The 72089-nt window shown below is 39.3% G+C and overlaps 3 protein-coding genes and 1 long non-coding RNA gene across 4 annotated transcripts in view; all 4 read right to left on the bottom strand.

Moving 5' to 3' along the window:
* Positions 1-9608: 9608 nt before the first annotated feature.
* On the bottom strand, positions 9609-12408 carry LOC118241591 (apoptosis-associated speck-like protein containing a CARD). The gene is made up of 6 exons (XM_035527526.1): positions 12399-12408; positions 11986-12029; positions 11451-11561; positions 11188-11344; positions 10471-10497; positions 9609-10090 (listed from the first exon to the last, which is right to left on the bottom strand). Exons 2-6 carry the CDS (start codon positions 12016-12018, stop codon positions 9819-9821), a joined length of 600 nt encoding a protein of 199 aa, XP_035383419.1. The 5' UTR covers positions 12019-12029; positions 12399-12408; the 3' UTR covers positions 9609-9818.
* A 26408-nt stretch (positions 12409-38816) lies between these two features.
* On the bottom strand, positions 38817-41618 carry LOC118241588 (apoptosis-associated speck-like protein containing a CARD). The gene is made up of 6 exons (XM_035527515.1): positions 41609-41618; positions 41194-41237; positions 40659-40769; positions 40396-40552; positions 39679-39705; positions 38817-39298 (listed from the first exon to the last, which is right to left on the bottom strand). The coding sequence occupies exons 2-6, from the start codon at positions 41224-41226 to the stop codon at positions 39027-39029; spliced, it is 600 nt and encodes a 199-aa protein (XP_035383408.1). The 5' UTR covers positions 41227-41237; positions 41609-41618; the 3' UTR covers positions 38817-39026.
* Positions 41619-41622: 4 nt separating this feature from the next.
* On the bottom strand, positions 41623-43079 carry LOC118241589. The gene is made up of 3 exons (XR_004776219.1): positions 43049-43079; positions 41920-41996; positions 41623-41826 (listed from the first exon to the last, which is right to left on the bottom strand). It is a non-coding gene; the product is annotated as an uncharacterized LOC118241589 (long non-coding RNA).
* Positions 43080-63056: 19977 nt separating this feature from the next.
* The window catches only part of LOC113589130 (rho GTPase-activating protein 35-like), an 11997-nt gene continuing 2964 nt past the window's right edge, over positions 63057-72089 (bottom strand). The window contains exons 2-7 of the mRNA XM_027028615.2: positions 67364-71359; positions 67067-67208; positions 66012-66089; positions 65198-65329; positions 63713-63818; positions 63057-63512 (exon numbers count right to left, since the gene is read on the bottom strand). Of these exons, the coding sequence (XP_026884416.2) occupies positions 63146-63512; positions 63713-63818; positions 65198-65329; positions 66012-66089; positions 67067-67208; positions 67364-71092 (4554 nt within the window). The 5' untranslated portion in view covers positions 71093-71359 and the 3' untranslated portion in view covers positions 63057-63145. The remainder of the gene's footprint in view (positions 63513-63712; positions 63819-65197; positions 65330-66011; positions 66090-67066; positions 67209-67363; positions 71360-72089) is intronic.

Raw genomic sequence — 72089 nt, 5'->3', positions numbered from 1 at the left:
GACTGGATGATGTGTTCAGTGTATTTGAAGCATGAGATACCTCATAATATTTCAAAAGTTCTACCAGGGTGATCAAACTTGTTAGACTGTGAAATTACTATATCATGTGCCTGCACTGCTATGTACAATCAAAGAATAAGTAACCATAAAGTACCTCAAAGTGGGGGAGGTGTAGATGAATAGCCGCACCTTGAAAGCAGTCTATATTGAACAGGTGTTGCGACCCCGCATAGGCTGTGAGGCCATAACATGGAAAAAGAAATGCAAACGGATAATATAATGGAAGTTGTGAGAAAGTGAGAAGCAACAAAACAAACAGAAGCACAAATGGAAGGTGTTTTTCAGTGTATTTTACAGAGTTTATGGTTCATAAACAAACAAACAAACAATCATACTGGTGCAAATGTCTTCAGAAGTGACCCAAGCCAAAATAACAAACAAAACCCACTCTAATTAAATAAAACTACACACTCACTAATCCTAACACAAGAAACCTACAACAAACTTTTCTAACTCCCTAATACAAAAACAGAAACAAAACCCACAACCAACAAAAATGGCAGTCACTCCCTACCACCAGTGTCCAACACCAAAACACCAAACAAACAATATTTAAACAATCGATATATATGTATCAGCTACCAAAGCAGGAGGGGCAAAGCCAAAGAAGAAGCCCAAAAATGGGGAAAAACAAGGTCATACACAAATTGTCATACAAATTTTAAATCACAGCAAACCAGCTCCAAACTAACAGTCTCTTTTCTCTCTCTCTCCCTCTTGCTCTTCTGGGAGTGGCCTTTAAATGGTCGACACAGTTGGCTGGGAAACCCGGCAAGGAATAAGGCGGAACACACACACACACACACACACACACACACACACACACACACACACACACACACACACACACACACACACACACACACATATATATATATATATATATATATATATATATATATATATATATATATATATATATATACATATACATACACACATCTTTCCGTAACACAGGGGTCCTGGCCTAAGCCATCCATGAGACAGGTATCCCAGGAGACGATTCTGTACATCATCTCCCTTTTCCCCTACAAACACAAGGTTGATAATTTTACACTGATTTTAAACTGGAAATGACCAGCATGAGGACACTGGAAAGAGTTCTTGACGTGGATCTTGGCGTGGATGACGCTGCCTGTCCTGATCCAGCTCCTGTCCCTGGCGTGAGAGATGCCACCCATCTTAATCCAGCTCCTGTCTCCAGCACAAGAGATGCTGTGCTTCCGAACTTCTTCAGCCATACCTCGCAGCCAGCCAGTGACTCTTACGGCCTCTCAGTCTACTTCTCAGGCCCATGTAGCTACTAGGTCTACACCTTGTACAATTCCTGTAACTCCTCTGCCCCCTGAGACTGCTACCCAGCCCCCATTAATGCGCCCATGCCTGCTTCTGTTTCCTCAGTTCCTGTTTTGCCTGCTCCTGTTCCTTGTTTTGTCCATGTTCCTGTCCATGCCTGTTTTGTTACCATAGAGAAACCTGTTACTCTACCATGTGGCATCAGTGTTCCCTTGCCAGTTCCAGTACTTGTAACCATGCCTATTGTCTATTTTGTTCCTGTGACTGTCTCTGTTGTGATGAAAATACTTACCTCTGTCTTTGCTTCTGTTCCTGTCCCCGTTCCCACAGCTGTGCCCAATCCTTATGTTTCTCCTCTCTTCTCCTGTTTCTGTGCCGTCCTCCTGTTCCAGCCATGTCTGCAGTCCCACTCCTTTTTCCCATCTGGCTTCTGTCCCTCAAACTGTCCCAACTCCGCTACCTGTTCATGGTTTAGCCCACTTGTGTCCCTCGAGTTCCTGTGTCCAGATCAGCTTCCTCAATGTCTTCTGGTTCTGTCTCCTGTCCTATCTCATCGTCCCTAGCTCCTCCTTTTGTTCCTGTCTCTGCTTCTTGTGGTACTCCTGTTCCTACTCCCTGTCCTGCCTGATCGTTCTTCTCTGTTCCTACGTCTGTTCCTGGTCCTATCCTGTTCCCCGGGCTTATGTATCCGTTGCCTTGTCTGTTCCTGTTGTGTTTCCTGTTTCCGTCTGTTCTTGTGTCTTGTCTGGGTCCTATTCCTGCTCCACGTCTTGCCCGTTCTGCTTGTCGGTGTCTCGTCCTAGTCCTGTGTTCTGTTTTGCACGCCCCATTGTTGCGCGCTTTAGTGGGGGGTTCTGTCACGAATGGCCGCCCTCCTGCAGTCCCTGTTTCCATGGTTTCCCTGTCGTGTCTGTTTTCCTTTACTTCCTTGTTCTGTTCCTTGGTTTCATTTTCTCCACCCATCTTCTGTTCCTTAATTTCAGTCCTTGTTTTGGTTTTCCCTGTGCTTATGTTCACCTGTGTCTGTGTCTGAATGTCTTGTTTATTTAAGCTCTGTGTTTGGTTTCCCATGTTGTCAGTTATTTGTTAAGTCTGCTCATGTGTGGAGTTGTTGTCAGTTTCACCATTGTTGTCCTTGTTTTATCTGTTTGCCTAGTTCGTGTTTTATTTTGCCTTAGTGTTTTCCTCGTGTCTCTGTTTTATTTGCCTCCCTTGTTCTGTTTCCTGTGTAAAAAACCTCCTGCATCTGCATTCTGCCTCTAGCCTTGTCCCTGCACATATGTTAGAATATATATATATATACACACACCACCTAAATGAAAACTATGACTAAACTACTCAGATCAGAAGGTGTTTTAGATTAAACCATGTGGGGGGAAAACACAGTGACTGTTAACAAACAAAGTTCTTTCTGATTGTCACTTAAGCAATAAATTGTGTCCCCCTGCAGAGTACTGTGATTGAGTTGCATATGGTGTTAAATATCAAGTGTCATGGGTAGCTTCTGGTGTAAAATGGAATTTAAAAGGGGAAGTTAAATGTATCCTCTGACTCCATCAACTAGACAGAGATAGAAAGTGCAACCCCCCCCCCCCCCCCCCCATAAATCAGTTTGGTTGCTTGTGTGTATGCTTAATGTTCCAGTATGTGCCCTCTGTCTTAATACCAAAATACCCAAAAAAGAAATTTGGACATGAAAATTAGCCATTTGGCTAAATATCTCACCCTTACATCATAGTATAATAATGATGATTAATGTATTCTGGCCCTGTTATATAGATACATAAAAGTAACAGTAAATGTAAACAGTGTACTCAATAAAAACTTACTGGATAAGGGATAAAAATAAGACTGGCAGTGCAAAATGTAGTTTATAACAACACACACAAATTCACTGCCCCCTTTTGACTTGGTAGACCATCTGAAAGGAACTCATTCTCTTTTTAATCTCATTCTCTGTTTGTTTCTGTTTGATTCCATCCACATCCTCTTTGATCTCATCTAGTTTGTTGAAAATCTGTCATAAGAACTTGGGCAGCTTAATTGTTCTCTTGGGTTTGGGTATTTCAGCAGAGTCAGCAGTGGAATGAAGAACCGAATCCAGAGTTGTGAGATAGAACTGTGGAATATGAAGCATAAACACATATTCTGCCAGATTTTGTGGCATCTGACTGCTCTGGGTCATTCACTGGGAATGATGATAAAAAGTGGATTTCAGCTTAAGTCCAGTGCAGTCAAGAACTTTCTTTGACTCTTTACTCTTTATACTTGATCGTGAAATTGTCACGGTATGCTCCCCTTTCCACTGGTCAAGCAGTGGGCCGAACCGCGTGACCAAGGGGAGTTCATTGTTAGTCTTGTTAGTAACCACGCCCCTGTTGTCAGCGCACACCTGTACATGGTTTAGTGTTGTGATGTCTGTGTGTATTTAAACATCTTGGTTGGTGTGTGCTGTTGGTGTGTCCATCATTACTTTTGTCATTTCCTATGTTTGTGTTTATGTTCCATGTTATTCGTATTCGTGTTCACAGTTTGTGTGTGTGCCATTGACTTTCACGTGTGTTAATAAATGTCTATCACTGTCAAGGGAGTCTGTACATCCTGCTCCTTGCCCTGCAGCAGTTGAGCCAAAACAGAAATGAAACATTTGGCCACATTTTCAGAATTTTAACTTAGTTTCCTCAGTTTAGCATAATATTGGTTCTTATGTTTGAATAAAAATAGTTTGTAAGAATATACAGTTCGTACTCTCTGGAGGACAAGGAGTGGTTTATGGATTAAGGAAAGCATTGGAAAGGTTCTCATTGTTTTCACAGAAAAGCACTGACAACCGAATTAACATGGAAGATCAGATGGGGACACTGCCCACTCCTACAACACCTGTAAATCACAACACCTAACGAATTTGGGTAATTGAGAATTGGAGGCATATTGGTGTCTTATCAACAATTTCTGAGTTGAACCTTCGGTTTCAACTTTTCGTCAACAACACTCTGAACGAACTCTTATCATGAAAAAACACTGAATGAATTATCATAAAGAGACATCATAATTCTTCAAGATATTTATGAGCTTGAATAACTGAATCCATGCAACAGTCTGCAACAGGTGCACAAGAATCTACTCCTGCAATTCTCAAAATATCAACCAGGAGCCAGAAGCTTTTGGCATGTCAGTTGAAAAATATGTAATGTAAATATATGTAAATATAAGCTTTTTCCTTGATTTTACTCTCCAGTGTTGGCATGGTTTTATTGTTTATACTGTAAAATTATACAAATGAGAGATCCGTGATTGTGTATTAATGTTGTATGTGTACGCTGATGATGATTTCTTTGTACATTACATTATTCATACTATTATTATTCTTGTCTTCCTCTTCCAATTGGTTCCTTATTAAATGTTTGTTAATGTTTTACCTATGTTTGTGTACAGTTTTGGTATAGATTCATGTCACTTAATTTCATTTAAATCACATTTGATACTGTCCATAAATGACGGCTGATTCTGGAACACCATCCAACAGTTTCTAATAGTAAAGTTTCAATTTCTGATCAATTGTCTTATATTTATACATATTCATTTATGATCTTTGTTAATATCATCTTGATCTGGGGCCCAGAGTTTGGTGATACACCCCTGGCTACATCCAGAAATAAACTCACAATAAACTGCAACACAGGAATGAAATGCTGAAAATTTACAAAAAAAAACGGTGCATTCAGAGTGGGATTTCTGGAGAATGTTTGCAAATAAATGGCTGAAAATTGGTAAGCAGGTACTTATATTAGTGATTTATTTGATTATGCCAGATTGGGCCCCTCTGGGCATGCTAGAGGGCCCAGGTGCAGTAGGAGTTAAATTCTTTATAAATCAGGACAGAAAAAAACTAAACTTTGCAATGCAAACCAGGTGTATTATTTGCAAACACCTTTCAGTACAGTCATCATAGTTGGCATGCAGACCAGTAGTAATCTTTTCAAGTTTCAGGTCAAAGAAGGCCACAGGAAGCCAAAACCAGCCTCTAAAAGGTTAATTTCATGTGTTCATTTGTGAAAAATGAAAAATCATTTGTTCATTTTCTTTCTCATACACACTCACAGGTGCAACTGGTGTGTAATATGTAGCAATGATTTGAATCATTTACATTGCAAAATTCCATGTATAAATAGGTACAGTTGAAAGACAAATGTTTGAAGCCTTTGAAATTAGGTGCCATATACCAACATGGGACATTTTACTGTAACATTTTCCCTGAGAAAATAGTTTAATCAATTAAAGTTATTGATGGAAATAGCCTATTAACCTTAATATTTAATACGTTTGCTAACTTCACTGAAATTTCCTCCAACCAAAGCGTATTTTCTTTAGCTACCTTTTCTCTAGCTGCTGATCACTACTACAGAGTAGTAGTACTGCTATGAGTACTGCTATGCAGTACTGCTGCAGTTATATTACAGTTTTAGATGTCTTATGGCCTTCAAATAACACCTGTCACGCAGCCCTCCGAGCCTGTAGCCCTAGCCAACAAGCAAAACATTCCAGGTCTACACTCCACTTCCCAAAATCCCCAGGGAAGTCAGGTGGACCTCCACCCCAATCACCCAATCAGACAGTGTTCCTAAGATCAACTTCCCAGACTACTGATTGGGTTCACCTGCTCCTCATTTTATCTATAAGAGCATGTCTGATCTTCCCTCGTTACAACACTGCATTTAATGGGATTAAGGTCTGCACTCTGACATGAATTAATATCTATAGTTTTACAGTGAATTGTTGAGTTAAATACATATTAAACAAACAAACAACATGAATAACTGATTACATATTTTAGTGAATAAGTACTGAATTGCATTAATACTCAAATTTAGTGCAAATAAAACTTGAAAGTTAAAATAATACTCAATTTACTGCTTAATTTACTGCTTAGATACATTTGTAAATGTTTTGTAAAGTTTTGTATATGTACACATCAGTCAATCACACACTCTCACATCTACATTAGGCATACACCAGGTAGATTATGTTTTGTTTCATTATTTTGGCATCAACCCTCCCTGATGATTGTGCTCAGGTTGTATTGTGTGTTTTTAATTAAATAATATGTCCTGAGCCCTCTGATACTCACCTGTGTTGTGTTCTTCTGCTGGCTTATGCTATGGCCTGTGGTAAACCCTGCATTCCCGTTTTTACCATGTAACAGGGCTCTCAGTTCAAAATGTTCCCAAAGTTGTGTTTGGGTTCCAGCTACAGACTGTCCTACAGAAGGACACTGGAGACATGGAAGCAAAATACTGTCCCTTGCAAAATTAATAAATAAGTCATCAAAATTAACATAAAAAGATTAATCTACATTACAAATGATACTTTAACATTTTGTGCTGTCATATTTTATTTTTAAAGTTTATCCCAATGATTTCAAAGTAAGTAATATTGTATTTATTTAAGAAAATAATTTGTTACAAAAAAATTGGTAATCTGAAGAAAAGATGTGAAGATCAAAGAGACAATTAAGGAAATTAGAGACAAAGTTACAGATATGCTCAAGATAGGAAAAGGTTACATAATAATATCCAAGTGTTTTGTGTGGGAAAGGAAGCTGCATCACACCACCTAGACAGTGCCTAGACAAGGCTGTCTCAGAGAGGTCTTACTTGGAATTATGCTGCAATATTGAACCTTTCTTGGGGTTTACATCACAGACAGATGCCCTGACATTCTGCTGTAGAATTTCTTCATATAGCTTGGAAATCATTGGACTTGTTAGTGCCCAGCGAAGTCCAAGCCATTCAATTTCTGAGGTAGCAAAGCAACTCCATATTACATCCCCTCCATCATGCTTCATGCTTTCTACAGTACCTAGACATTACAACCTCGCCATTCTGCTCTCTACAGTACCTACATTATAACCATCATGCTTCACCGTTGGGATGCGCTATTGATATTTGGTAGCATGCAGTATTTTAGATGTACTGTCTCTGTCACGTTCACGGTCCGGAGCGTCTCCCGTTTCCCTGGCTTCCTGATCACTTCCGTGTTTTCTAGCGTCCGCCTGTTTCCATTGTTTCCCTGGCTCGTGTGTTATTTTGGTTCTTAGTCCTTAGCTTGGTTTTCCACACCCGTCATTGCTTTCACTTGTTCCTCGTTTCTAGTCTTGTTAAATTCAAGTATTTAAACCTTGTATCTGTGTCTCATGTGTGTTGGTCGTTGTCTATTTCTATGTCTACGCCATTTTCTGACTCTGGCTCGCTCACTTCTAGTTGCGCTATACTTATCTTCATCCAAAGTTGTTACTCACTCTGTTTACACTCACCTTTCTCTCTGTTCTACAGTTTCCGTTACCATCCCAGTTCCCGTTTGTCAAGTTTATTCTGTTCTCTTGTCCGCTGTATGTTATATTGGTGTTTTCGTCTACGCTGCTCTCCCCGTTAGTATTAGCTTGTGTGATTATGCTCTCTTTCCTCGTCAATGTTCTTCCGTCGCTTCGATTCTGCTTAGGTTTTTCCTCTCCTTTTCATACTCTAGTGTTGTCAGCGTTTCCTTTGCGTTCCAATTACCTTTTGTCCTTTGTCTTGGTTATTGTTTGTTTTTCTTATGCTGCCCAATTCTGTGTATTCCTCGCTAGTCCGAGTTTCATTCCTCATCATTGTTCTCCATTAGTGTTTATGCCCGTTTTGCCTAATTCTCTCCCTCAACCCGTTGACCTGTTTGTTCGTAGTTCTATTCTGTAGTACTAGTCTGTTTCTGTTATTAAACTTATTTATTCCATTCGATCCGTCCCGTTCCTTATGTCTTCCTGAGTTAGTTCTGTTCTTTCTCACGTCCAAGACGCCGACACTTAAGCGTGTTCGCCCTTCACCTCCCCAACGTCAGACAGGATAATAACCGCATTTTTTTCTAGATCCCAGGCATCAACAGCACAACCAAGGAATGCCAAGGCGAATGCCAACTTTCAGTTATATTTCTGTAATATAGATCAACAAAAATTAAAATGTAAAGGACAACTCAGAGAAACCTAGGAAAAAAATAAGAAAATAGTCTCTCAAAAATAGAAATGGAGAATCCTCTAAACACAACAAAACAATCATAAATCTAATAAAAACGAGATGGTGAAAAGATAAGTAAATGCAACATTTTTAATACACAGCAAACTATTTTGCAACACTGCAATGTTAATGTTCATTGGTATGTTTGATTCTAACCTGCTGTACTGTACTAGGATCTATTCTGAGTAAATGATAAAGCACTTTTGTAAGTCGCTCTGGATAAGACCGTTTGCGAATTGCCGTAAATGTTAATGCAACTCCACACAAAATATGTATTAAGTATATGATGCACAATGGCACACCAGACTGTCATCGATTTACATTCTATCCTATGACTTCTCTAGACATAATACTGTGAAGGACAAAAGTAAACATGTGAATATTGCTCCCCTAGTACTTTGGTGGTCTTTTGCAAGCATGAGATGGGAAGCGATGCTTTTCTATTGGAAGCCAGTGGTTTCCTACAGGAACATCATCCTCTGAACATCATTCTTGTCCCGTGTTTTTATGTCAGATTCATGAACACAAATGTTATCAAGAACAATGCTTTCATACAGCTGCCTAGCTACCCTTTAGATTGTGTTCACCGGTTTGAATCCTCAAACATGTGTACTTGTCTTTGTGGGCATCCACTAGAATAACAACTTGGTGAATTTCTTCCATTTGAAAATTGTGAACCAATAAAAATAACCAATAAATGTCCATTATGTCTTCCAGCACTGTTAGCAACTTCAGTAACTTCTTTTCTAAGATTAAACAAAATCAGGCCAAAATATTTTATTCATAACTGTTGATTCATCCTCAGGAAATATCTGGAATTTCCAATCCTTTCTCAAAGGCATCATTTTCTAAGAGGTTTATATACTTGTTCATCAATAACCATTAATGTTTAAGCCATCGCTTCACTAAAGATATAGCATTTTGTATTAATTAGTGTGACTTAGAAGTAGATTAGATAACATTTTAGAAGCCAATCATGCAAAATCTAAGGTAATTCTGTAGCCATTTCATTGTGTTCACATGGTTTGCACTATTGTGGGACTCTAAATGAACAGCAACAGAGTTTTAATATACTGTATGTTATGGGATGCAATAGTAGCTAATTGTGATGACCAGTATCTTCAAACATGAAATAAAACCACTTACTAAAAGTAAAATCCATTTAATTATTAGACTGTTACAGCATTAGTTTTTGCAGTATCACTTTCTTTTAACACATTTCATTATAAACTCATGACTACTTCAAAATAATTATTCAAAAATGCCATTTCCTGCTTTCACACTATACATTTTTTAAATTTATTATAACCAATTATAAAGTATTAATAATGGCATGTAGGTTATCTAACTCTGTATTTGGTTACAAAGAAGAGGCAGCAGGTCCCAAATGGTTAAAGCTTCTAATTAAATATTTGATTACACCTTGCTGGGTCCAGTCTCCAGATCTTTTATTAAGAACGGCTGCTTCTCTTTAAGTATTCTATAGAATTCATCTTTCATGTTTTGGCCTCCTGACCTAAGTGCTTGGATTAAGATCCTCATTTGCTCCTGTGGGGTTTTTTCAGTGTGTATTTTGTCGTACGTTTCATCAGTAATCATCTTTTTGCTTAGTAGACAGTCTGCTATCTCCATTACTGAGGTGACTCGACCGATGAGCTTGTCCATGTGTTTATCCACAAAGTGAACTTCTGAAACACAAAGACCCAAGTCATATTCATGTGTACGGATTAAACTTTATTCTAAAGACATCATAAGTCAAAACCCATTTACTAACATTATACTGGCCTGAAAACTAAATGTTCCTAACTTACATGGACTCAGCTTATTGCTCTGATTGTTGCCTGCAAATAATGATAAATATAGGCTGCAGACTAGAAAGTCTAGAGAAGACTAGTTTGCACATAGAAAATACTAGACAGTAATTTGTAACTTGGTAACAATTTTTAACTATCAGTTTGAGACTCAATAATGCTGAGACAGTAACCTGACAGTTACCGTCTCAGACAGTCCTAATTTATACCAAGTAGTTTGTTTATTTATTCCTGTAGTTTATTAAGAAGCATCATACCTGCTGGCGTTTTCTCTGCACTCTGACCTAGAGTGACACAGAGGACATCTTGGTGAATGTCTGAAACACTATGGGCTAGTTTCCCCAGACACAGATTAAGTCTACACATTTACCAAAAGAAGATCACTGCAACTTATCCCAAGTTTAAAATATCTGGGAAAACCAGCCCTATGTTTGTAGGCCAAGATAAAAAGAAAAAAAACAAAACCCTCAAGTATTGAATATGCGTGCTCCTTACAGCATGTCAACAGTTTTAATGTAACTGTAGTACCAAAACAAACAAAACACATACAAAGTTTAAAACTCTATAGATTTTAAAATTTACACTATTTACAGCTGGTGAAATTATTTTTCACCCAACAGCTGCCATTCCTATTAAGGATGACATGCAGGGACTTAAAAAAGGTTATTCAAAATCCAAATTAAATTTTAAAAAAAGCAGTAAACGCATACAGCATCCGCTAAACGTTACAGCAGTGGGCTTGAATATACAGTATACATACTGACCATATTTAAATAAATCTACCTTTTCTTGTATACTATAAAATATCTTGTACCAGTGCTAATTTTTCCATCTTTCACCAAAGCCTTGGGTTGGGATGCATCTGAGAAGTGTGACTTAACCTCCCCCAGTTATCCAATGACGCCTTTAACGCATTGTCTCACTAAGTACTACAAACTGGAGAATGTAAACCTTGTAAAAGAAATCCAACTTACATTTCTCCATTTTTTCACTTATCATAAAGACCTGATGTGGCTCCCACACCTCCATTCCATCTTCATCTAAAACACTCACTGTAATATCTTCAGCCTCAGAGAAGACCACAAAAGTGGGGTGATGGTTGGGGCCATAGTGACAGTCAAACTCTGCAAGCTTCAAAAGGAAATTAGCATTTGAAGAGAAGTTAACTGAAAACATGACACCACTGTAAACCTTTCAAGAAATCCATTTTGATCAGAGTGCTCAAGCTGTAGTTTACCTTTGGCTGGGGTTCATATGGATCACATGATGCTTTGTATTTTCTACCAGGAATCAGCTGGCATCTGGAGCTGGTTTCAAAATATGTACTGCCTTCATGCTTTTTCTGCACCTATATAACAAGTGTCAGGATGTTTGCCACTGGGGTACATAAAATTTCCTATTTACATAACGCACTAAAACTGATCGCCACAGTTACTTCCATGGTGGTCAATTCACTGATATTCACTAGGTGCAACTGCTTTTCATTACTAAGGAGGCTACCACCAGCAAGGGGGAGTCACTGTCACATATTGTTCATGACTACATTAACAAATACTGATTACCTCTTCAGCTGGTACATTTCCTGGCAACAAGTGTATGTCCAGTTTATTCCTGATTTTCTCAATAGTCATTTCTTTATAGAAGAGCAACACTTGAGCACTGATGGGGCTGGAGTAATGGATCATGTTTTTGAGGAGGCCAAAGAGGGTGTGATCCTGAATTCTAATAATCACATGTGTGTTTGTCACTTTCAGTGGCTTTAAGGTCTCTACCTTATTAATAAAATTTGCCACAGTGAGTTCCATCTGATTTTCTTCTGTAAACAAGAGGAAAACATTACAGCCTATTCAGAGACAGTATCTAAACATGAATTGTCTTCAAGTAGTGGTTAAACTATCAGGCAGGAAAATTCCACCGAAGGGATGATTTTTCAACAAGCTGACAATTCAGAAATCATTTAACAATTTAAAAATCATTATCATTTTCCAACTTCAACGCACATGAACACTAAACCTACATAAAGGGTAAAAAACAGTTTTGTTCAGATCAGGCAAATGTGAAGAACACTGATAGCATTCAGCTGAATATACAACTCCAGCAATATTATTAATCTAAATACAGGTTGAGTATAGGAGAATAAAAATCTTAATAATAAATGCACCAAAAATAAAGATTTTTTTTGTACCATAGACTGTCTCACAGTGTGGCAGGTGTAGATGACTGACTGAACCTTCACAGCAGTTTATTTCGTACAGGGGTCCTGCAGGCTGCATGTGACCCAAGCCATCCAAGAGATGGGTATCCCAGGAGACGATTCTGTACTGCACCTCCCCTTTCTCCTCCATCTCAAACACAATGTTGGTGATTTTACACTGGAACTGACCAGCATGAGGGCACAGAAAGCTGTAGGTCAGAAAATCCAGAATACAAAAACATGTTGAATATCACAGCTAAACAGTTTGTGTTATGGTAAAAACTGTAATAAACAAATAGTACCTGTATGTAGACGTAGGCATGCCCTCTAAATGGATTTCTTTCATTTTAGGAATGAAAACTTTACTTTCTGTTGAGGCCTATTAAAGTGAATAACAGTAGATTAAAAAAGTACACTGGACTGGATTTTTCCATTTGCTGAACTCACAAACTGAACTGTGAATGTATGTATATTTGTAACGCGGGATGGGAGGGTGTTGAGCGAACACACTTGCGAAGTGCTCCGTTTATACGAAACTAAAGTACTCTGGGAAGCCATAATACAAGGGACGGTGGGATAGAATCATGTAATGTTTTTATTAACAAACAGACTAACAATACCGACTAGAACCAAGGATAAACAAACAAGAGGAACAGGCTAATAGAGTGAGGGCAACAAAGTACACACGTACACACACAGAGAGAGAGAAAGACTTACTGAGAGCAACAATGATGAACAACATTCGCGACGAAGATATAGGTAGCGGAACTAGACAACTAAAGCAACATAGATCACGAAGATATCTAAACAGAGCGCGTGGAGAAAACATATGTGAATGCAGGGCGAGGAAGGGGAAGCAGGATTAAACGGGAGATAACTAAACACATATGCACGAGGATAAACGAGATCTAACTAAACACAGAGGCGCGAGAATCTAGGACAAACGGATTCTGACCAAAAACACAATAAGCGAGAGACCGAAACAAACAGAACCACATAGAGCGAGCCCAAACGAGCACTAACTACAAACACCTATGACCAAAACAATGACCGACAAACAAGAGACGTAGGAACGTGGTATAAATAAGACAATTAGGGACAAACTCGGAACAGGTGAGGACTAAGGGGAGGAGACAGGGAACCATAGAGACGGACGAAAACCCGGAAGTAACTAGGTTGCCCGGGAAACGGGGAACGTTCCGGTCTGTAGACGTGACAATGTTCTAGGTTTTATATTTTGGTCTAGTCTTTGGTTTTCCTGTACTGACTCACTTACACACACATGGAGATTCACTACACCGGAAAGAAGGGCAATCAATGAATCTTAAACAAAATGATTTAAAGATTTCCTTCCGCAAGTATACAGATGACACCCAGCTCTATATGTCTTTAGCTACTCACCCTCAAAGTTCTGTTTGGTATGCTAGTTCTCTGATTGTCTAGAGGACAAATCCTGGATTGGTTACAGTTTTCTTTCTCTAAATGAAGACAAATCTAATGTATTTGTTATTGGGAATGATAAACTGAGAAATGTGCTGGCTCAACTGTGAAGGATAGAAATGCAAAAAACCTGGGTGTTACTTTTGACAGTGACATTAACTTTAACTTAAAGAACCATACACAAGCAAAATTTCATGATGTTGCCAAGATGTAATATATTCATTTGTATTAATGCAGTGGAATAGCTTCAAAATATGCTCAACACCCTTGTAATATTATCCAGTACCTGAAAGAACCCAAATAGATAATTGTATGGTACTGAACTAAAAGCATTACCAAGACCCAAAAATACCAATTGACCCCTTGCTTTGCTGACTGAATCTCCAGACATCCTGAGAAGCCTGGGATCCCTGTCTTGGACGTGTTTCTTAGATTATTAGCTTTTAGTACTCAACCAGCCTCCATTCTACCACACTAACAAACATCATTCCCTCCACATTAAAAAATAAAATCTAGACATTTATCTATGGTTAGAAAGCTTGTGCTTGTTTATGACTCAAAGTTAATGTTACTGTAATAGTAACAGCCAGGTTTTTGACAAGTCCAAATCTTTCTCTTTTGGTATTAAGATTCCGTCTGCTCTCTGCCACTCTTTTGGGATAATTCCTTTCTTCCACTCTACTTCCACACCCATAAATACTTTAGAACATCACACATCTTTTTACAGTCAGTACGGAACCCCATTAGACCCCGATGCAGGGGCAGCCTGTACATGATGCACCATATATTACAATTCCTTCTGGGAGGACTGACATCCATCTCCCATTCTATGCCTCATCCAAAAAAAAAAAAAATCCATATGGGGTAGTTTACATATGATTGGTTAGTATGTGGTCTAATCAAAATTTCTCATTAGTGTGTGGTTAACACCTAGCCTGTAGCATACTCGCTGTAGCATACTGTTGTTGTCTACAATGCATTATAACTAAAGTTTGAGGACTCTTAAGCTATTTTGAATGCAAAGAATAATTTAACATCGCACTTCTGGGGTGGGGGGAGAGAAGGGTGCAGAAAGGTCAACCCACTTTATGCAGTGCACACCACTGATAAAAGTCAGAGTGAGCATATAGATCCTGAAGAATTTCCATAGGTCTATTATAGAAAGTATTATAAAATATTCTATCAGTTTGGTGTGGGAATTTGAATTGTTCTGATCAGATTGTTTTAAACAGAGTTATACTTGCAGCAGAGAGGATTACAGGTGTCAGCCTTCCTCATTTATAACCTCTGTAGACCACATATATTTGCAAGTAAAAGGTTTTATCCTATTATGGTAGAACCTTTAAATGCTTTCAGATGATTGGAAGCATGTGTGTGTTTGTGCATTGTAGCTTCTATGTTTATATCTAACCAGACAGTGTCCCAGCAGGGATGGATCATTAACAATTGTATAATATGTGGTTGTCTATACTGTCAGGTTAGACTGGGAAAGGACTGGACTATTAGTGCTCTATAATAAACCATCTTGGGCAAGGAAAAAGAATTGCAGCATTAGTGAGATGCAAACTTGAATAGCAAACTATTTATTTTTAATATATACAAATGGCAATTATAGCTAAAGCTAAACTGGACTGTACACAATTTTATGAAGAAAATATTTGGATTTCTTGGTTAATGCTCTTCCTCTTTTTTTTTTTTTTTTTTTTTGCTTTTTTTGACAAGTTAGGATAGAATTCAAATAAGCATAATGACTTTATAGTATTTTTAATAATTCTCTAGGTTAAAATGGTGCATATGTATTGTCTCTTCATAATAAGTTGATATTTATGCTCATCTAACAACCTATAGTACTGCTAGCAATGTCAAGTTTTCAGTTTCTATAGGTTTGATAAGATAAGTCAGTGCAAGAAAGAAAACTGTAAAAGTTTATTAGAAGTCATCTAATACCAAATGTTTCTCAATGTAGAGTTCTGGGAGAGTTGCCCTCTTACTTACTTTGTTAAAAGTTACATTTCCAGTGCCAGAGAGTTGCATTGATGATAAGCAAGTGCCCATTGTAGAAGTCCCATTATCTTCAGAATTTTTCTCTGCTATATGAAATGCAAAAGCAAACAAAATACACTAATATTAATAATTTCCAACAGACAATGCATTGTGCATTGTCATCTGTTGGAATTAGCAATTTTAAATGTTAATGTGGGTATAGCTCAGCTGTTATGAAGGGCTTATCTAGATTTGCAATATAGCCTCATGAACACCACCTTAATGGACAATTTTGCCAACAGTCCTAACTGGGCACTATGGAGTACCAGCTTTGAAAAAAATCAGATACATTTCTAGTACTTTTTTTTTGTCAGACATTCAAACTATTTGGGTATTTTGTCCCAATAGTTTCTAAGTTTTACACGCTCCCACAGCTCCTGTAGCCCACTTTCTGTTCTTGTAGGCAAAGGTGAAACTGGTTTAAAACTGAGTTTAAAAGGGTACATGATTGCTATTGATGCATTATTGGCTGATTGGTGACTGATGATTTACAATTATCAGTTAACTATACATCTTATGTACTTTGGTTTTTATTTAATGTAACAGGCCCCTCCTTGACACTTCTCAAAGTTACAGGAACACCAACCACCAAGGGATGCACCGAGTCTTCACTAGAAGGTCTGCTAGTGGGGGCTAAGTACCTGTTGCTGGTGCCAGAGAAAACTGAGCAGGCACAAGAGGACAAGAGATGTGCCGCTCAGGCATTTGCTGATATGATGGATGCATACTTTGGGAGAGTGCCAGTTTAGTGGATGCAAGGCTGACCTGCCTAAGCAAGGACTTGGCTAGACTCATCTAAGGAAAAGTTCCCTTTTGTGATTCACAGCCTTCCGCTAGCACCTTCACTGATGGCCCTACAAGGGAAAAACGCGACCCTCTACTCCCACCCTTTAATCCCAAAGGGTGCACATAGCTCCAGAGACCATGAACTCCTTCACAAGACCTCCAAGATGGTGCAAGTGACATCTGAAGGTATCTATAGCACCCAATCCCATGGCCGTCAGATGACCTAACATTCCCTGTATTCTTCCCATTAATGTGTCAGTTCCCATGCCTGTTGTTGCTCTGTAATGTTTACTGTAATGGTTTCCTTCTTGACCCCTCCACCTAAGCCCACATAGCCTCTCAGCACATGGCTTTTATGTTATATCGTCTTGTCAGTGTTTGTGTGTGTGTGTCTTCCCTCTTTACCTTGCCCCCATCTTATTAGTTATTCATTCGTATCACCAGTCCCATGTCACAGCTCTTATTAAGTTGTATATTTAAGTCCCTGTGTTGTCAGTTGTGTTTGACCCCATTAATACTTTGTTAGAGATGACAGCTTCAAGACATCTCCCGTATGGAGAAACTAGTCACATGAATTGCTCAGATGTGATTTTGGCCCATTCTTCCACACAAACACTCTTCAAATCCTAAAGGTTCCATGGGCTCCTTCTATGAACTCTGAGCTTTAGTTCCTTCCATAGATTTTCAATTGGATTCAGGTCAGGTGATTGACTGGGCCATTCTAGCAGCTTTATTTTCTTTCTCTGAAACCAATTGAGAGTTTCCTTGGCTGTGTGTTTGGGATCATTGTCTTGCTGAAATGTCCACCCTCGTTTCATCTTCATCATCCTGGTAGATGGCAGATTTTTATCAAGAATATTTCGGTACATTTGTCCATTCATCCTTCCTTCAATTATATGAAGAGTGTGAGTGCTGTATGCTGAAAAACAGCCCCACACCATGATGTTCCCACCTCCAAACATCACTGTTGGTATGGTGTTTTTGGGGGGATATGCAGTGCCTTTTGATCTCCAAACATGGTGTGTATTATCGCATCCAAAGAGTTTAATTTTGGTCACATCTGACCAGACTATATTCTCCCAGTATTTCACAGGCTTGTCTAATGACATCTCACAACAGAAAGCATATGCAAGCTCCTCCAATTATGCTTAACCACCTACTTCAAATTTGACAGAAATCTATAGTGACCAGTATTCTTTAGGCCATTTATCGCCAATTGTGTCCATTTGAGCTAACCTTTTAAACATGGTCAGGAACTGTTCTGTGGTGTTCACCATGCAGTGTATGTTGGTGTTTGTACTTCTTGCCACATTTATTCTCTCATTCTTTTGTTTATGCTTATAGCCTGAGTTTCTTAGGATCCGTGTTTGCAATTTCCCTGATAACTCTTCCCTCTCACTTTGCCTTTCACTTTGTTCCCACTTGCACTTAAACAAACATAAACTCATTCATAGAGCCATAGTTCATTCATACATCCATAGTTCAAAATAAAATTATTTTAAACTTTTAAAGAAACTTTTAATAAGTATGTTATCAGGTGTAACAGCAAAAAGGAAATGACAGTACACTGGTGGTCATTAAAGTTGCACTGTGTAAGAAAGAAAAGTTTGCACTATGTAACCAGTATGCAAACTCTACTTGAAAATAACACTTAATCAAGATTAAACTACAGGAATTCAGAGCTTTGAAGGAGGAGCAAAATGAAAGACTGTTTATGAACTATTTATAGTTTTATATATTACTGATTCCAATACATTGTAAAAGATCCAGTCTTTACTGTGCATGTCTACTAGGTTAAACCTTAAATGTAACTGAACAGCTAACCCTTTGACCTTTAGTTATAACGAACCTTATAAACTTATACTTTAAATAGATTTGGGCAGACAAATACAGAAAAGAAAAAAATATAAGTAACATTTATATCAGGGGTTCTCAACCTTTTCCACTTCATGGCCCACCTGTTTATAAGTAGAAAGAATAATGGCCCACAAGAAAACAATATTCAGCTTTTCGTGTAAAATAGTTTTTTTCTGTCAAAAAGCTGGCTGTCAGCAATCCATTTTATGCCATCATTCGTGTGCTGGTCTTTATGTAGTTTGTTTGCTGTGGTTTCTTCGATCATCTCACAGCACAAAACTATGGCAGCCAATTCCTCAGTCATTATAAAAGATTTCTTACTCCATGCAAAATGTTTGGTGATGATGCAGCTAGCTTTGAGGGCACACTTGGAATGTAACATTATAGGAACAAACTGTTTACTTTTGGACCTGCAGTCCATCGCTTTTTCTTTCACCATCACATCAGAACAGCTGAAATTAAGTGAATAAAGAAAATCTTCCTAAATCTATATACATCACACTCTTCACACTTTAGATTTCATGCCAATTTGTATGAAACTTTTTTGTATTGTGCACTTTAAACACAAGCAAAATAAATGACTAGTTATTGTTGATGAAGTCAAAAAAGAAGCAGACTAACCATATCTCCTGCCCTAATCCCCCAGAACTAGTGAAAGTACTGTTTATGAGAACATTTCTTCAGGGTACCCTGAAGCACAGGGTACCCCAGCACAGAGCTCAAGAGGCTAGGACTGTGGAAGGGTTCTTCCAGCTGTTAACAGCATGATTTGCTGAAACCTCACCTAACAAGCCTTCTGTAGCTACTACCTTCTCAGATAGCCTGCCAGCACCAGTCTCCGGTGGGGCGAACACCACCCAACCTTCTCATGTTTCTGTTCCTGATGTGGAAGACTCCACCCAGCCTTCTCCTTCTTCTGCTCCTGTTCCAGTTCCAGTTCCCAGTGTGAGGGAGGCCACACAGCCTGTTCCAGTTCCCAGCATGGACGGTGCCATTCTGCTACTTCCTGTCCCCGCCGTGGAAGACACCACTCTACCTGCTCCTGATCCAGTTCCTGTTCCTGGCGTGAGAGACGCCGCCCGTCCTGATCCAGTTCCTGTTCCCTTTCTGAGAGACGCGGCCTGTCCTGTTCTAGTTCCTGTTCTGGGCGTGAGAGATGCAACCTGTCCTGTTTCCAGGTCAGTTCCTGTGACTAAGAATCTGGACCTCCCGGACCCGCTGTTCCTGCTGTAGACTCTGTTCCTGGCATAGAGGATACTGATCTGCCAGTCCCTGTTTCCGGCACATTGTCGCCCTGTCAGTTCCTGTTCCTCAAGTGGATGAAGCCACTCTACCTGTCCCCACCCCTTGTTCCAGGCCCATCCTTGTGGTTGCTCCTCCAGACTCCCCTATGCCCCTAATAGCTGCTACAGGTGGGTCTCCTGAGACGCTTAGGACTCTTTCGGCCACACAGCCGGCCAGTGACCCTTAAGGCCTCTCCATTGGCTTGCCAGACCCCTATGACTACTTTGCCTATGCCTGGTGCTTCCCCTGTAACTCCTATGTTCTGTGGGGCTGCTGCGCCAGCCCCTATTACTGCCCCAGTCTCTGCTTCTATTGTTTCCTCAGCTCCTGTTTTGCCTGCTCCTGTTCCTGGTTTTGTTCATGTTCCTGTCCATAAATCTATGCCATGGTTACCATGGTGAAGCTTGTTAACCTTAAGGCATTAGTGTTCCCTTGCCCATCCCAGTACCTGTAACCATGCCTATTGTCTATCTTGTTCCTGTGTCTGTCTCAGTTGCCTTGGAAATGCAGACCAAGACAGAGAGGCTGAAGAGGAGCTTCTTCCCACAGGCCATTCGGGCCCTGAATCAGGGAAACTGATAAACTGTGGGGACCACCACCACCATGTAACTGTATATCTGTACATCTGTATATATATATTTATACTCAATTACCTTGTTACACAACAACTGTAGATATGTTATTATACAAAATGGATCTGTACATTCTGTAGATTGTGTACATATATACCCAACCATATACATTGTACATTGTGTATATAATCATAATATTCATATATTGTACATACATTGTTAATATATTTTGTACATACATAGAATATATATATTTATCTTGCATATATATATTTTTCTCTATGCACCCCTGTTTTCTTTTCCTCAGTTTGGACAGAGCACTCTCCACCATTTCACTGCGAGTTATACTGTGTATGACTATGTATGTGACGAATAAACCAAACTTGAAACTTGTAACCTCGGTCTTTGCTTCTATTTCTGTCCCCGTTCCCATAGCTATATCTCCTACTAATGTTTCTCCTCTTGTCTTTGTACCCACCTCCTGTTCCAGCCATGTTGCCGGTCCTACTTCTGTCCCTCAGTCTGTCCCAACACTGAGACCTGTCCAGGGTTTAGCCCCAAGTCCCATATATATCCCTGGTCTTGTCATGTTCCTGGACCGCAGTCCTGCCCTGTCTCCAATGCCTGTCTGTAGACCTGCCCCTGAACCTGTCCCTACTTTGTTTACTCCTGTGTCCATCAGGTTTCTGTGTCTTGATTGGCTTCCTCAATGTCCTCTGGTTCTGTTTCCTGTCCTGGTTCAGTCCTTCATCTGTTTGGGTCTGCTGTGTCTTGCCCAGTCCTCAATACATACTTTTTGCCTCATCTTCCTGTTCTAGGTCTGTGTCTGGTGTTTGTTCTTTATCATACCCTCCTGGCATCCCTGTTTCCATGGTTTCCCTGACATGTATGTTTTCCTTTACTTCCTTGCTCAGTTCATGTGTTTCTTTGCCTCCATGTTTTCCCTGTGCCTCTATCTCCTATCCTCCCATGTTTGTCTTGCTCGCCCAATAAAGAGCCTCCTGCATTTGCATTCTGCTTCTTGCCTCGTTCCTGGTGGAAATGTTACAGCTACATGGAGCACCCTTTTTCCTCACTAGCACTTATCAAACAGACGTTCATGAGAGTAATGGAAAGACTGACCAACTCTGCAATCCATTGCAATGAAATACTGATGGACCACAAAATGGTGAATGAAATGAGACATGAAATTACTTACCCATTTTGACAATCATTTCAAAAAGGTAATATTTATGCACAACACTGACATGCACAAACAGAATATGCATTAACACAAGTATTGTTATTTTGAAAGTCAAAACTGATATTTGGAAAGCACAGATGTGTCACAAATCTTATTAGGTTCATGAAGTCTGCAAGACAAAGTTGGCATATTTTAAAAATCTATAAAAAGCATACATGATGGATCATACACCATATGTAGAATGAGCAATAGCATACATGTTTCATTTAGACATTGCAAATTGATCAAATTTAAACAGTTTTTAAAATGTAATAAATCTAGATTTATTAGATAAGTTAGATTATTTGTGAAGATCAAAATTATCTACCCATTTTAGATCTTGTGTCCTCTGCCTGTTCCTGCACCTTCCTGCGTTTTACTCTCTCTTCCTCTGCTCCCCTGTTTTCTTTAACCACCTTTAAAATCTTTCTGTCCATTTGTCCATTGTTTTCTGCCCCCATCTCCATCTTCCTCCCTTCCACATCACCTACAGAATGAAAAGTATAAATAAAATCACTCAAAAAAGTAATACCCATATACATAAATGGCACAGTCATGCACAAACAGAATGCTATTTAGAATAAAGAATGCATTAACACATTATTCTGAAAGTCAAATCTGATCATATGAATACACGGTTGTTACAACTCTTATGTTGACATCTACATGATAAAGTTGCCACATCAAAACACCTTATATGCATTATACACATTCATCATCGTAATCATCATTGGTCATGTGCCATATATAGGATGAGTAATAGCACATACATTTTTTTTATCTCTTAGAATACATCTCTTTTCAACATTTGAACAATTATTAAATTAAAACAGATTGTGTCAATATTGTTTGAGGTGAAATGACATAGCCCATTATGACAACTGACTTTGCAGATGAATATATTTTTTTTGGTATGTCAGGGTGAGATAATGATGCTAAAATGATCCAGCATGCCGAGGAGGCTGCTAGTGTAACTGAAAGTGAAACTGTATACATCTCTTTTCAACATTTGAATTATAATTAACATAAGAAAAAGAGGGGTTTCTTGAGCCACCTAAAGAGTAATACACTTACAGGCACATAAGAAATGATGATTTGCCTTCAGATGCATACAATAAATTGCAAAACTACTCTTTGGGCGTTTTCACTGCATAAGTACTCCAAGTATGAGGCCCAGATTGTATAGAATAAATAAATAAATAAATTTGTCTTTCAGAGTTTAATGAAAAGCCTCAAACAGGATAATACTAATACTCCAAAGACACAAAAGCATTTTTGAATACAATGCAAAGAAATATGCAATAAATGTGTACCTAAAAGATTAAGACCTAACACATAGATCTTAAACCCATAAATTAAGAGAATTCCTGACCTCATACCAAAATTCCTGTATCTGCAGACAGACCTACAATCAAGCAAATAAATATTACAAAATTTGCACCAATTTGAATTCATTCTATGCCTAGATTCTGTAGCAATAAAAATCTGGTGTAGAATTTGGAATTGCCTCTCCCAAACTGAGTTACTTGCTGTAATCTGAGTTGGCTGTTCACATATAGGTTGATTCTCCAGTCTGCTAAATCAATGGTAGAACCAAACTCCTGTCCCCACAACCTTTTAGTTTTAGGATCCACATTATCCACACTGGCATTGCAGAACTCAATGTACAACCTTTCATTACAAATTGTATTTGTTTTGTGTCCTTTAGAGCAGCTCAACAGGAGAGACAGCAAAGCTGTTAGCAGCTTTAACTTTGCTCATATGAAACTTTTGGATCTGAAGAAAGATGTCAGACTTGGGAATATTAAACTTACTTCTGATCTGCTCAAATAAGAGGATATCACCACCCAGCACTGTCACCAACTACTCTTGTACCCCTGAGCTTCCAATCAAGAGACCGAGAAAAGACTGAGTCCGAATGTCATTGAGACCGACACCAGACTCGAGTACATCTGTATCAATAACTACAGAAACACAAAATGGAAACAAGCAAATAGTGGCTTGTTCCCATTTTTTTTAACTATGTAGTTCTTGTCACAATTTTCCAAAACACAACGCTTCTTTTTGTTATTTTCTAGCTGTAGTATGTGGCCAGTGTAGCCTCCATTAAAACATTTGTCGGGAGCAACCGTTTTGTCAAAGTCGGTCGCGCATGAAGACACGGAGAATCGTCGTCACATGTAGCACTGGTAAACTAGCAATTAAATTTCTTCAAACTTAAAATACGATTAACGCTACCGGTTTTTTTCAGGAATATACTAGCTTCTCTTTTTGATCGAGGGTATATTTTCACTCATAGTTATAACGCCGAATGGTGAGTTTCGTGCTAAAGCTTTTTAGTTCGTTTTTTCATGCTGTTGTGGTACGGTGGTTTTTGCAGTATCAGTCGAGGAGGCTAAACCTTAACGGGTAGTTTTGTTGGTTTGTTTGCTAAAAAATATTACCTTCCGTTTTTGTAGCAAAACACTTCATACTTTGAAGGGTTATGTGCTGCACTGTAAAATTCTTAGAAACGAACCCTATTGTTGTTTTTTTTGTTTTGTTTTTTGTTTTTTTCAAATGTGTTAGCATTGACTTCAAGCGGACATTTTGTACTCATGCAGCTTTTAAAGCTCATTTCTGTCGTGTTCACAATGTGCATGCACCCTCTGTTAGTGCTAGAGCCGTTGTTACAGATTTTAAATGTACAATGTCGCCGTGTGAGTGCCAGTTTCTAACAGTGAAAGAACTTCTGACCCATATAATGTAGGGGCGACCTGTGGCATGTCTGGTTGTAAAAATGGTTGTAAAAATACGTTCACTGTGAAATCATCATTTACTGCTCATATGTCTAGGAAACATCAAGAATGTTCGACTGATGGCACAAGTGACATGTACAAGGAAACTATTTCTTAGTATTCTGCTCTCATTGCACTTGAGGATGCTTCCCAGAGCTCAAGTAAAGCAACAACAAATGAAAGCATTCAATTGGCACAGAATTTCAAGGAGACCTTTCTTAGGAATGTATGTTTATTCTACATAAACTTACAAGGGCAGCTCTTTCTTCCAGCTTCAACAATTCAGACTTGTCGGAGAGACACAAAATGTGCATGAGTTAGGATAGGATTATACTACTTCAAAAGGTGTGCCAGGCATTTGAAAATTTTTAAAAACATCTGCTTAACTTTATCCGAAAGACATCAAGTCAGAGACAGTTGTACCTATACAGCCTATACAGTGATGCAATTAAACATGCAGTTAGAGAATTTGGTTTTTCAGAACACAATACTATTGTTACCACAGATGTGCAATATAAGGGTACATCATATAAAAAGGGCATTTGTTTGTGTCAAAAATGATGAGTACATGGAGAATGGAGAAATTCTCATTATTTTAATTTAAAATGTATTAATTTAATAACTGTGATCATGTTAATTTAGCAAAAATGGCTGTTGGATTTACTGGTTCAACATTTACGACAGATTTAAAATGTGCAATTTACAGATTTTTCTGTAAAGTTGATTAATGTACTTTTACAGAATTATTCTGGCAACCACAGCTGCCAGGAGTTTTTCATAAAACCAACTTTTTTTTTTACAGTGTACGGTATTTCGTTGCTCACAGCAAACAACTCCCTAAACAAAAAAACACGTTCATATTTCTTGAAGAGCTTTGGTGTAGACACGCATTTGATGATAATGTCGTGTGGTGTACCAACTGAAGAAGGGAAAATTAAACGAATGAATCCAAAGTACCTTTCCTTTTAGTTTTCTTTAGTGGGTCAAAATGCGAAGACAAACACAACTACACAAAAATCCACAGGTAAGGTATCTCAGTGTGTTGAAATATTTGGGTCATCGGTAACATAGCACATGTCTCGAGCTAGACCCATGCACGCAGAGTAAATTGAAAGTTTTATGGGACCCCCTATATGCCATTTAATTTCCAATTTATACTTGTACCCGCCACCCCCACTCCCCCCTCCCTTATGGTTTGGGCACAACCAAATCCTACGAGTCCTCAAATAGGTCAATGTTGTCTATTAAAAGGGCTACAAACATTAAATCAGACCATATACAAAGAGGTGCATGCATTAGATGTTACTTTTATAACGTGAACACATAATCATCGGTCCAATACTCAGTCGATATGATCATATATAAGCACTTTATGACGTCTCACTCTGCGCTAGTCTTTTCCTGTACCTTCGGCTCTACATTTGAAACATTGCACTAGTGATAATCCCTGTTTTATCTGGCAGTCAAGCCTTATGATAAACCTCTGAGAAACATATAGCAAACTATTTTGCAAAGTGCTTATTCAGCGATTTAAATATATTACTAATTGTGTTTAATGTAATTACACAATAACCAAAGTGTCAGCAACGTATACTTTCATGAAGCAGCGCATCTTCATTCAAGTTTGTTTTAGTACTGTTTTATGTTCGTTGTATTGCATCATTTCCTCATTTAATCAAGTAAACTATACTTCTTGTACTTTAAATGCAGTAAAAGTACGTGTATACATCAAAGCTGTTCATAAATACAGAAGTCTGCGTTTTTCACTATTTAAAGACTGTTAATTTGCGGTGAGCAGATGGCGCGGTTGGTTTGACCCTGGTCGACTCTGGTCAAGAAAGCGATTTCCGAGTCTACTTTACTCGAGACAGAGACAAGACTGAGTCCAAATGTCACTGAGACCAACACCGAACTCGACATCTATATCAAGAACCACAGAATCACAAAATGGAAACATGCAAATTAGTGGCTTGTTCCGATTTTTCTAAATATGTAGTTCTTGTCACAATTTTCCAATACACAATTTACACTTCTGTTTAAAAATTATTTTCTAGCTGTAGTATGTAGCCAGTGTAGCATCCATTAAAACATTTTTCAAGCATCAGCGAATTTAAGTAATGCAATCTGTCAAAACATTCCATATACAGTTTGACATTTTTGCTGAAAAATTCATGAAAGCGTTCTGAATGTTCTGCTTAAACTACTATTAAAACTGTAACTGCTCCTATTATCTCTGCATATAATTGACCCCTAAACGTCATCATAGTAAATCTGAAAAGAAACTCCCTTACCCTTGATTTGGAGTCCTTGTGGTGTTGCTCTGCAAATGATTTACTTGGCAGTAGCTCTAGGTAAAGTAACCGCTTTTGAATCAGGACGTTTATGCATTAAGACCAATTAATTCCTAGATCCAGATAGATGCAGTTAGAGAATTTGGCTTTTCAGAGCACAATACTATTGTTTCTATAGATGTGCAGTATAAGGATACATCATATAAAAAAGGCATTTTCTTGTGTCAAAAAATTATGAGCACATGGAATATGGAGAACTTCTCGTTATTTTAATCTGTATCTTGTAATGTATATACGTAAAGCTGACTTTCATTCTGAATACCATCTGTACTCTGTGAAAAAACAGAGTTCAAGGCTGGAAAGTCTTAACATTAACAACTTGGTAGATTTTTACCCATTACCATCATACATTTTTATTGGGCACCATGTCATTCCAATGAAACACTGTGTTGTTGAAGTAAGCATGGTCTGTGGTGGAAACCATACTACAAATTCACAAATAGTATATTAGAAAGATATCACAAAACAAAAAAGGGTTTTCATATACATGTACTTGATATCAATGTAATGGCAGTTTTTCTTTTTAGGTGTACAGTCATAAGCAATCTTCCATGATTCCAAAAAACAATTGACTCTGGGCAAATGTGGTTACACACCGCCATCAGTGAGGTGTTGCTTGACCATCCAGACATGACAAAGGATATTCTAGAAGAGACCTTACATTCCCTTGGGCTGGAGACATATGATGATTTTAAGTTTATTGAGGAAACTGATTTGCTGTCAGTATTGAGGCCAGTTCAAGCCCGCAAAGTCCTGGCTGCTTGGACGCTGAGATGAAAGTCAGAAATAGTCATAGTAGCCTGCATTCAAGATAAATATAAAATATAAAAGCATTCACATTGTATTCTATAAATCATTTTCTGTGTATGTGTTTTTTGCAGGCCAGACTCCTGAAACCAATAGCTTTTCTGTTGGTGCCCACCTGCATTCTTGCAGTCACTTCCACCCAGAAGTTCATCCTTAACCTCGTCCAACAGCTGTTACTTTTATAAGGTGTGCAATTAATCATCGGTCCAATACTCAGTCGATTTGATCATATATAATCACTTCATGACGTCTCATTCGGCGCTAGTCTTTTCTGCTCCAGATTTGAAACATTGCACTAGTGATAATCGCTGTTTTAGCTGGCATTCCATCCTTATGATAAACCTTTGAGAAACATAGGAAAACATTTTGCAAAGTGCTTATTAAGATATTTAAATATATTAATAATTGTGTTTAATGTAATTATACAATATCCATTCAAACTGTCAGCAATGTACACTTTCATGCAGCAGTGCATCTTCATCCAATTTAGGCCTGCACATATTTAAAAAGTAACCACATTTACACATTTTAAGTTTGTTTTAGTACTGTATGTTTTATCTTTGTTGTATTGCAATATTTGCTAATTTAATCAAGCAAACTATACTTCTTGTACGTTAAATTTAGTAAAAGTATGTGTTTACACCAAATCCTTTTTTCTCTGATCTCTATGGTATTTGGGGGGAGACGAAACTCAGTGAGCTTTCACAGGAAGTAGAGATGTTGAGCAAATTAACCACTGTGGTTGTGTGACGGTTAGGTCGTTGGTGAGAGGTACTGTGAGAAACTTGAACAAATGTATAGATAATGAACAGAAGAAAAATGTGTTGGAAACATTGCTAAGTCAGCGCTAAGTAATCTGAATAATCTACTTTTTGAACAAACCAACATAGGGCTACAAAAATAACAGGCTCTACATTATGTTCATCGAATTCCATTAAAAATAAATATTCAGGCCAATCCATAAAGTTTGTTGGTGAACTGAGGGTGAATCTAAGACCATGTGTCATATGACCCTGAATAAAGTGTGATTCAAAGAACAATACCTTCATTAAGACAGTCATCAAAATGTGTAAGCAATACCTAATCACTCTAATTTAATATAATATTTCATTATAATCCTATAACTGTAACATCACTTTGATCCTCTAGAAGTTTTTAATTTTTTCTCATGGCAGGTTGGGCCAGTGTTCACACAGTTAAATCTGGTTTATATCCAGTAAACTTACTTCATAGCAGGCTTGTTTTCCATGTATGTTGCAGTAGCAACTAAACTATTCTGTGCCCAGTTATTTTAATGAAAAACCAAACTGGAAACTCAAAGTCAACAGATCTGCAAGGTGCTAAACCTGCTTGCTGAAATATTCCCCAGGTGACTGATCAGGTATCATTTCTTGTTAATATTTTTAGAAAAAGAAAAAGAAAACCCTAATATTGTTAATAGATATTAACAATATTAATATTATTAATAGAAAATAGCAAACAAACAATGACATTGCTTCATTTATATTTGTTATACATGTTCAACTGTATTTCTTCTTTTTTCAGATAAAAGTTTTTTGACCTGACTTAGGTATGACATAAAACAACTTTAGAAATGACAAAGTGTTGGACAAATATTTGGTCTAGTGTCTAAACCCTTCCCAGTTCATGAAGGGTCTCATAATTATCTGACTGGATGATGTGTTCAGTGTATTTGAAGCATGAGATACCTCATAATATTTCAAAAGTTCTACCAGGGTGATCAAACTTGTTAGACTGTGAAATTACTATATCATGTGCCTGCACTGCTATGTACAATCAAAGAATAAGTAACCATAAAGTACCTCAAAGTGGGGGAGGTGTAGATGAATAGCCGCACCTTGAAAGCAGTCTATATTGAACAGGTGTTGCGACCCCGCATAGGCTGTGAGGCCATAACATGGAAAAAGAAATGCAAACGGATAATATAATGGAAGTTGTGAGAAAGTGAGAAGCAACAAAACAAACAGAAGCACAAATGGAAGGTGTTTTTCAGTGTATTTTACAGAGTTTATGGTTCATAAACAAACAAACAAACAATCATACTGGTGCAAATGTCTTCAGAAGTGACCCAAGCCAAAATAACAAACAAAACCCACTCTAATTAAATAAAACTACACACTCACTAATCCTAACACAAGAAACCTACAACAAACTTTTCTAACTCCCTAATACAAAAACAGAAACAAAACCCACAACCAACAAAAATGGCAGTCACTCCCTACCACCAGTGTCCAACACCAAAACACCAAACAAACAATATTTAAACAATCGATATATATGTATCAGCTACCAAAGCAGGAGGGGCAAAGCCAAAGAAGAAGCCCAAAAATGGGGAAAAACAAGGTCATACACAAATTGTCATACAAATTTTAAATCACAGCAAACCAGCTCCAAACTAACAGTCTCTTTTCTCTCTCTCTCCCTCTTGCTCTTCTGGGAGTGGCCTTTAAATGGTCGACACAGTTGGCTGGGAAACCCGGCAAGGAATAAGGCGGAACACACACACACACACACACACACACACACACACACACACACACACACACACACACACACACACACACACACACACATATATATATATATATATATATATATATATATATATATATATATATATATATATACATATACATACACACATCTTTCCGTAACACAGGGGTCCTGGCCTAAGCCATCCATGAGACAGGTATCCCAGGAGACGATTCTGTACATCATCTCCCTTTTCCCCTACAAACACAAGGTTGATAATTTTACACTGATTTTAAACTGGAAATGACCAGCATGAGGACACTGGAAAGAGTTCTTGACGTGGATCTTGGCGTGGATGACGCTGCCTGTCCTGATCCAGCTCCTGTCCCTGGCGTGAGAGATGCCACCCATCTTAATCCAGCTCCTGTCTCCAGCACAAGAGATGCTGTGCTTCCGAACTTCTTCAGCCATACCTCGCAGCCAGCCAGTGACTCTTACGGCCTCTCAGTCTACTTCTCAGGCCCATGTAGCTACTAGGTCTACACCTTGTACAATTCCTGTAACTCCTCTGCCCCCTGAGACTGCTACCCAGCCCCCATTAATGCGCCCATGCCTGCTTCTGTTTCCTCAGTTCCTGTTTTGCCTGCTCCTGTTCCTTGTTTTGTCCATGTTCCTGTCCATGCCTGTTTTGTTACCATAGAGAAACCTGTTACTCTACCATGTGGCATCAGTGTTCCCTTGCCAGTTCCAGTACTTGTAACCATGCCTATTGTCTATTTTGTTCCTGTGACTGTCTCTGTTGTGATGAAAATACTTACCTCTGTCTTTGCTTCTGTTCCTGTCCCCGTTCCCACAGCTGTGCCCAATCCTTATGTTTCTCCTCTCTTCTCCTGTTTCTGTGCCGTCCTCCTGTTCCAGCCATGTCTGCAGTCCCACTCCTTTTTCCCATCTGGCTTCTGTCCCTCAAACTGTCCCAACTCCGCTACCTGTTCATGGTTTAGCCCACTTGTGTCCCTCGAGTTCCTGTGTCCAGATCAGCTTCCTCAATGTCTTCTGGTTCTGTCTCCTGTCCTATCTCATCGTCCCTAGCTCCTCCTTTTGTTCCTGTCTCTGCTTCTTGTGGTACTCCTGTTCCTACTCCCTGTCCTGCCTGATCGTTCTTCTCTGTTCCTACGTCTGTTCCTGGTCCTATCCTGTTCCCCGGGCTTATGTATCCGTTGCCTTGTCTGTTCCTGTTGTGTTTCCTGTTTCCGTCTGTTCTTGTGTCTTGTCTGGGTCCTATTCCTGCTCCACGTCTTGCCCGTTCTGCTTGTCGGTGTCTCGTCCTAGTCCTGTGTTCTGTTTTGCACGCCCCATTGTTGCGCGCTTTAGTGGGGGGTTCTGTCACGAATGGCCGCCCTCCTGCAGTCCCTGTTTCCATGGTTTCCCTGTCGTGTCTGTTTTCCTTTACTTCCTTGTTCTGTTCCTTGGTTTCATTTTCTCCACCCATCTTCTGTTCCTTAATTTCAGTCCTTGTTTTGGTTTTCCCTGTGCTTATGTTCACCTGTGTCTGTGTCTGAATGTCTTGTTTATTTAAGCTCTGTGTTTGGTTTCCCATGTTGTCAGTTATTTGTTAAGTCTGCTCATGTGTGGAGTTGTTGTCAGTTTCACCATTGTTGTCCTTGTTTTATCTGTTTGCCTAGTTCGTGTTTTATTTTGCCTTAGTGTTTTCCTCGTGTCTCTGTTTTATTTGCCTCCCTTGTTCTGTTTCCTGTGTAAAAAACCTCCTGCATCTGCATTCTGCCTCTAGCCTTGTCCCTGCACATATGTTAGAATATATATATATATACACACACCACCTAAATGAAAACTATGACTAAACTACTCAGATCAGAAGGTGTTTTAGATTAAACCATGTGGGGGGAAAACACAGTGACTGTTAACAAACAAAGTTCTTTCTGATTGTCACTTAAGCAATAAATTGTGTCCCCCTGCAGAGTACTGTGATTGAGTTGCATATGGTGTTAAATATCAAGTGTCATGGGTAGCTTCTGGTGTAAAATGGAATTTAAAAGGGGAAGTTAAATGTATCCTCTGACTCCATCAACTAGACAGAGATAGAAAGTGCAACCCCCCCCCCCCCCCCCCCATAAATCAGTTTGGTTGCTTGTGTGTATGCTTAATGTTCCAGTATGTGCCCTCTGTCTTAATACCAAAATACCCAAAAAAGAAATTTGGACATGAAAATTAGCCATTTGGCTAAATATCTCACCCTTACATCATAGTATAATAATGATGATTAATGTATTCTGGCCCTGTTATATAGATACATAAAAGTAACAGTAAATGTAAACAGTGTACTCAATAAAAACTTACTGGATAAGGGATAAAAATAAGACTGGCAGTGCAAAATGTAGTTTATAACAACACACACAAATTCACTGCCCCCTTTTGACTTGGTAGACCATCTGAAAGGAACTCATTCTCTTTTTAATCTCATTCTCTGTTTGTTTCTGTTTGATTCCATCCACATCCTCTTTGATCTCATCTAGTTTGTTGAAAATCTGTCATAAGAACTTGGGCAGCTTAATTGTTCTCTTGGGTTTGGGTATTTCAGCAGAGTCAGCAGTGGAATGAAGAACCGAATCCAGAGTTGTGAGATAGAACTGTGGAATATGAAGCATAAACACATATTCTGCCAGATTTTGTGGCATCTGACTGCTCTGGGTCATTCACTGGGAATGATGATAAAAAGTGGATTTCAGCTTAAGTCCAGTGCAGTCAAGAACTTTCTTTGACTCTTTACTCTTTATACTTGATCGTGAAATTGTCACGGTATGCTCCCCTTTCCACTGGTCAAGCAGTGGGCCGAACCGCGTGACCAAGGGGAGTTCATTGTTAGTCTTGTTAGTAACCACGCCCCTGTTGTCAGCGCACACCTGTACATGGTTTAGTGTTGTGATGTCTGTGTGTATTTAAACATCTTGGTTGGTGTGTGCTGTTGGTGTGTCCATCATTACTTTTGTCATTTCCTATGTTTGTGTTTATGTTCCATGTTATTCGTATTCGTGTTCACAGTTTGTGTGTGTGCCATTGACTTTCACGTGTGTTAATAAATGTCTATCACTGTCAAGGGAGTCTGTACATCCTGCTCCTTGCCCTGCAGCAGTTGAGCCAAAACAGAAATGAAACATTTGGCCACATTTTCAGAATTTTAACTTAGTTTCCTCAGTTTAGCATAATATTGGTTCTTATGTTTGAATAAAAATAGTTTGTAAGAATATACAGTTCGTACTCTCTGGAGGACAAGGAGTGGTTTATGGATTAAGGAAAGCATTGGAAAGGTTCTCATTGTTTTCACAGAAAAGCACTGACAACCGAATTAACATGGAAGATCAGATGGGGACACTGCCCACTCCTACAACACCTGTAAATCACAACACCTAACGAATTTGGGTAATTGAGAATTGGAGGCATATTGGTGTCTTATCAACAATTTCTGAGTTGAACCTTCGGTTTCAACTTTTCGTCAACAACACTCTGAACGAACTCTTATCATGAAAAAACACTGAATGAATTATCATAAAGAGACATCATAATTCTTCAAGATATTTATGAGCTTGAATAACTGAATCCATGCAACAGTCTGCAACAGGTGCACAAGAATCTACTCCTGCAATTCTCAAAATATCAACCAGGAGCCAGAAGCTTTTGGCATGTCAGTTGAAAAATATGTAATGTAAATATATGTAAATATAAGCTTTTTCCTTGATTTTACTCTCCAGTGTTGGCATGGTTTTATTGTTTATACTGTAAAATTATACAAATGAGAGATCCGTGATTGTGTATTAATGTTGTATGTGTACGCTGATGATGATTTCTTTGTACATTACATTATTCATACTATTATTATTCTTGTCTTCCTCTTCCAATTGGTTCCTTATTAAATGTTTGTTAATGTTTTACCTATGTTTGTGTACAGTTTTGGTATAGATTCATGTCACTTAATTTCATTTAAATCACATTTGATACTGTCCATAAATGACGGCTGATTCTGGAACACCATCCAACAGTTTCTAATAGTAAAGTTTCAATTTCTGATCAATTGTCTTATATTTATACATATTCATTTATGATCTTTGTTAATATCATCTTGATCTGGGGCCCAGAGTTTGGTGATACACCCCTGGCTACATCCAGAAATAAACTCACAATAAACTGCAACACAGGAATGAAATGCTGAAAATTTACAAAAAAAACGGTGCATTCAGAGTGGGATTTCTGGAGAATGTTTGCAAATAAATGGCTGAAAATTGGTAAGCAGGTACTTATATTAGTGATTTATTTGATTATGCCAGATTGGGCCCCTCTGGGCATGCTAGAGGGCCCAGGTGCAGTAGGAGTTAAATTCTTTATAAATCAGGACAGAAAAAAACTAAACTTTGCAATGCAAACCAGGTGTATTATTTGCAAACACCTTTCAGTACAGTCATCATAGTTGGCATGCAGACCAGTAGTAATCTTTTCAAGTTTCAGGTCAAAGAAGGCCACAGGAAGCCAAAACCAGCCTCTAAAAGGTTAATTTCATGTGTTCATTTGTGAAAAATGAAAAATCATTTGTTCATTTTCTTTCTCATACACACTCACAGGTGCAACTGGTGTGTAATATGTAGCAATGATTTGAATCATTTACATTGCAAAATTCCATGTATAAATAGGTACAGTTGAAAGACAAATGTTTGAAGCCTTTGAAATTAGGTGCCATATACCAACATGGGACATTTTACTGTAACATTTTCCCTGAGAAAATAGTTTAATCAATTAAAGTTATTGATGGAAATAGCCTATTAACCTTAATATTTAATACGTTTGCTAACTTCACTGAAATTTCCTCCAACCAAAGCGTATTTTCTTTAGCTACCTTTTCTCTAGCTGCTGATCACTACTACAGAGTAGTAGTACTGCTATGAGTACTGCTATGCAGTACTGCTGCAGTTATATTACAGTTTTAGATGTCTTATGGCCTTCAAATAACACCTGTCACGCAGCCCTCCGAGCCTGTAGCCCTAGCCAACAAGCAAAACATTCCAGGTCTACACTCCACTTCCCAAAATCCCCAGGGAAGTCAGGTGGACCTCCACCCCAATCACCCAATCAGACAGTGTTCCTAAGATCAACTTCCCAGACTACTGATTGGGTTCACCTGCTCCTCATTTTATCTATAAGAGCATGTCTGATCTTCCCTCGTTACAACACTGCATTTAATGGGATTAAGGTCTGCACTCTGACATGAATTAATATCTATAGTTTTACAGTGAATTGTTGAGTTAAATACATATTAAACAAACAAACAACATGAATAACTGATTACATATTTTAGTGAATAAGTACTGAATTGCATTAATACTCAAATTTAGTGCAAATAAAACTTGAAAGTTAAAATAATACTCAATTTACTGCTTAATTTACTGCTTAGATACATTTGTAAATGTTTTGTAAAGTTTTGTATATGTACACATCAGTCAATCACACACTCTCACATCTACATTAGGCATACACCAGGTAGATTATGTTTTGTTTCATTATTTTGGCATCAACCCTCCCTGATGATTGTGCTCAGGTTGTATTGTGTGTTTTTAATTAAATAATATGTCCTGAGCCCTCTGATACTCACCTGTGTTGTGTTCTTCTGCTGGCTTATGCTATGGCCTGTGGTAAACCCTGCATTCCCGTTTTTACCATGTAACAGGGCTCTCAGTTCAAAATGTTCCCAAAGTTGTGTTTGGGTTCCAGCTACAGACTGTCCTACAGAAGGACACTGGAGACATGGAAGCAAAATACTGTCCCTTGCAAAATTAATAAATAAGTCATCAAAATTAACATAAAAAGATTAATCTACATTACAAATGATACTTTAACATTTTGTGCTGTCATATTTTATTTTTAAAGTTTATCCCAATGATTTCAAAGTAAGTAATATTGTATTTATTTAAGAAAATAATTTGTTACAAAAAAATTGGTAATCTGAAGAAAAGATGTGAAGATCAAAGAGACAATTAAGGAAATTAGAGACAAAGTTACAGATATGCTCAAGATAGGAAAAGGTTACATAATAATATCCAAGTGTTTTGTGTGGGAAAGGAAGCTGCATCACACCACCTAGACAGTGCCTAGACAAGGCTGTCTCAGAGAGGTCTTACTTGGAATTATGCTGCAATATTGAACCTTTCTTGGGGTTTACATCACAGACAGATGCCCTGACATTCTGCTGTAGAATTTCTTCATATAGCTTGGAAATCATTGGACTTGTTAGTGCCCAGCGAAGTCCAAGCCATTCAATTTCTGAGGTAGCAAAGCAACTCCATATTACATCCCCTCCATCATGCTTCATGCTTTCTACAGTACCTAGACATTACAACCTCGCCATTCTGCTCTCTACAGTACCTACATTATAACCATCATGCTTCACCGTTGGGATGCGCTATTGATATTTGGTAGCATGCAGTATTTTAGATGTACTGTCTCTGTCACGTTCACGGTCCGGAGCGTCTCCCGTTTCCCTGGCTTCCTGATCACTTCCGTGTTTTCTAGCGTCCGCCTGTTTCCATTGTTTCCCTGGCTCGTGTGTTATTTTGGTTCTTAGTCCTTAGCTTGGTTTTCCACACCCGTCATTGCTTTCACTTGTTCCTCGTTTCTAGTCTTGTTAAATTCAAGTATTTAAACCTTGTATCTGTGTCTCATGTGTGTTGGTCGTTGTCTATTTCTATGTCTACGCCATTTTCTGACTCTGGCTCGCTCACTTCTAGTTGCGCTATACTTATCTTCATCCAAAGTTGTTACTCACTCTGTTTACACTCACCTTTCTCTCTGTTCTACAGTTTCCGTTACCATCCCAGTTCCCGTTTGTCAAGTTTATTCTGTTCTCTTGTCCGCTGTATGTTATATTGGTGTTTTCGTCTACGCTGCTCTCCCCGTTAGTATTAGCTTGTGTGATTATGCTCTCTTTCCTCGTCAATGTTCTTCCGTCGCTTCGATTCTGCTTAGGTTTTTCCTCTCCTTTTCATACTCTAGTGTTGTCAGCGTTTCCTTTGCGTTCCAATTACCTTTTGTCCTTTGTCTTGGTTATTGTTTGTTTTTCTTATGCTGCCCAATTCTGTGTATTCCTCGCTAGTCCGAGTTTCATTCCTCATCATTGTTCTCCATTAGTGTTTATGCCCGTTTTGCCTAATTCTCTCCCTCAACCCGTTGACCTGTTTGTTCGTAGTTCTATTCTGTAGTACTAGTCTGTTTCTGTTATTAAACTTATTTATTCCATTCGATCCGTCCCGTTCCTTATGTCTTCCTGAGTTAGTTCTGTTCTTTCTCACGTCCAAGACGCCGACACTTAAGCGTGTTCGCCCTTCACCTCCCCAACGTCAGACAGGATAATAACCGCATTTTTTTCTAGATCCCAGGCATCAACAGCACAACCAAGGAATGCCAAGGCGAATGCCAACTTTCAGTTATATTTCTGTAATATAGATCAACAAAAATTAAAATGTAAAGGACAACTCAGAGAAACCTAGGAAAAAAATAAGAAAATAGTCTCTCAAAAATAGAAATGGAGAATCCTCTAAACACAACAAAACAATCATAAATCTAATAAAAACGAGATGGTGAAAAGATAAGTAAATGCAACATTTTTAATACACAGCAAACTATTTTGCAACACTGCAATGTTAATGTTCATTGGTATGTTTGATTCTAACCTGCTGTACTGTACTAGGATCTATTCTGAGTAAATGATAAAGCACTTTTGTAAGTCGCTCTGGATAAGACCGTTTGCGAATTGCCGTAAATGTTAATGCAACTCCACACAAAATATGTATTAAGTATATGATGCACAATGGCACACCAGACTGTCATCGATTTACATTCTATCCTATGACTTCTCTAGACATAATACTGTGAAGGACAAAAGTAAACATGTGAATATTGCTCCCCTAGTACTTTGGTGGTCTTTTGCAAGCATGAGATGGGAAGCGATGCTTTTCTATTGGAAGCCAGTGGTTTCCTACAGGAACATCATCCTCTGAACATCATTCTTGTCCCGTGTTTTTATGTCAGATTCATGAACACAAATGTTATCAAGAACAATGCTTTCATACAGCTGCCTAGCTACCCTTTAGATTGTGTTCACCGGTTTGAATCCTCAAACATGTGTACTTGTCTTTGTGGGCATCCACTAGAATAACAACTTGGTGAATTTCTTCCATTTGAAAATTGTGAACCAATAAAAATAACCAATAAATGTCCATTATGTCTTCCAGCACTGTTAGCAACTTCAGTAACTTCTTTTCTAAGATTAAACAAAATCAGGCCAAAATATTTTATTCATAACTGTTGATTCATCCTCAGGAAATATCTGGAATTTCCAATCCTTTCTCAAAGGCATCATTTTCTAAGAGGTTTATATACTTGTTCATCAATAACCATTAATGTTTAAGCCATCGCTTCACTAAAGATATAGCATTTTGTATTAATTAGTGTGACTTAGAAGTAGATTAGATAACATTTTAGAAGCCAATCATGCAAAATCTAAGGTAATTCTGTAGCCATTTCATTGTGTTCACATGGTTTGCACTATTGTGGGACTCTAAATGAACAGCAACAGAGTTTTAATATACTGTATGTTATGGGATGCAATAGTAGCTAATTGTGATGACCAGTATCTTCAAACATGAAATAAAACCACTTACTAAAAGTAAAATCCATTTAATTATTAGACTGTTACAGCATTAGTTTTTGCAGTATCACTTTCTTTTAACACATTTCATTATAAACTCATGACTACTTCAAAATAATTATTCAAAAATGCCATTTCCTGCTTTCACACTATACATTTTTTAAATTTATTATAACCAATTATAAAGTATTAATAATGGCATGTAGGTTATCTAACTCTGTATTTGGTTACAAAGAAGAGGCAGCAGGTCCCAAATGGTTAAAGCTTCTAATTAAATATTTGATTACACCTTGCTGGGTCCAGTCTCCAGATCTTTTATTAAGAACGGCTGCTTCTCTTTAAGTATTCTATAGAATTCATCTTTCATGTTTTGGCCTCCTGACCTAAGTGCTTGGATTAAGATCCTCATTTGCTCCTGTGGGGTTTTTTCAGTGTGTATTTTGTCGTACGTTTCATCAGTAATCATCTTTTTGCTTAGTAGACAGTCTGCTATCTCCATTACTGAGGTGACTCGACCGATGAGCTTGTCCATGTGTTTATCCACAAAGTGAACTTCTGAAACACAAAGACCCAAGTCATATTCATGTGTACGGATTAAACTTTATTCTAAAGACATCATAAGTCAAAACCCATTTACTAACATTATACTGGCCTGAAAACTAAATGTTCCTAACTTACATGGACTCAGCTTATTGCTCTGATTGTTGCCTGCAAATAATGATAAATATAGGCTGCAGACTAGAAAGTCTAGAGAAGACTAGTTTGCACATAGAAAATACTAGACAGTAATTTGTAACTTGGTAACAATTTTTAACTATCAGTTTGAGACTCAATAATGCTGAGACAGTAACCTGACAGTTACCGTCTCAGACAGTCCTAATTTATACCAAGTAGTTTGTTTATTTATTCCTGTAGTTTATTAAGAAGCATCATACCTGCTGGCGTTTTCTCTGCACTCTGACCTAGAGTGACACAGAGGACATCTTGGTGAATGTCTGAAACACTATGGGCTAGTTTCCCCAGACACAGATTAAGTCTACACATTTACCAAAAGAAGATCACTGCAACTTATCCCAAGTTTAAAATATCTGGGAAAACCAGCCCTATGTTTGTAGGCCAAGATAAAAAGAAAAAAAACAAAACCCTCAAGTATTGAATATGCGTGCTCCTTACAGCATGTCAACAGTTTTAATGTAACTGTAGTACCAAAACAAACAAAACACATACAAAGTTTAAAACTCTATAGATTTTAAAATTTACACTATTTACAGCTGGTGAAATTATTTTTCACCCAACAGCTGCCATTCCTATTAAGGATGACATGCAGGGACTTAAAAAAGGTTATTCAAAATCCAAATTAAATTTTAAAAAAAGCAGTAAACGCATACAGCATCCGCTAAACGTTACAGCAGTGGGCTTGAATATACAGTATACATACTGACCATATTTAAATAAATCTACCTTTTCTTGTATACTATAAAATATCTTGTACCAGTGCTAATTTTTCCATCTTTCACCAAAGCCTTGGGTTGGGATGCATCTGAGAAGTGTGACTTAACCTCCCCCAGTTATCCAATGACGCCTTTAACGCATTGTCTCACTAAGTACTACAAACTGGAGAATGTAAACCTTGTAAAAGAAATCCAACTTACATTTCTCCATTTTTTCACTTATCATAAAGACCTGATGTGGCTCCCACACCTCCATTCCATCTTCATCTAAAACACTCACTGTAATATCTTCAGCCTCAGAGAAGACCACAAAAGTGGGGTGATGGTTGGGGCCATAGTGACAGTCAAACTCTGCAAGCTTCAAAAGGAAATTAGCATTTGAAGAGAAGTTAACTGAAAACATGACACCACTGTAAACCTTTCAAGAAATCCATTTTGATCAGAGTGCTCAAGCTGTAGTTTACCTTTGGCTGGGGTTCATATGGATCACATGATGCTTTGTATTTTCTACCAGGAATCAGCTGGCATCTGGAGCTGGTTTCAAAATATGTACTGCCTTCATGCTTTTTCTGCACCTATATAACAAGTGTCAGGATGTTTGCCACTGGGGTACATAAAATTTCCTATTTACATAACGCACTAAAACTGATCGCCACAGTTACTTCCATGGTAGTCAATTCACTGATATTCACTAGGTGCAACTGCTTTTCATTACTAAGGAGGCTACCACCAGCAAGGGGGAGTCACTGTCACATATTGTTCATGACTACATTAACAAATACTGATTACCTCTTCAGCTGGTACGTTTCCTGGCAACAAGTGTATGTCCAGTTTATTCCTGATTTTCTCAATAGTCATTTCTTTATAGAAGAGCAACACTTGAGCACTGATGGGGCTGGAGTAATGGATCATGTTTTTGAGGAGGCCAAAGAGGGTGTGATCCTGAATTCTAATAATCACATGTGTGTTTGTCACTTTCAGTGGCTTTAAGGTCTCTACCTTATTAATAAAATTTGCCACAGTGAGTTCCATCTGATTTTCTTCTGTAAACAAGAGGAAAACATTACAGCCTATTCAGAGACAGTATCTAAACATGAATTGTCTTCAAGTAGTGGTTAAACTATCAGGCAGGAAAATTCCACCGAAGGGATGATTTTTCAACAAGCTGACAATTCAGAAATTATTTTTAACAATTTAAAAATCATTATCATTTTCCAACTTCAACGCACATGAACACTAAACCTACATAAAGGGTAAAAAACAGTTTTGTTCAGATCAGGCAAATGTGAAGAACACTGATAGCATTCAGCTGAATATACAACTCCAGCAATATTATTAATCTAAATACAGGTTGAGTATAGGAGAATAAAAATCTTAATAATAAATGCACCAAAAATAAAGATTTTTTTTGTACCATAGACTGTCTCACAGTGTGGCAGGTGTAGATGACTGACTGAACCTTCACAGCAGTCTATTTCATACAGGGGTCCTGCAGGCTGCATGTGACCCAAGCCATCCAAGAGATGGGTATCCCAGGAGACGATTCTGTACTGCACCTCCCCTTTCTCCTCCATCTCAAACACAATGTTGGTGATTTTACACTGGAACTGACCAGCATGAGGGCACAGAAAGCTGTAGGTCAGAAAACCCAGAATACAAACACATGTTGAATATCACAGCTAAACAGTTTGTGTTATGGTAAAAACTGTAATAAACAAATAGTACCTGTATGTAGACGTAGGCATGCCCTCTAAATGGATTTCTTTCATTTTAGGAATGAAAACTTTACTTTCTGTTGAGGCCTATTAAAGTGAATAACAGTAGATTAAAAAAGTACACTGGACTGGATTTTTCCATTTGCTGAACTCACATAAACTGAACTGTGAATGTATGTATATTTGTAACGCGGGATGGGAGGGTGTTGAGCGAACACACTTGCGAAGTGCTCCGTTTATACGAAACTAAAGTACTCTGGGAAGCCACAAGGGACGGATGGGATATAATCAAGTAATGCTTTTATTAACAAACATAGACTAACAATACCGACTAGAACCAAGGATGTACAATGATAAGAGGAACAGGCTAATAGGGTGAGGGCGAGACTTAGGCAACAAAGTATATACACACACAAAGAAAGACTTACTGAGAGCAACAATGATAAACACAACTATGAACACAAAGACTTGGACAAGCGGGGATAACAGAACCGGGCTACGTAAGATGAACAAACAACATTCGCAACGAAGATACAGGTAGCGGAACTAGACAAGTAAAGCAACATAGATCGCAAAGATATCTAAACAGAGCGCGTGGAGACAACATATATGTGAACGCAGGGTGAGGAATGAGAAGGGGGATTAAACTGGAGATAACTAAACACATATGCACGAGGATAAACGAGATCTAACTAAACGCAGAGGCGCGAGAATCTAGGACAAACGGATTCTGACCAAAAACACAATAAACGCGAGAGACAGAAACAAACAGAACCACATAGAGCGAGCCCAAACGAGAACTAACCAGAAACACCTTTTAAAAGCTAAACAGGACTGTACAAAATTATGAAAAAAAATATTTGGATGGCTTAGGTAGGATCAGATTCAAATAAGCATAATGACTTTATAGCATTTTAAATAATTCTCTAGGTTAAAATGGTGCATATATATTGTCTCTTCATCATAAGTTGATTATTTATGCTCATCTAACAACCTATAGCACTGCTAGCAATGTCAAGTTTTCGGTTTCTATAGCTCTGATAAGAAACTTATTACAAGTCATCAAATACCAAACGTTTCTCAATGTAGAGTTCTGGGAGAGTTGCCCTCTAACTTGCTTTGTTAAAAGTAATTCTTACATTTCCAGTGCCAGAGAGTTGCGTTGATGATGAGCAAGTGCCCATTCTAGAAGTCCCATTATCTTCAGAAATTTTCTCCGCTATGTGAAATGCAAAAGCAAACAAAATACACTAATATTAATAATTTTTTTCTAAGAGACAATTTGTTGCATTGTTCATCATCACCTGTTGGAATTAACAATTTAAAATGTTCATGTAGGTATATCTCAGCTGTTATCAAGGCCTTATCTAGATGTGTGAGATAGCCTCATGAACACCACCTTAATGGACAATTTTACCAACAGTCCTAACTGAGCACTATGGAGCACCATCTTTTGAAAAAATCAGATACATTTCTAGCGCTTTTTTGTCATTCAGACATACAAACTATTGGGGTATTTTGTCCCAAAAGTTTATAAGTTTTACAAGGCTCCCACAGCTCCTGTAGTACATATTCTGTTCTTGTAGGTAAAGGTGAAACTGCTTTAAAACTGACTTTAAAGTGCACATGATTGCTATTGATGTATCGTTGGCTGATTGGTGACTGATGAGTGACAATTATCAGTTAACTATACATTTTATGTACTTTGGTTTTTATTTAATGTAATTGTCCCCTCCTTGACACTTCTCAAAGTTACACCAACCATCAAGGAATGATCTGAGTCTCCTCTTCACTAGAAGGTCTGCGGGTGGGGGTTAAGTACCTGGCGCTGCTGCCCGGGAAAACTGAGCAGGCAGAATATGACAAGAGATGTGCCGCTCAGGCATTTGCTAATATGATGGATGCATACTTTGGGAGGGAATCTGCCATCTGGACGAGTACAAGTCTGCAGCATACGGAGTGCGGTGAGGGAGGTGAAGCGGCGCTACGGGAGGAAACTAGAGACACAGTTCCAGCAGAGTGTCTCTAGATCCCTGTGGCAGGGACTACGGATGATCACGGACTACAGGAGCCCACCCACCCAACTGATGAGTGTGGGTGTGTCTCTGGCAAACGAGCTAAACACATTCTCAAGTTTAAGTTCAAGTTTGGTTTATTTGTCACATACATAGTCATACACAATATAACTCGCAGTGAAATGGTTGAGAGTGCTCTGTCCAAACTGAGGAAAAAGAAAAACAGGGGTGCATAGAGATTCTTCGCTCGCTTCGAGGCTACATCTAGCAGTGCTAATGCTAACAGCGCTAGCGCTAACAATGCAAATGGTGCTATCGGCGCAGCCAATGGCACATGTGTAGAGCCCACCATAGAACAGCGTCCTCTCATCGTCACAGAGAGTGAAGTGAGGAGAGTGTTTAAAAGAGTGAATACCAGTACGACCAGACAGTATCTGCGGGAGAGTCATCAAAGCCTGCGCAGACGAGCTAGCCCCGGTATTCACCGACATCTTCAATCTCTCCCTGACGCTCGGTATCATCCCATCCAGCTTCAAGAGATCCACCATCATCCCCGTCCCAAAGAAACCTCGACCCTCCGGCCTCAATGACTGCCACCCTGTTGCCCTCACATCAGTCCTGATGAAGTGCTTTGAAAAGCTAGTCAGAGGCTTCATCACCTCTTCACTGCAAGCCTCCATGGACCCACTGCAGTTTGCATACCGCCACAGCCGCTCCACTGATGACGCAATTGCACATCTGCTCCACACCACACTGACCCACCTGGACAAAGGGAGGGGTAATTATGTTAAAATGCTGTTTGTCGACTACAGTTCAGCATTTAACACTATCATCCCCTCCCTACTCACTACTAAGTTGGAGGATCTAGGACTGCATACATCCCTGTGCGACTGGATCTCCGTCTTTCTAACAGGCAGACCACAATCAGTAGGGGTGGGCAACTGTGTCTCATCCACCCTCACCCTTAGCATTGGAGCTCCTCAGAGTTGTGTCCTAAGCCCCTTGCTCTACTCACTGTACGTCTACGACTGCGCAGCCACTTCTAGCTCCACTATCATTGTCAGGTTTGCTGACAATATCATGGGCCTGATCTCGGACAACGATGAGAGGGCCTACCGGGAGGAGATTAAACACCTGGAAAACTGGTGCCAGGGAAATAATCTCCTCCTAAATGTCAGCAAAACAAAGGAGCTGATTGTGCACTGCAGCAAGAAGCAGGAGCAGCACTACCAACCTGTGAGGATCAATGGAACCATGGTGGAGAGAGTAGACAGTTTCAGGTACCTTGGAGTTCACATCTTGCAGGACCTGTCCTGGTCCCGCCACACCAACTCCCTGGCAAAGAAGGCTCGTCAGCGTCTTTATCACCTCAGATGCCTAAGAGACTTCAGACTGCCCTCCGAGGTACTGCGGAACTTCTACACCTGCACTATCTAGAGCATCCTCACGGGGAACATCACAGTCTGGTTTGGGAACAGCACCAAGCAGGACAGACAAGCACTCCAGAGGGTGGTGCGTTCAGCAGGGCCCATCACTCATACGGAACTTCCTGACTTGCAGACCATCTATTACAAGTCATGCCAGACCAAGACCAGGAGGAATGTGAAGGACCCCACCCATCCCAACAATAGCCTCTTCTCTTTGTAGAAGAAAGGGAAACGCTTTCACTCCCTGAAGACCAATACAGAGAGACTGAAGAGGAGCTTCTTCCCACAGGCCCTCAGGGCAACTGATAAACTGTGGAGACCACCAACACCATGTGACTGTAAATCTGTAAATTTGTAAACTGGAATTGTACATGGTGTACGTACACATACATCCATATAAAACTTGACCCTCTACTCCCACCCTCTAATCCCAAAGGGTGCACATAGTTCCAGAGACCATGCACTCCTTCTCAAGATCTCCAAGACGGTGCAAGTGACATCTGGCACGCACCACTCCAGAATCTGCGTGTCCCCCCACAAGACCTCCAGGAAAGTGGAGGTGTCTAGCACCCGAGCCCATGGTAGTCAGTTGACCTAACATTCCCTGTATTCTTCCCATTAGTGTGTAAGTTCCCATGCCTGTTGTTTTTCTGTAATGGTTATTATAATGATTCCCTCCTTGACCCCTCCTCCTAAGCCCACATAGCCTCTCAACACATGGCTTTTATGTTTACATCATCTTGTCAGTGTGTGTGTATGTGTGTGTGTGTGTGTATGACTTCCCTCTTTAGCTTGCCCCCATCCTGTTAGTTACTCATTCGTATCACCAGTCCCTTGTCACAGCCCTTGTTTAGTTGTATATTTAAGTCCCTGTGTTGTCAGTAGTGTTTGTCTGTGTTTGACCCCATGCCATGCTTATAAAGAAGTATTTCCAGTTGTTCTGTTTGCAGTGTCATTTAGTTTAGTGTTGTTTGTCCTTGTTCATATTTTGTTTTATTTCTGTTTTAATAAAAGTCTTTTTTGTCAATGACGGAGACTTGCCTCAGCATCCTACTTCCTTGACAGATCTCAACATTACATTCAATTTGACAATATAAACTATAAATTACTTACACATCGGTATTGTTGTGTCTTAGTTCAGTAATATTTTTGTTACTGTATGAACCTGTATGAGGTACTAAAGTAAGCTTATTTAACTAAGATATACATATAAATTTATATATATATATATATATATATATATATATATATATATATATATATATACATACATACATACATACATACATACATACATTTGTTAGTGCTAAAATATTACATTAAACCCTATGGAAGATCAAAATTCCAAGCAGTAAATGTATGACCACTTCTACCTTGTTGACGTGGGGGTATATGACTCTGCCTCCCAGGATATAGCCCAGTTAAGAGACTGTGCCCCTTGCCAGCTTGCATTTGGTTGGGCTGGCTGTCAACTCTGTGTCAATGAATCTTTGAAGAACAATACCAACCGGCTGAATGTGCTTCAACCATGTTAAACTTCAAATATTTCAAATGACATCTGTCTGATTTGCTTGACAACTTCCTTTGGCCCCAGCCACTTTGCTAACAAGCAAGTATCTAACATGGGCAGGAGAACAAGTGCTTTGTCACTCAACATTAGCTCTCTGTCTCTTGCTGTTTTGTCATACCACTCTTTCTCACAATGATGGACCTTCTCATGTTCTCATGGACCTCCATCAAATTCATCATGTTTTCTTTCATGTTTAGCATGTGGCACAAGGACATTTGGTCTCTGATATGGATTTGTCTTTCCCATGCTTCCTTAAGAACATCCAGTGGTCAGCCGACTTTTCTTCCTTAAAGAAACTAACAGGTTCAAAACCTCACAGATGCATGAGACACCTCTTGGTTTTCAAAAACAAGTATGGGAGCCATGTGTTCTGATAATCACTTATTTCTGAAACAATCTATGTGAGCATACATTTCACTACTACCCATCATTTTGTGGTTGGTAGTAGTGATCCTGATTCCTATTTTGCATAATAAATCAGAAATCTCCTTGAATTGCTTGGATGTGAAGTTTGTACCCTGGTCTATAAATATTTCCCTTGGGATCCCCATCATGGAAATTACCTGTATTAAAGCATTAACAAGCTGAGGTGTCTTCACTTTTCTTGGGGGAAAGGTTTACGGATATCATGTCGCATAATCACAAATTACCAGGATATAGCAGTTTCTTCCCCTACTTCTTAGTAACAGCCCTAATATATCCATGGTATTTTGTGAGCATGGTACATCCACAATAGGTAGGTTTATCATGGTCACTCTGATTTTTTCTGTGGTGCTGTTAACTGGTATTCCGGACATGCGCTATAGAATTCCATTACATCAAGGTGTTGTGGCCAGTAAAACCGGTCTCCTCTTAGACTCATATATTACTTGAGAAGACGTGGCTGGTAGATTGGATCAATAGCAATATGTTTATTTATTGATTTTTCTCTAGAGGACCAGGCCTCGAGCAATTCCCGTTCTCTTCTCGATTTTAACTTTGTCATGATATTTACTGTGTTGAGGTCAAATTTGTGTCCCTCACGGTCTTTGTGAATGGACATGAGAGATAGCAGGTTGTGTCTTTTAATAGCCAGGTAGTGCTCTTGTATTCTAGTTGACAACCTCCTTCCTGTTTGTTCAGTGTAATTCTTTTCACAGTTGTTGCATTGAATTTTATATATTTATATTGACATTTTATATATGTCCTCTGACTTGTTTCCGCTTGTTTTTTCGGTTTGGACAAAATCTGTCTTAGAGTTGCTGTTTGTTTGTGAGCCACTACAATTCCATGTTGTAGTAGTAGTCTCACTGTCATTTCTGAAATGTCTTGAACATAAGGAATGGTGACTTGCCCGGTTGTCATCTCGTTATTTGGGTTGTTTGTGTTCTTTGTATGTATGCACCACCGAATGAAACTGCGTGGATCTCCATTTCTTGATCGACTTGAAGATTTGGTCGACTTGATTGTGTTTGATTACCACAAATGTGTCATCGATGTAGTGCACCCATAACCTGGGATTTATTTGTAGAAGTGCGATCTTCTCAAGTTTCTGCATTACCACTTTGTTGATTAGACAAGATATGGAAGATCCCATTGGTGATCCTTTGGGACCAATATCCCCCAAGAGGACCACTCACAACAGAAAGCATATGCAAGCTCCTCCAATTATGCCTAACCACCTACTTCAAATTTGACGGGGAAATCTATAGTGACCATTATTCTTTAGGCCTTTTATCACCGATTGAGGCCATTTGAGCTAACCCTTCAAACATGGTCAGGAACTGTTCTGTGGTGTTCACCATGCGGTGTATGTTGGTGTTTGTACTTCTTGCCACATTTATTCTCTCATTCTTTTGTTTATGCTTATAGCCTGAGAGTTTCATAGGCTCCATGTTTGCAATTTCCCTGCTAACTCTTCCCTCTCACTTTGTTTGCCTTTCACTTTGTTCCCACTTCTTGCACTTAAACAAACATAAACTCACTCATAGATCCATAGTTCATTCATACATACATAGTTCAAAATAAAATACTTTTAAACTTTTAAAGAAACTTTTAAAAAGTATGTAATCAAATGTAACAGCAAAAAGGAAAAGACAGTACAATGGTGATCATTAAAGTTGCACTATGTAAGATAGTTAAAGCATACTTTAGTGGAAGCTCTACCCAATGCTAGGTAAGGTTCCAAATGAAGAGTGTGTCAATGGTCAATTGGTTGTACTGGTATGCAAACTCTACTTGAAAATAACACTTAATCAAGATTAGACTAGAGGAATTCAGAGCTTTGAAGGAGGAACTGAAAGAGCAAAATGAATGACTGTTTATGAACTATTTATACTTTTATATATTACTGATGCCAATTCCTTGTAAAAGATTCAGTCTTTACGGAGCTTGTCTACTAGGTTAAACCTTAAATGTAACTGAACAGCTAACCCTTTGACCTTTAGTTATAACGAACCTTATAAACTTGATTATAAACTTGGTTATAACTTGATTACTTTAAATAGATTTGGGCAGACAAATACAGAAAATAAAAAAATATAAGTAACATTTATTTCAGGGGTTCTTAACCTTTTCCATTTCATGGCCCACCTGTTTATAAGTAGAAAGAATTATGGCCCACAAGAAAACAATACTCAGCTTTTCGTGTAAAATAGTTCTGCAGTAAAATAGTTTAGTGTAAAATAGCTTCTAATCAATAGGCCCAGTGGGAAAAAAGCAAAGGCACTTCATAAAAGGGGCCTGAATGAGCCCATGAAAGTGGGTGTCATGGTACGCTAGCACCCACCCAGAGGGACACATCCACTGACATACACATACACACACACACACACACACACACACACACACAAAATAACCACACCTACCTTGTCCATAATCCACCAATTATTGATCACCATCACCTGTGCCTTGGTTGTGTTTATTCATTTAAGTCCACAGCTTCCTACATCCAGACGTACACATTGCTATCAACTACAACGTATATTGATGTCATTGAGCGAGCTAGACTGCGCCAATCCTAGAGTTGAGTTTCATAATGCAGCTGCAGATATTTTATATGAGGCCAGTTTATTTACTCACATGAGAATATGGTGAGTATTATATTTTTGGGGGGTTTTAATTATTTGTTGAGGAGACTCCTCCTCCACCAGGAAGCTGCATCCACATATTCCATGGCAAGCAACAGCAAGCAAAAAATATCCAACTTTCTTCTCAAATAATGTTAATGATTCAAAAAACAAAGCAAAAGCATATATTCTCAAATGTGTTTGTCACATTATGGCCCTGCCCCCTTCTCAAACATCTAGATTTGTGTGTGTTCGTCTGTATTGCCACGCCCTCTTGTATCATCCACCTGTTCCGTGTTATGTGTAATCATCTTGGGTGTATATATGTCTTGTGTGTCAGTACGTGTACGTATGTTGGTGTTTGAGATGTACATAGCATTTGAGCTTTGTTGTATGTTTTGCATGTTTGTAAAAATAAAAGTGAGTTTCATCATGCCTCGTTCCCGCATCATGTTTATCCTCACATCGTCATAGAAAAACCAACCGCAGAAGGATGCCTGGGAAGGGAAAGAAGAAAGGGAAGAAGGGAAGCAAACGTGCTTCCACAGCTTATGCAGGGAAGCCCCCCCATGTTCTTGGGTACCCTCTGGACTCCCGCAATAGGGGAGCATGGCCCAGGTGTGTGTGGTTCAGGTGCAGAAGAAGGGGAGTCACATGAAATTACATCAGACTACCAGGACTGGTATAACGATTTCCATTCCTTGGAGTCAGATGATGTGGACTCCTACAATACCACTGAGAGACCGTCGCTCATCCTGGCCTCGCTCCATGGTTCTGCAGTGGAGGAGGGACCCACTGGATGGGTTGGGGGGATCCTGGGCAGGGTCCAGGGTCAGACTCCCCTGGGTCCTACGAAGACCAGCCTGACCAGAAGACCGGTACACAGAAGCGGACTCTGCTGGGTCCCATGGAGACCAGCCTGATCATGATGGCCGGTATTCAGAGGCGGACTCCACTGGGTCCTATTTGGATCTTGCAGAGGGCTACGTGGAGTATGGAGAGAAAAGGGGGTGCAGTGATGTCACTCTGGAGTCGGACAAGGGGTCCGATCACGAGGAGGACCTGTTGATGGAGGTGGAGGAGGTATCTAAGGGGAAACCTCCCCCTCCAAACGATGTCATGAGCTCAAAGGAAGATGAGCCCCCAGCACCCAAGGCTCTGCCCATACCAAGGAGCTCTGGAGCAAGCAAGCAGCCCCAGGTGACTGCCAGAGCACAGCTGCTGATGCCTAAGACTAGGGGAGGAAAAAAAGCAGCGGCACCGGGGACTGCCCCGCAAATAGGCAACACACCCGGGACGCTCTCCTACGCGCATGTGCCAGGGCCAGGACACTACGCGCGCTGGCCCGTGGCGGAATGCCTGGTACTCTGGCCTCGCTGTTTTGCATTGGTCTAGGGTCCGCAGCCCGTTAGGCTGGCATGCCCGGAGTCGTGCCCTTGAAGGGGAGGACTCTGTCACGTTATGGCCCTGCCCTCTACTCAAATGTCCTCTGTGTTGCCATGCCCTCTCATATCGTCCACCTATTCCATGTTATGTGTAATCATCTTGGGTGTATATATGTCTCCGGTGTTGTAATACGTGTATTGGTGTTTGAGATGTGCATCGCATTTGAGATTTGTTGTACGTTTTGCATCTTTGTCAAATTAAAAGTGTGTCTCATCGTGCCTCGTCCCCGGTTCCTGCTTATCCTTGCATCTTCACAATGTTACAGGGGACAAGGATGAAAAACAACAACAGTGTGTTATGAAGGATTTTGTTGAGTAGTGTAAGGAAAACTACCTACAACTCAAATGTCAGTAAGATGAAAGAACTGGCAATGAACTTTAAAAGGAGCATCTTACCACCACCATCCATCTCTATCAATTGAACAGAGGTAGAACTGGCATACAGAGGTAGAGCTTGTGGACTCTTACAGTGATACACTCCTTAAAAAGAGCCACCATAGTATTTTGTATTTAAGCATGAGTAGAAATGCCTTTTTAGTCTGGTGGAATTGATTGCCTATATTAAATAAATTAGTTTCTAATTACTCCAGGCCGGGAAATTGCACTCCCAACCACCGAGGTCAAGTCATCCGCACTTTAAATATAATGCTACACTCTAAAAAATGTCTATGAAATTAACAGTAAAATGTTGTAAAATCATGACATTTAAAAGTGTAAATAGAAACACAATGAAACAATGTGTAAATTACAATATACTATAGTAAAATACTAAACAAAACACAATTGTTAATTTTCAAGGAAGCATATGTTAAAAGAAGTATATTTATTTATAGTATCTACTGATTGCTGTAGTTTAAATAAAACCTGTTATACAAAGAGCAATACAATACTGTTAAAATTCCATCATGACAATGTTGAGTTTGAAATGTTAACACTTTCCTATTTATGTTCACTGTACAAAATAAAATAAGTGCAGGTGACTGCGGTGAACATGGACTATGTTGCTAATACTTATACAGATGAATGACTTATTTATGATTTATTATAAGGTCAATAAATATTAAGACATTAACAAATAAATTATTTTATCTGCCCATCACAGCATAGAAATTGAATGGAATTATAATTCCAGTGCATTATATTCCAGTTCTTTATATTTGCATCATATTAATTGTTAATCAGTTGCTAAAGAAAAAACGTTTTCTGTTTTTTCATTAGAAAATAATGTAATTTGGTCATGTTTATAGTGCTTTAAGACCATCTTTAAAATAATGATTTTCAGTGTAAAATTTCCATTCCCGCAAAAATAAAGGCATGTATTTTTATTTTTTAAATTATATGAGCTCTGAATCGTCAAATCACGGAACACTAGAGTTTGTTTCTGTTTGTTTCTGACTACTTTATTATTGCGGGAACAAGCGTTCTGGCGAAGTCGCCAGTGTACCCAAACTGCTCGCTAATGAAGACACAGAGAATCATCACATGTAGCACTGGCAAGTTAGCGATTCACATGGAGTTTAGAGAACTTCTCATTATTTTAATTCAAAATGTATTATTTTAATAACACTGTGATCATGTTAATTTAGCGAAATTGGCTGTTGGATTCACTGGTTCAAAATGTACGACAGTTTTAAAATGTACAATTTACAGATTGTTCTGTAAGGTTGTTTACTGTATTTTTACAGAATTATTTTGCCACCCACAGCTGCCAGGATTTTTTTCGTAAAAACAACCTTTTTTACAGTGTATGGTATTTCGTTGATTTCGGCAAACTAAACTTCCTAAACAAAAAAACCCCCAGAGCTTTGGTGTAGACACGCATTTGATGATGATGTAGCGTAGCGTACCAACGGAAGAAGGAAAAATTAAACGGATGAATCCAAAGTACTTTTGGTTATAGTTTTCTTTAGTTGGTCAAAATGCTAAGACAAACACAGCTACAAAAAAAATCCACAGGTAAGTTATCTTAGTGCGTTAAAATATTCGGGTCATCGGTAACATGTATCGAGCGAGAAGCGCAGAGTAAATTGAGTTTTATGGGACACCCTGTACGCCGTTTAATTTTCCAATTTATAAATGTACCCGCCATCCCCAATCCCCCCTCCCTTATGGTTTGGGCACAACCAAATTCTAGGAGTCCTCAAATAGGTCGATGTTGTCTGTTAGAATGGATACAAACATTAAATCAGACCATATACAAAGAGGTGCATGCGTTAGATGTTACTTTTATAACATGTGCACACATAATCAACGGTCCAATACTCAGTCGATATGATCATATATAATCACTTCATGACGTCTCACTCTGCGCTAGTCTTTTCTTGTAGCTTCGGCTCCAGATTTGAAACATTGCACTAGTGATAATCCCTTTTTTAGCTGGCAGTCAAGCCTTATGATAAAAACCTGAGAGACATATAGGAAACCATTTCACAAAGTGCTTATTAAGCACTTATTTAAATATGGTACTAATTGTGTTTAATGTAATTATACAATATCCAAACAAAGTGTCAGCAACGTGTACTTTCATGCAGCAGAGCACCTTCAGTCAATATAGGCCTGCACATATTTAAAAAGTAACCACATTTACACGTTTTTGTTTGTTTTAGTACTGTATGTTTTATGTTTGTTGTATTGCATTATTTGTTCATTTAATCAAGTAAACTACTTCCTTTACTTTAAATTCAGTAAAAGTATGTGTTTACGACAAAGCTGTTTAAAAATACGAAAGTCTGCGTTTCTCTCTAAAGACCGTTAGTTTGCGGTGAGCAGATGGCGCGGGTAACTTGACCCCGGTCGACTCTGGTCAAGAAAGCGATTTCCGAGTCTACTTTACCCCATGACCGAGACAACACTGAGTCCAAATGTCACTGAGACTGACACTGGACTCGAGTGCATCTGTATCAACAACTACAGAATCACAAAATGGAAGCATGCAAACAGTGGCTTGTTCCGATTTTTCTAATTATGTAGTTCTTGTCACAATTTTCCAATACACAATTTACACTTCATTTTTATTATTTTCTAGCTGTAGTATGTGGCCAGTGTAGCCTCCATTAAAACATTTTTCAAGCATCAGCTAATTTAAGTAATGCAATCTGTCAAAACATTCAATATACAGTTTTACATTTTTGCTGAAAAAAATCATGAAAGCGTTCTACAAATATGAATGTTCTGCTTATACTACAATTAAAACTGTAACTGCTCCTATTATCTCTGCATATAATTAACCTCTAAATGTCATTACCAGTGTAAATCTGAAAAGAAAATCCCTTACCCATGATTTGGAGTCCTTGTGGTGTTGCTCTGCAAATGATTTAGCTGGCAGGAGCTTTAGGTAAAGTAACTGCCTTTGAATCAGGAAGTTTATGCATTAAGACCAATGGGTTTCTAGATCCAGATAGATGCAGTTAGAGAATTTGGCTTTTCAGAACACAGTACTATTGTTTCCATAGATGTGCAGTATAAGGATACATCATATAAAAAGGGCATTTTCTTGTGTCAAAAAATGATGAGCACATGGAATATGGAGAAGTTCTCATTATTTTAATCTGTGTATCTTGTAATGTATATACGTAAAGCTGACTTTCATTCTTCAAGCCCGCAAAGTCCTGGCTGCTTGGAAGCTGAGATGAAAGTCAGAAGTAGTCATAGTAGCTTGCATTCAAGATAAATCTAAAATATAAAAGCATTCACATTGTATTCTATAAATAATTTTCTGTGTATGTGTTTTTTTTGCAGGCCAGACTCCTGAAACCAGTAGCTTTTTTGTTGGTGCCCACCTGCATTCTTGAAGTCACATCCACCCAGAAGTTAGTTCATCCTCAACCTTGTCCAACAGCTGCCAAAGCCCTAATATAGACTGGGTGGATACCTTTATGATCCCATGGGATAAGTTCCCAGAGGAACTGATGCAATCATTAGAGAGCAGAAAAAGACCTAGTGAACTCATGAGAAAGGAAATGGTCTGGATTATGCTATGTGAGATGATGCGAAAGAGTTCTTGCATAAATAAAAGGAACTCTACTGAAGTTGCCAAGAAGATGGTTGCACAATATCCTAGATTGATTGATCCTAGATGTGATTGGGCCTGGGTATCACTCTCTAGCCAAACAATTACAAAATAGGGTAGATAATATGAAGCGATCTACAACCCCAAAAATAAAAATGTGGTCTGAAAGCGAAACATCTGACCCACATGAATACTGTGTGTGTGAACATGAACAAAAAGTCCGTACAGACTGTAACAAAGTTTAAAGTGATCAGGAGAGAGCTGAGTGGTTGCTCTGAAGACATTAAAGAGATGCTGCTGCTTCTGCTGTCCTACATTGGTGAGAAGGTAGATGTGGTGTTCTGTTATATGGAAGACACATGCCTGGCAGGGGAAGTACAGATGTACCACATTCAGTTGACTCCCACCATTGCTGTGTGTGGTAAGTTAACTTTTTCTTGGTGTTTCTTTTATTCTCTCTTTTGAATTTTGGTTAACTGCAAGTACATCACCGCCCTTAAGCTTAGTCAAAGTGGCCTTAACTGGTACATTTATCTCCCCTACATCAACCCTGGAGTTTCTGCAGATCCAACATTTTTTACTTTCTTGAACTGGCACAAATCTAAAGTAGATCCAGCAGTCAATTGTGATTTAGGGAAGTTGTCATTTTACCTGTTTCATATTAAGTTTCTTTAAAATAGTTAAAGTTCAGGTTTTTTGTTGTTAATGACTATTATTTATACAGTCATCTGTTTATCTCCTATTTCCCAAGGTGTTGTTTCTCAGTAAACCCAGAGAAGGGCACTAAAGTGGAGAAGACAAACATCCTGTCTGCCTGTGGACCCTAGAAACCATACCTTAATTCAGGAACTTTCCGATCATGAATGGTATGATGCTTGAATATGGACTAAACTCAGTAAGATGTATGGCATGTGACATGCCTCACTCACTCAGTGTAAAAGTTTGGTTCAGGTCATCTGCTCAGTTCTTTAAGCTTATGGTACCCTCCTCACATATCTGAATAGTTTTGAAAATGCAGCATTTGCTATGCATTTTGGTCTCCTATCCACACAGTTTTCAGTGTTTTTATCTGCCTCACTAAAAGTGTGTGGGTGATTTAGACACACAAAAATAAATTTGTTGGATTTTTTTGTGTTTGGTTTTTGTCAATTTCCCACCATATGTTTTTCTATTTTTATTTATTTTGTGTCTCTTCCCCATGCTTTCTCTCCATCTTCCCCTAACCAGGGTCTTTTCAGTTCAGTGATAAGATAATCACTAATCTGTCACATGCTCTCAAGTCTAATGTTTGTGAAATTCTTGGCAAGGCAAGCTATTGTTTGATTTTTGTAAATCGTTCAGTACAATAACTATTAAGGTATGGCTAACTTTGCTTTTCAAATGTAAAATTTTTAATCTGTGTGTACTAGATCACATTTTTCACATTAATGGTAGAAATCCAACATCCGTATGAAGGCAATTTAAATGAAATCATCTAAGTTAGAAGTGCTCTCAGTCTGCATGTAGTGTACATAAATGTGTGCATAAAGTTTGTTTTTTTACTTAGTAATTATCTGAAGAGATGAGAAATCCTTAAACAGTTTTACAGGTTATATTTGAGACTGATATTAGAGTCTTAGAACAGGATTATGCCTTTGTAATAGATAGTATTAAACTAATTATATAGGCAATTCAAATGCAGTGTTTAGATGTTGCTTTCACTGAAACTCCTGTCATTAATACAGCAAAGGACAGTATATTATACAAAACCTTTTAGTAGAGTTAGCCACCCCCCCCCCCCTTATGGTTTGGGCACGACCAAATCCTAGGAGTCCTCAAGTAGGTTGATGTTGTCTGTTAAAATGGATACAAACATTAAATCAGACCATATACAAAGAGTTGCATGCATTAGATGTTACTTTTATAACTGCGCACATAATCATCGGTCCAATACTCAGTCGATATGATCGTATATAATCACTTCATGATGTCTCACTCTGCGCTAGTCTTTTCCTGTAGCTTTGGCTCCAGATTTGAAACATTGCACTAGTGATGATCCCTGTTTTAGCTGGCAGTCAAGTCTTATGATAAACCTGAGAAACATAGGAAACCATTTTGCAAAGTGCTTATTAAGATATTTAAATATATTACTGTGTTTAATGTAATTTTACAATATCCAATCAAAGTGTCAGCAACGTGTACTTTCATGCAGCAGAGCACCTTCATTCAATATAGGCCTGCACATATTTAAAAAGTAACCACATTTACACATTTTTAAGTGTTTTAGTACTGTATGTTTTATGTTTGTTGTATTGCATTATTTGCTCATTTAATCAAGTAAACTATACTTCTTGTACGTTAAATTCAGTAAAAGTACGTGTTTACAGCAAAGTCTTTTTTCTCGCACTGATCTCTATGGTAATTTTGTAGATTTTGGTCAGGAAGGGGGAGACACTCAGTGAGCCTTCACAGGAAATAGAGATGTGGAAGAGCAAATTTCAGCACTGTGGTTGTGTGACAGTTAGGTCGTTGGTACTGTGAGAAACCCACTGCTGACTTTTTCCACAGCAGACTCACTGATGAAGTGAGACCAAGCTCCTTTCAGTGTTCGGTAATCTACATTTATCTGTTTTGCTTTGCTGATGTTCATGCTGATGGACAGATGTTGTCATTGTACCATTCTGTTCGTAATGATGTCATCTCTGTAGTTCCATGACCATTTGTGATAAGGTCCTGTATTTCAGTACTGGAAAATCTCTCACTGCAGTATTCTAAAACAATGTTGGAAAAACATATTAAAAATCACATAAAATAATAATGTAAATGTTTATGGTTGATTGTAACTAATTGTAAGGTTAATGGGGCAAGATTCCATCATTCCATCAGCTACTGACCTCTCCGTTATGATTCAGAAGTAGATATACATACAGATGTGATGATAAACAATTTCAGAGTCAGATGTGCCACTCTGCTAATTAACCTTCTGAAGTTCAGACTTATTATTCAGTAAATCATTTGACAACATTATGCAGCAACTACTATGAATTATTCATTAAATACACTGAAAATTAAAGAAGACCTGTTATGTTACGGTCTTCCATTTCCATTATTTGTATAGTATTCTGTGCTCTTCACATATTTACTACTGTAGGATTAATAGGTACGTGAGACCATGCAAGCTATTAAAAAATATAAGCGGGGAGGACTCCGGTTTAAATTTGCTAAGCCGCACAGTTATATATTTGTAAAAGTCTGGTTAAAAATATTTGGAGAACTAGTTGACTTCAACAAATGTATAGATAATGAACAGAAGAAAAATGTGCAGGAAATATTGCTGAGTCAGCGCTAAGTAATCTGAATAATCTACATTTTGAACAAACAAACATAGAGCTGCAAAAAAAGGCTCTACATTATGTTAATCAACTTCCATTAAAAATAAATATTCAGGCCAATCCACAGAATTTGTTGGTGAACTGAGGGTGAATCTAAGACCATGTGTCATATGACCCTGAATAAAGTGTGATTCAAAAAACAATACCTCCATTAAGACAGTCATCAAAATGTGTAAGCAATAACTAATCACTCTAATATAATAATTCATTATAATCCTATAACCATAACACCAGTTTGATCCTCTAGAAGTATTAGATTTTTTTCCTCACGGCAGGTTGGGCCAGTGTTCACAATGAACTCTGGTTTATATCCAGTAAACTTACTTCATAGCAGGCTTGTTTCACATTGTATGTTGCGGTAGCAACTAAACTATTGTGTTAAGTTTTTTTAATGAAAAACCAAACTGGAAACTCCAAGTAAACAGATGTTAGGTAATAAACCTGTGTGCTGAAATACTCCCCAGGTGACTGATCAGCTATCATTTCTGGTTAATATTTTTAATATAATACACTGCAAAATGTCTCGGCAAGTGAACACATCTTAAATGTAGTCAATAAATTCATTTATTTCATTATGAGACTGCTGCAAGATTATTCTCACATCAGTGAATTTATTTCAAGATGTTTTTTTTTCTTTTTTTGTTGTGTAGTTTATATGGTGTAAAGCCGAATCCACTGGCAGAACATTTTGCTAATTTTAAGAAATTCTTAAAATTAGCAAACCTTTGTGCCAAAGTCTTTATTACGTCCCCCCCTTTTGTCTTTATTTGAAGATAAAGCTTTAAAAAGTAATCCAAAAGTAACAGAAAGTATCAGATTGTTACTTTAATTTAGTAATCATTTGGATTGTGTTACAGATACATTTATTAACAGGTAGTCAGTAATATGTAAGGGAATACATTTTTACAGTTACTCTCCCAACCCTGCTTATTCCTAACCCTAATCCAGGCTTTAGGGAGATCTGCAAGAACAAACTCTGACCAAAAGGCAGTGTTACAGTAGTACTATACAGCTGGAACAGATGGTGTACACACGGCAATGACTCGTGGTACATCTCAAGCAAAGCATGCAAAACAAAGAGAGGAATACCATTTCCTTTCATTGAACAGAACTGATTTATTGTCTATGGCAGCTCACTCAGTTCTCCTGTCTCTTCTATGCTCATCACAAGAGAGATCTGTTGATACTTCTTTTCAGTTAACATTATTTACTTTTTTTAAATACATGTATTTCATAATTTTGTGAGTTTTGAAATACTGAAAATGGCAGAACTTTCTCCCTGCAAGGGTCTTCAGTCATGCATGTTACTGAGTTCACACTTTAAAAAAGAAAAGAGAACATCTCTCACACAAAAATGAACATCCATTGTAATACTTCCTTTTATTCACTATAAAATAACATCTTAATTCTGCCTTAATTGTTCTAGAAGCTGAAAAACTGATGCAGCCACACAGTCAGCCAGTGCTCCCACTCTAAACACATCTACACTTCTCCCAGATTACAGGACAGTCTCTTTTCACATAACGTCACACGATTAAAACTCACTGTTAACAGCAGGGGGCACTATTCTCCCAGTAAATTAAAAGCAAAGATACTAAGGTCTACGGGATCCAGAAGCAAAATTTGGTAACACAAACTAAACATTTAGCCCCAAAATAACATTTTAAATAAAGTTATCTAAAAGGCCCAAAATACTTTATTTGATGACTTTAATAGTAACCATGATAAAAATTAGTTATTTTTCACAATTGAAATGAACCTGACTCATATCTGCACTTCATGCTATCACCACCAGGAGGCAACAGATGACCATTCTACCTACAGCAGAAAAAGTCACAGGCCTGGTTTTCAAAAAAGCCTTGCAGCCTTGAGATCTTACCTCAACGCACTTAATAGCAGTGAACGGCTGAATATTTTTATACCAATGTTTGTTACAGTGCTTCTGGAATTCAGGGACAGTGTTCGCAGAAAAACAACTCCCGTCACGTCCCGATCCTACATATCACGGGTCAGGTGGTCAGCGGTGAAGCTAAAAAAGTACTCCTATACCAAAATACTTCATGAAGTTCAACAGAAAGCAGCAGAGTAGCATCCACAACAGCCTTCTGGTACCAAGAAATGACAGTTCAGATCGAGAACGTAATATCAGAGATTATGCTGCACAAAACAGAAGGAACAAACATGAACACAAACTGCACTTGGAATTCTATACCTTATGCGGAATTCCAGAGCTGGAGTACAGCTCTCAACGGGTTCCGACTGGCTGTGGGACTGCAGGTTTAGAATGAATGAGATCAAAGGCATTTAAATCCTTCATCCAAGAAGTTGATTTTCTGTTCAGAAAGGCATGTGTGATCAATGTGTCAAGTACTGGGACCTGTGGGAACATTTTTTTACCCCATCCACATTCATGTCTGACTCTAGTCAGGTGGCCACTGAGCATGACTTTGGTACTTCAGCTACTGTACCTTGGCTGGCTTAAAGGAGAAAATGAAGGGGTATTTCAAGCAAAATGTATACAATACAAATCTGTTCCAGAACGCATCTTACGAGAATAGTGAAGTCATTTACAATCTACACACAATGAGTCACTGTATCTTTGCACATCATATGATTTCGTGTAACGCTCTGGAAAATTGAGGTGGTGGACAAGACTCAGGAGCAGTGAACAGGAACGCTGCACGGGTCTGAGTAATGAGGACTCCACAGAAATAGCCATCACACGGGTTAATGGCAGCAATCAGGGTTCCGCTGTAATCTCAGATGGAAGAGGAAAATCCAGGACAAAGACACTCAGATGCCCCGTGAAGATCATAAACCATCCCCAACATGGGCTTCGATTTACGTCAAATGGAATTCAGTGTTACGTTTCACAAAACAGGTCTGAGCAAAAAGTGAAAGAAAATCAAAGTGCTTTAGGTTAGTAGATGAAAATGGTGCAAGGGTTTTTTTCGGGGGGGGGGGGGGGGCTTTTTTTCATTTTCTTTTAAACAGTCAGGGAGAGCATCCATTCAAAAGCCTATTAGCAGGATTTTTGGAATTCGTGTCCTACATTAAGGTGTAAGGAATTTTGGGTTCGCCCTTGGTTAAAAGTTCAGAGGTTAAATGTCAAAGTTCAAAGTCAATAAAAGCGCCAGTGCGCTTCTTCAGTCAAACATTAAAGTGCATCCCCTCCAATAATCTGGTGTGAAAGGTTCTGCCAATTTAATCCCAGTTCTCCAGGAAGAGTCAGACCTCAGAAGGAAGGAAACGTTTTTTTTTTTTTAAATCGGTGCACTCACAATGGCTGAATTTAAGGGCATACATCCAGATGGACAAACAAAAGCAGAGCTTCAAAAATGTCACACCCTCATCTGTCAAGATGCCCAAGCATTATGCTTAGTACAGGATGAACTAAACCTAACAACAAGGTTTGTTTGTTTCATCTGTGACATCTTCATCTTTTTAAATCCTTACTGTTTTTAATAAAGGCTCAGGTGGATTAAACCAACACTGGGGAAAGTTTTCATTAGGGTCAGACAAATTGGCAAATGAGGAGGCAGCTACAGTGATTCCATTCACCTAAAAAACAAAAATATTCTCCCAAAGTATCTGCATCTTCATCCGACAACTCGTTAAAAGGAGAAGTAAGTGCTCGGATGGATTCGTAATGTGCATCTCCACAACTCCATCTCCTTCATCCTGTTCTGGTCCAAACAGCAGCACCAGTCGCAGACCAGGACACCATCAAAGCAGAACTGGACTGAGGGAGCCAGAAAAGCCAGGAAGAGGGGGAGAGAGAAGAAGAGGAAAAACTGCTAGACGGCAAACCATTCCGTTCGGACTCTCCTGCACAGTGAGAGCCCCATGCTGTAGGATGGCTTCCACAGACATAGAGGATGTAGTGGATGCAGATAGTGATAATGAGAATCAATGTGTGTGTGCATGTGCATGAGAGGGAGGATGTATGAAAAAGTACATACAAAGCTATGAAGACAAAACATTCTATGGTGCTCAAGCTACTCAATAGCATGCTACGATTTCAAGTGTGCGTAAAACTGATATTCACCAACTCTCCTAGAGACAGTGCTGAAGCAAGGTATCCAAATAAAAGAAGCAACACTGCCCTGTCCATACATATTTCTTGTGTATAACTGTGTTTGCAGGAAAAAAGGAATGAGAGAAAGATTTTGTTTGTGTCTATAATACTCGCATCGCGAGTGTGTGTGAGGTTTATGAACATGAAACATGTTTGCAAGTATAGTGAATGCGCGTGCAGGCATTAGGCAATAAAATGTGAATGGGAAGGTGTATGTGTGCATGTCTGTGGGTGTGTGTGTGTGCATGTGTATGTGCACCTACACTTCCCTGGGTCACAGTGTCTGTGGTTCGGCTGGGACAGTGTGGGGGCTTGGGGGGGGTGAGCGGGGAGGTGACTGCAGCAGGGGGCTGAAGTGCGGGGATGGGGCAATACATGATGGGGCAGCCGTGGGGGACGGGGGCAACCCTGATGGCACCAGGGGTCCGGGCAGGCCAAAGGGCCCGGTGGGTGACTCTGCGGCCGCCTGGTTATAGAAGAAGAAGGCGCACTGATGGATGAAGGTTTCGATGATTGTCTGGTAGGTTCTAGTGGCCGTCAGCGCATCCATTGTGGTGAAGTCGGGTCGCATCAGAGTTGGCCAGAAACAGATGGACAGGTTCTCGCTGGTCATTAGGTTCACTCGGTTCCACTGGCTGACTCTGGGGAATGAAATAAAAGAAAGATGGAGGATAGGAAGTAACAGAAAGAGACAAAAAGAAAGATGATGCTTTATTGAACTCCTGACATGTGGGAGGAGCGGAAAATGGAAGCACCAATGGTCCCAGAGCGTTTGTAGCTAGGAGCCAAAGTTTTAGAGCAAAATAACAAGAGTCAAGAACCAAAGCAGCGACATGCATACTTGTTCAAGTGACTCATGACGTGCTTGAAGACTTCATAGTTCTCACGGGGAAATCTCCTCAGGATGTCCTTCATGGTCTGCAGCCTCTGCTCCCGCTCATTTATCTCTGCATAGACAGACATGTGTTTGAAGTCATTCTGAGCGCTGTCTGGTTTCACGTGAATTGTATTTATTGGGTGATATCAGCTTTTGTAAATAAGACACTAACAAAGATTATGAATCTGCCCTTTGGTTAATTTCTAGTATAAAATAAACCATTACTGTGATTCTAATCTTTCAAATAAAACCAATGCCCCCTCATTTACCATTCTTCCTGCTAGTGCCATTTCTGGGTCTGCCATTCTGTGATGGGCTAGTGAAGAACTAGACAGGCCTGCACAATGCATCATCGGTTGTGTGTGAACACAACTGATTCAGCTCAAGAGCTATCCTCAGTGAGCCCATCATGATTCACATCAGGCATGTCAGAGAAAACGCTAGCTGCAGCACTTCCAGATATAGGCGTTACATCTCTAGGAAACTGTCAAGAGGTGGCCTTCCAGACACATTCACACTATTCTTGAGACTAAATAACACTGCTGATATGAACAATCCACAATGAAAGTACCCTGACAATTTTCAGGCTTAAAAGAACAGTGCACCAACAATCAAACTGACAAAGTCTCATTAGACAACAGTGAATGAAAACTTCCAGATGCCAGTGAGGATCATGCAAATGACTGTACAATAAGGAGGTAAAAAAAAAACTGCCTATACTCAGTGGGCTAGCATGATACTTTAAATATGTTATTAACAGAGAGATGTAGTATAAAGCCAAGGATGTTGGGAAAATTGTACTTAAATATACAGTACCGTGCCAAGTATTCAAATCTCTTAAACTCTCATCAGACTTGCCTGGATTACAGGCCTATATTTAAAGTCGTTAACTTGAGTGTTACAGCCAGTTTTTTTAGGCAAAACCAATAAGTAAATTTTCTTGCAAGATTATCTTATTCTTTTGGTGTAGGTTTTACTAGCTTGGATACTTTTTGATAGCATTTCTTCCTGTCATATTTGCCCCAGGATATTAAGGTTGGTTGGATTATGCTTGTGGACCACAATTTAAGTAGTGCCAAAGATTCTTGTTTGGGTCAAGATCTGGCCTTTGACCTGGCCATTATAGGCCTTTAATTCAGTAATGGGTACTTCCTAGTCACCACAGCTCTCCCTACAAGCCAAATGTATGCAAAACTCTTGATATCGTTGACAGATGCACCTTCAGTACTGTTTCAGCTAATGATATTTGTAGCTCCTTCAAAGTGATTTTTCACCCTTTCTTCCTCTGCATCCCTGGGTTTTTCATTTTTATTTAAATTTTTATTAAGTTATTTGTTTATTGCTTACACATAGTGCCTTACACTATGTGGCAAGAGAGTCAATCCTTAGGTGTAGTGTGTAAGTACAGTATGGGTGGGTGACGTATTGTTACTTAAACTGAAAACTTACTGTAAGCCTCCACCAGCTCCACCTGTGCACTGTACGGAACCAAGGGTTCTGGTAGCTCTGAGAAAAAGCTCTTCAGAGCTCCAGCTACCGTGTTGACTGTGAAATCCTTCTCCACCAGGTCCAGACCGTGGTCTTTGGAGAAGAAAGGTGAGAGGGGACCAAGAGAGAGCGGAAGAGAGGCAGAGAAATCAAGAGAGTAAAATCAAAGGTTCTTTGCCATCCATGGACCTCAGCCCAGTACTTACAGATTCATTCTTTAAATATTTTCCATTACAGACCTCTGAACTTCCAATCTATAAAGCTTATTATTTTTTGCACTTATACAGCATATTTGTGATGGAATGACAGGTGTTTTGTATAAGACACTTCTGAAATGATAATTTACAGTTAAAGTAAAGCATGAGCTGTACAAATGTGATGGCATTCTTTCCATTTATGCAGGTCATCCATGACAATTTTCCTGAAGTTACAAGCATTTGCTAATTGTGACATGACAATCACATTAACCCACATCACGAAAACAGTTAAGAACCTGACAGCTTTCTTGAATGAGGAGCACTAAGATTCATTTTAAAATTCATCAGAAACGCTTGGGCAAAGGTTTGGGTAATTAAACCCACACTCATTCATACTATGAACACGATAATTAGGCAAAACATGAATAGCGCTTACAGTGCAAAACTGGAAAAATACAAAAAGGTCAGGAAAAAAAAAAAAACGTTTCATTTGACAGACATTCTGCAACAACCACTCCTAAGTTCCCTTTTTTTTTGGAAACATCAGTTGGGTGATTTTACAGACAATATGAACTCACCCTGTTCAAACTGTCTCTGCATGCTCTCCATCTCTGCCTTGTTTCCACTCACCCTATATATACCCTCTGTAGTCAAACCTGAGAAAGGCAGAGAGAGAAAGGTTAACATTTAACCATGTGGGAAAGAGGAAAGTCTGAATGTTTCTTTTATATGTGTTCATATTAAACACAATAAAAGCACTAAAGCATAGTTTTTCTTGAAAATCTCGCTTCCCTGTTTTTGTTTGCATGCAAACCCAGGAGTTTTGTACACTGGACAGACATTACGCAAGATGTTCTTCAGTGGTAGACTGGGGAAAATAGGATCCTATTACATCATTTAGAAATTATCAGTGATGCAGTACCTAATAATGCTAACAACTTGTGTTGTTTTCAAAAAGTTATTGAGAAACAAATTAAAAATGTTCAGTTAATGTGTATGAGAAAAGAGAGCATATCTTTAATCTTCTCAAAGAAATCATAAATCCAGACATCAAGTGTATAAGTATACCACCGAGAATCTACATAAAATTAAAAGCTGTGACAAGTACTGCTTTCTATGAAATGTGATACACCTGACAAAGTTACACTCAAACACCCACACACATGGGTGTGTTTGAGTGGGTCACTCAAGTCCAGAGACATTCAGAACCCTACTTGACAAAATAGCACGCAACAAAAATAAACACTTCCAAACAAATACTTCTCAGCTCCTCAGCCTCTGCCCTGGCTGTATAAAACCCAGTGCAATTTTGTTTTGCCTGATCTAAAGCATTCAATTCAGCTAATGCCATAATCTATTATGGTTCAGCAGAGTCCATAATACTGGGTCCATAACATTGCCTGAACATTGAAAACTACTCAAGAGCTACAGATTTTCCTGTAGATGATCTGATCACATTCTCTACTACATAGATGGGGAAGCTGCCGCCTTGTGCAGAACTTGATCTGAACACTAAGAGCTCTACAGTGGCACTTGAGTGCTGTGCCTGAGTGTATTTGCATGTCCAGTCTCTTATACTGAAGACACCCCATCACCTGAAAGAAAACAGTGAAATAACAAAAGGTAATATTACCTGTGGCCTCAATGAAGCGGATGCATTTGTCAATGAACAGTGGGATGGGTCGGTCAGATGACACAACACTAACCAAAGGCACCCCAAAGTAATTACTCTCCAGAGGTTTAGAGATCGAGTGGCGGGGCTTTAGCCTGGTTTTCTGCAGAGCAAAAGTACAGATAGACATTTAGGTTTAGTAAATTTGAACCTTAAGCTTAAAAGGTATTTGCAGGGTGGAAGCCTGCTACAGTACAATGAAGAAGTAAAAATAGAGTGCAAAGTAAAGTAAAGTAAAGCAGTGTGTAATGAACTTACTTTGCCTGGTCGGCGAAGGCTCCTCAGAATGTTCTTCTTCTTTGGATCATCTACTTCCTCAATAAGTGTTTCTCCCTTCAGTGCTGTTACTTCATCCTCCTTTGTCTTCGGAAGGACACCAAGTTCATCATCACTGCAAATGGAAAAACTGGTGCGGAAGCTGCTGAACTTGCCCAGACGCTTGGAACGATCCCGGTAAAGCCGAGGCTTCACACCTGCCGCAGAGAACTTGCGCCGACGCTCTAAAGAGCTGCCATCCCCTTCGCTGTCAGAGCCGTTACCACCTCCATTAGAGTGCATCCTGTTGGAGTTACGGATCGTTATGATCTTACCCTGTGTGCTGTCATGAGGCACAGAGTAGATGTTCTCTTCATGGCTGGGTCTCGGCTTGGTAACAGCATCCATAGGCTCAGCATAATCAGAAGGATCGTAGACACCATCCCCACCAGGAGGCCAGGTCACATTAGAAGTAAGAGACCGCCGATGGCTGACTGGATCCATATAGGGGTTAAAGTTGTGCTTTCTAAGGTCAAATGTGACACTAGGTCTGGGCCTCACTTGTAGAGGTGCTTTGTGGTTCAGCTTATTTTCAAAGGTGCTAAGTTCAGAGATGACAGAGAACGTGTCAGCTGAATCCAGGTCAGGCAGTCTGAATCCACTATGAGAGGTGAGTGTACCATCATGGTAAGGCGGGGATGCTTCCATGTCTTCTTCAGAGTCTAACAGCATCGTGACAGGACTAGGGGAGCCACAATGAGGTGAATACACATTCTCATTTGTGCTACAGGCCTCTGCAACATTATCATACATGTGAGTGGCCTCAACAAGAGTTCTTTTCTCCACCACCTCCATTAAGAAGGGTTGTAGAAGGTCTATTCTGTGATGTCCTCCAACAACTCCTCCTGGTCCACAGACCACACTGGTAAAACGGCCCTCAATTTCATGGGCTAGTTCCTCACCCTGGACCAGTAGTTCTCGCGCATAATCAGAGTCTGTGAGCTCTGCCTGGGTTTCTCCTACAGCTAGCAACTGGACTGGAATGATATCAGGAACCTCACAGAGGAAGGCACACAAGGTTTCCAATGAGGCCTTACGACGAGCAGAGTAAACACCTATATACCCATGTACCAGCCGACTTTTACGCATGGTAAAGGAAGCATGATAGGACAGCAGAGACAGTTCTATTGTCTGTCTGTGGCCACTGACTATCTGCTCCAGCAGCACTGATGTACTGCTGCAGTGGGGAGATGTTGGTCTGCAGTGCTGAGGCAGCAAGAATGGCGCGAGAAGTTGATCTACGTCATAGGAATCTCCACACATTAGGCACATGACAATACGCAGGTCTGCCTCCGGACTCTGATCCTGCTGTAAATCTCTGATGCTTGGAGGCAGAGGGGGTGGAGGTGGGGAACTGCTACGGAACACATTTCTCTTGGAGTCCAACAGACCCCTTAAGACCTGGTTTATCTGTCTTTCATTCACATTTCGCCCATATCCTGAACCTGGGGAGGCAGGTTCCAAAAAATGACACTGAAGTCTTAGAGCTACCTGCTGGCCCTGGGAGATTAGGGTTTGGGCAGTCTCCCCACCAATGTCACCCAGTGCTCCCACTCCTCTTTTCGTGATTAACAAAAGAGACAGAGGAAGTTGGGCTATATGGTTCTCCCTTCTGCCAAGTGTGGACTCTCGCAACTTCTCAATACTCTCCATTACATAAGACAAAGACTCCTTGGAATTGTACAAACACAGGCACCCATGAGGTGTGAAAGTGGTTGTATGGAAGGAGTTGACAGGAAGCCTCACGTTGCCCTCAATGGGCCTAAGTACTAGCTCATACATTTTACCATCAAGCACATAGCGGTCATCATTGGTACACAAAGACCGAATCTCATTAGCTAACTCTCTTGCTAAACCATCTTTACCCAAGATAACTAGGTTTATCCTGTCTGCTTTGCTTTCATTTATATGGAACTTTCCAAAGGAAGGGTAGCGTGTGGGGAAACACAAGGCTAATATTTGTTCGATCTTGTTGTCAACACAGTGTGGGCAGCTAGGGCAGGTATCCTTAGTTGGGTGGTAGACAAAATGAATGTGCTTTAGAACTAAAGCATCTCTCTCAGCCTGTAACTTCTGTAATGCCTTGAAGCGTTGCTCATCCCCAAGTACTTCCTGAATTGCTCCCATCTTTTCTTTACTTGGCTTGGCATCCACTTCAAGTTCATAGAAAAGCTCAGAATACTCCAACAGAAGTTCCTGGAAATCCTCCTTCGCCCTGTCAATGATCACCTTCTGGTGTCTGTTGTAGATGTCCAAGTATTCTGGCTCCTCCAGCCACTGGTAGAAATCTTCATTCATTATGAAACTGCGTGCTTCTTCCCATGGCTTGCCAGGGGTGACAAAGGGTGATGATGCCAGTTTCATCTTGAACTCATGGCGCATCTCGGCACGCCTGCACTCATTCCGCAAATGTTCAAGGTGTGCATCAAAGATGATTTCTGCTGCAGTCGTGTCCAGCACATCGAAGGGTATTCGTTCATCTTCCATATTGTCGAGATGTGGGGTGTCCTCCCATGGTGCATCTTCCAGTACCACAAACCAATGGTCAAAGTCCTTTTTGGACTCAAGCACCTTCTGCACCCCAGCCCAGCTCAAATGTTCAATTTCATCTAATTCAGATACTAAGGAGTTCAATGCCAATGGAAGAGTACTTAAATATCCTTTACGACGTCTTTCAATGTGCTCTTGTTTCAGGCGATGAATATGCTGCTGGAAAAGCTTTTTTGCCTTGGCTGTACCTTCTAAAAAAACATATTCCTTGTATTCTGGTGATGTCTGCATGCGCCGGCTGATATTGGGCCAGGTCTCATTGTGATTCTTTACCATATGGTTCACCAACCATTCATAGCGGTCCTTCGCAGAAGCAATTAGTTGACTTTGATGCTTCAGGGCCTCAAAGTAAGGTATTATCTTAGCTTTGCCTCTTCCCTTATCAATCAGCTGAAGCAAGGTAAGAAAAGCTAAGTCCACATTGACATTAGATCGAGCTGATGTTTCAACAACCTGCAAGTTCTTCTTAGTGATAGCAAATGTATGAGAGTCCTTGATATAACGCTCAACACCTTCGTCACACTTAGTGAGAACCAGAACGACAGGTTTCTTTGTCTTTCCTAGGTGATTATAAAGGTTGGTGACAAACTTCATTTGGTCATCAAAGTTGCGATTCATCCCTCGACTGACATCTACACAGAGTAGAAAGCCATCTACCTGTAGCTTGCCCTCTGGCATTTGCTTTTGCTCAAAGTCTTGTTCCAGGCCCAATTGGTCTGTACAAAAATACATGAGCTTTTCTGCAGAAGCCAGTTTTGTGGAGGCTGCTCTTTTAATATAAGGCTGCAAAGCTGTGCTACGATGTGGCTGAAATGTCTGGTCATCAATGAACTCGGTCTGCTCGACCACATGCATCCTGCACTCTGTACCATCTTCCAAAACCCGCTCCACTTCTCCCCAAAACAGGAAGTGGTCATTGTTGACAACTCGGCCACCAAAATCGCTGGTGCTTAATACTGATGTGTGATCAAGATGAAAGTCATCTGCGCTAGGGCGGACAAAGCGATTACAAAGGCAAGACTTGCCAACACCACACTGGCCTTTCTCCTTTTCAGTGCCCGAGAGACCAACAACAACCAAGTTGTATGTGGCCGCCCGTGAATCTTGCTTCTTAGCCATCATCGTATGCGGGCACTCATGTTGCCATGCCACAAAGTTTGACACAGGATGACTCGCTGACACGTGTCCATAAAGTGTGAAGTGAAATTGTTTTGTATGATCACATTTGATACATCTTTGTTCTTTGATGTGATACCTTTTATTCTACATCAGATCAATCATGCTTGTGTGTTTCTTGCCCATATTAGAGAGAAACTGGTGTAGAAAAATGTATAGGTGGGAAAAAAAACATCAAATGTTTGGAGTGAGGGGCCTTTAGCAATAGCCATTCTGAAAAGGAAGGGGGGAAAAAAGAGAGAGAGAGAATGAATTACTTATAAAGTATTATATATTTTGCATATTTTAATACAAAAAAATGTGAGAGGTGATGAGAAGTTCTACAAAATACACAAGTTGAACTTTACTAAATGTAATATTAATATTTACATCTGTACTACTCTGCACCAAACATCTTCAAAACAAAGTAATGACATTCACTAGATGCAAAACACTCAAGATAATAAAACACTTAGCATCTCTGCAAAGGGGTATGTTTGCACAAGCCAACGATCACATAACCCATTTAACATTACACTAATTAATAATAAAACTGATGGATGTGCAGATTCAGTATCATTCCAATCAATAGAATGATGTAATAAAAATCACTCAGAACCACTGGAAGCTTCCTTTGCTCACTTACGATGTTAATATCAGCAGCAAATCACAAGCATCAAATGATTATGTTAGTCAGAAAATAAAAATACCTCATGATGCACATACTACAAGCAAGACGTCCTGCAAAAATCTAAGCAGTAAGCAATGAGACAATCTCAGACACTCCATAGTCACACCCCTTCTCCCTTATCTTTTTCTGAATATCCAGCAATCAATAGTACTCCCAACATACGAGACCAAATTACAGCCTTGTCCATTAGTACTGAGTTACATACAGTACATACTGCACTTTTCTCTTCTGCCAACATTTATAGCATGGCCAGCTCACCACATTCAGACACTG

The sequence above is a fragment of the Electrophorus electricus genome, chromosome 6, assembly GCF_013358815.1.
Source record: "Electrophorus electricus isolate fEleEle1 chromosome 6, fEleEle1.pri, whole genome shotgun sequence".
NCBI classification, from domain to species: Eukaryota; Metazoa; Chordata; class Actinopteri; order Gymnotiformes; family Gymnotidae; genus Electrophorus; species Electrophorus electricus.
Note: the sequence above shows the minus strand (reverse complement) of the source record. Positions and strands in the feature narration are given on the sequence as shown.

Excerpts from the sequence above, each read along its gene's own strand:
- LOC118241591 (XM_035527526.1), bottom strand. The coding sequence starts at position 12,018 with ATGGAACTCACTGTGGCAAATTTTATTAATAAG. Across the intron at positions 11,345-11,450 it reads CATATGAACCCCAGCCAAAG|CTTGCAGAGTTTGACTGTCA; the intron begins GTAAACTACAGC and ends TTCCTTTTGAAG. Across the intron at positions 10,498-11,187 it reads AAGTGAAAAAATGGAGAAAT|GTCAGAGTGCAGAGAAAACG; the intron begins GTAAGTTGGATT and ends GTGTCACTCTAG.
- LOC118241588 (XM_035527515.1), bottom strand. The coding sequence starts at position 41,226 with ATGGAACTCACTGTGGCAAATTTTATTAATAAG. Across the intron at positions 40,770-41,193 it reads TGGCAAATTTTATTAATAAG|GTGCAGAAAAAGCATGAAGG; the intron begins GTAGAGACCTTA and ends CTTGTTATATAG. Across the intron at positions 39,706-40,395 it reads AAGTGAAAAAATGGAGAAAT|GTCAGAGTGCAGAGAAAACG; the intron begins GTAAGTTGGATT and ends GTGTCACTCTAG.